At 51.4% G+C, this 67,609-nt stretch overlaps 7 protein-coding genes across 10 annotated transcripts in view; all 7 read right to left on the reverse strand.

Annotated features, from left to right (window-relative positions):
* Positions 1 to 3,025: 3,025 nt before the first annotated feature.
* On the reverse strand, positions 3,026 to 8,214 carry LOC139000110 (leukocyte immunoglobulin-like receptor subfamily A member 6). Its single transcript, XM_070402387.1, has 10 exons — positions 8,181 to 8,214; positions 7,986 to 8,021; positions 7,566 to 7,850; positions 7,119 to 7,421; positions 6,615 to 6,911; positions 6,056 to 6,358; positions 5,728 to 5,778; positions 4,137 to 4,244; positions 3,509 to 3,567; positions 3,026 to 3,431 (listed from the first exon to the last, which is right to left on the reverse strand). Exons 1-10 carry the CDS (start codon positions 8,212 to 8,214, stop codon positions 3,285 to 3,287), a joined length of 1,623 nt encoding a protein of 540 aa, XP_070258488.1. The 3' UTR covers positions 3,026 to 3,284.
* A 5,677-nt stretch (positions 8,215 to 13,891) lies between these two features.
* Positions 13,892 to 18,793, reverse strand: LOC139000261 (leukocyte immunoglobulin-like receptor subfamily A member 6). The gene is made up of 10 exons (XM_070402515.1): positions 18,760 to 18,793; positions 18,565 to 18,600; positions 18,145 to 18,429; positions 17,697 to 17,999; positions 17,188 to 17,484; positions 16,637 to 16,939; positions 16,191 to 16,358; positions 14,742 to 14,849; positions 14,116 to 14,174; positions 13,892 to 14,038 (listed from the first exon to the last, which is right to left on the reverse strand). Exons 1-10 carry the CDS (start codon positions 18,791 to 18,793, stop codon positions 13,892 to 13,894), a joined length of 1,740 nt encoding a protein of 579 aa, XP_070258616.1.
* A 4,790-nt stretch (positions 18,794 to 23,583) lies between these two features.
* Positions 23,584 to 28,925, reverse strand: LOC139000111 (leukocyte immunoglobulin-like receptor subfamily A member 6). The gene is made up of 10 exons (XM_070402388.1): positions 28,892 to 28,925; positions 28,698 to 28,733; positions 28,246 to 28,533; positions 27,802 to 28,104; positions 27,291 to 27,587; positions 26,733 to 27,035; positions 26,165 to 26,215; positions 24,738 to 24,845; positions 24,111 to 24,169; positions 23,584 to 24,032 (listed from the first exon to the last, which is right to left on the reverse strand). Exons 1-10 carry the CDS (start codon positions 28,923 to 28,925, stop codon positions 23,889 to 23,891), a joined length of 1,623 nt encoding a protein of 540 aa, XP_070258489.1. The 3' UTR covers positions 23,584 to 23,888.
* A 2,073-nt stretch (positions 28,926 to 30,998) lies between these two features.
* On the reverse strand, positions 30,999 to 35,866 carry LOC139000117 (leukocyte immunoglobulin-like receptor subfamily A member 6). Of its 4 annotated transcripts, XM_070402396.1 has the most exons (8): positions 35,833 to 35,866; positions 35,638 to 35,673; positions 35,218 to 35,502; positions 34,770 to 35,072; positions 34,258 to 34,554; positions 33,704 to 34,006; positions 33,389 to 33,425; positions 30,999 to 31,882 (listed from the first exon to the last, which is right to left on the reverse strand). In XM_070402396.1, exons 1-8 carry the CDS (start codon positions 35,864 to 35,866, stop codon positions 31,732 to 31,734), a joined length of 1,446 nt encoding a protein of 481 aa, XP_070258497.1. In that variant the 3' UTR covers positions 30,999 to 31,731. The 4 variants fall into 4 exon arrangements, with proteins under 4 accessions (XP_070258497.1, XP_070258499.1, XP_070258498.1 ...); XM_070402398.1 differs by lacking the exon at positions 33,389 to 33,425 and having other exon boundaries at positions 30,999 to 31,868; XM_070402397.1 differs by lacking the exon at positions 33,389 to 33,425 and having other exon boundaries at positions 30,999 to 31,873; positions 33,700 to 34,006.
* Positions 35,867 to 40,455: 4,589 nt separating this feature from the next.
* On the reverse strand, positions 40,456 to 50,231 carry LOC139000262 (leukocyte immunoglobulin-like receptor subfamily B member 3). Its single transcript, XM_070402516.1, is given in 20 exon segments — positions 40,456 to 40,917; positions 40,996 to 41,054; positions 42,074 to 42,181; positions 43,476 to 43,517; positions 43,793 to 44,095; positions 44,356 to 44,652; positions 44,867 to 45,169; positions 45,315 to 45,599; positions 45,699 to 46,064; positions 46,318 to 46,349; positions 46,351 to 46,597; positions 46,816 to 47,118; positions 47,260 to 47,544; positions 47,730 to 47,884; positions 47,886 to 48,005; positions 48,580 to 48,883; positions 49,102 to 49,404; positions 49,550 to 49,837; positions 50,003 to 50,038; positions 50,198 to 50,231. Coding segments are annotated over 20 exon segments (4,014 nt in total). The 3' UTR covers positions 40,456 to 40,773.
* Positions 50,232 to 53,839: 3,608 nt separating this feature from the next.
* Positions 53,840 to 62,091, reverse strand: LOC139000108 (leukocyte immunoglobulin-like receptor subfamily A member 6). Its single transcript, XM_070402385.1, has 9 exons — positions 62,058 to 62,091; positions 61,863 to 61,898; positions 61,410 to 61,697; positions 60,974 to 61,279; positions 59,104 to 59,388; positions 58,656 to 58,958; positions 57,676 to 57,963; positions 56,930 to 57,229; positions 53,840 to 54,720 (listed from the first exon to the last, which is right to left on the reverse strand). The coding sequence occupies exons 1-9, from the start codon at positions 62,089 to 62,091 to the stop codon at positions 54,599 to 54,601; spliced, it is 1,962 nt and encodes a 653-aa protein (XP_070258486.1). The 3' UTR covers positions 53,840 to 54,598.
* Positions 62,092 to 66,418: 4,327 nt separating this feature from the next.
* LOC139000263 (leukocyte immunoglobulin-like receptor subfamily A member 6) overlaps positions 66,419 to 67,609 on the reverse strand; it is a 5,187-nt gene continuing 3,996 nt past the window's right edge. Inside the window, exon 7 of the mRNA XM_070402517.1 lies at positions 66,419 to 66,540. Within this exon, the coding sequence (XP_070258618.1) occupies positions 66,419 to 66,540 (122 nt within the window). The remainder of the gene's footprint in view (positions 66,541 to 67,609) is intronic.

Here is a 67,609-nt window from a genome sequence, read left to right on the forward strand (position 1 = left end):
AATAAGAATGTTAATGGCAACATTATGGGAGACATATCAAGACAGGAAGAGAAACGGATTTACAGAGTGACAGATGTCAGAGGGGAGGTGAGCGGGGGGGGGGGCAGTGACTTGATGAAGAATGTGAACGATTCACTAAAGAACATATATGCACAGCCCATGGACACAGACAACAGTGTGGTGAGGCCAAGGGAGGGGGAAATGGGGTGGGTGGAGGTGGGCAAATGGGAGAAATGGGTGACATCTGTAACAGTGTCAACAATAAAAATTAAAGATATTTAATGATTTTGTTGTTTAAATTCCACATTTAAGTGATTTTATATGGAACCTGTCCTACTTTAACTGCCTTATTTCACTTAGCATACAAACCAGCAGGTCCACCCATGCTGCCGCAGAAGGTAGGACTTCCTTCTTTCTCACAGCCCACTAGTACTCCATCGTGTAAACCTACCACAGCTTTTTAATCCATTCATTTACTGATGGGCACGTGGCTGCTTCCACATCTTGGCTGTTGTAAATAATGCTACAGTGAAAACAGCGGATGTGTATAGTCTTTCGAATGAGCATTTCATGTTTCTTCCATGATATCCCCAGAAGTGGAATCACGGGGTCGAATGACAGTTCCATTTTTTTTTTGAGGGATCTCCATATGGCTTCCCACAGAGGCTGCACCCGGCTGCATCCCCAGCAGCAGTGCACGAGGGCTCCCTCTTCTCCACATCCAGCACTTGCCTTTCCCGGATGATTAGTGACTTTGTGAATTATCAGCGGAGTGAGGGCAGGCTCTGCAATAAATGGTGCTGGGAAAATTGGACAGGTAAATGCAAAACAGAAAGAAAGGAAAGAAGGAAGGAAGGAAGGAAGGAAGGAAGGAAGGAAGGAAGGAAGGAAGGAAGGAAGGAAAGAAAGAAGGAAGGAAGGAAATTTACCACCCACTTACACCATACATAAGAGTAAACTCAAAATGGATAAAAGACTTCAATGTAAGTCACAAAGCCATAAAATTCCCAGGAGAGTTTCCCGTCTTGTGTTGTCACCTTAGAAGCAGGCAAGGAGCAGAAATTCAGAAACACTAAGTCCATATTCAGCTCCTGTCGACCTGCACTTCCGGAGACTGATGACTGGGGACCAGGGTGCTTCTGAGGAAGCGGAGGCAGGTGCTGAGCCAAGCAGAGAAGGACACAGGATGTGGGGGGCAGGGTCCTCACTCGGTGTTTGCCTCACAGGAAGGCGATATCTTCTTCTCACCCTAAAAATAGCAGGTGCTGAGGGTCTGAGTAGAACCACATTTCCGAACAGCCTACATGTATTTGCTTTTTACTGAAATTTTTATTTACTGGGGTGACATTGGTTAATAAAATTATACAGGTTTAAGGTATATGATTCTACACTACATCATCTGTACAAGGTAGTGTGTGCTTATCATTCTAAGTCTAGTCTATTTCCACACAACTTACCCCATCTTTACCTCCGCCCACCGCACCCTTCCCTCTGGCAGTCACCATAGTATTGTCTGAGTCCATGAGTCTTTCTTTTATTTCTTTGCCTAATCCATTCGCCCTTTTCCCTCAACCCACAACCACCTCTCCTCTGAGAGCTGTCAGTCTGTTCTCTGTATATATGAGTCTCTCTTCACTATGTTTTATTTCATTTATTTCATTCCAAAGATGAGTGTAATCATAGGAAACTTGTCTTTCTCTGATTGTCTTATTTCACTTCAGATAATACTCTCCAGATCCATTCATACTGTTGCAAAAAGTAAGAGTTCTTTCTTTATTTTACAGCTGCACAATATTCCATTGTGTAAATATACCATAGCTTTCATCTGCTAATGGACATTTGGCCTGTTTCCAGATCTTGGATTTTGTAAATAAGGCTGCTGTGATCATAGAGGGGGATAGATATTTGTGGATTTATTGATGAGAAGCCATTCTGAAAGGTGTGTGGTTTCAACATGCATCTCTCTGATGATTAGTGATGTTGAGCATCTCTTCATATGTCTACTGGCCGTTGATGTGTCCTCTTTGGAGAAGTGTCTATATAGGTCCTCTGCCCAGTTTTTTTTTATTGAATTGTTTTGGGGGTTTTGGTGTTAAGCTTTATAATTTCCTTATAAATGTTGGACAATAAGCCCTTATAAGATGTATTGGCTAATAGCTCTCCATTCAGTGGGTTGTCTTTTCATTTTGTTGGTGGTTTCCTTTGCAATGCAAAGCCTTATCATTTCATCCTTACATCTTCATTTAGAAAAAAATTCTATTGTTTAACTAATCATTTTTAATTGACGTTTTTTATTAAACCATAGTTGGCATACAGTGTCATATTAGTTTTGGATGTGCAACACAGATATGATATTTATTATTGACTATCTTCCCTTCCCCTTCTCACCTATCCCTTCTTCCCTCCCATCTGGCAATAATCAGTTTGTTACTTATTTCTATGGGTCTGTTTTTGTTTCCTTTGCTTTGAGGATGTGAAAAATCCCAGAGGTAAGTGAAATCTTTCTTTGTCTGAATCATTCCAAGCAGCATAATGCCCTCCAAGTCCATCCATGTTGTCCCAAATGGCAGTATTTCATTCTATTTTTGGTTGGTTTATATTTCAATAGAGGCCCAATGCATGAAATTTGTGCATCGGGGCAGGGGGCAGGGTGTTCCTCAGCATGGCCTGCACCCTCTCACAATCCAGGGCCACTGGCCCCTAACCACTAGCCTGCCTGCCTGTTTGATCACCCGTAACCGCTCTTCCTGCCTGATCACCCCTAACAGCCTCTACCTTGTCCCCTGCCACTGTGGCTTCATCCATATTGATGTTGGGAACGTCGTCTGCTGTCCAGTCTAATTTGCATATTATGCTTTCATTATTATAGATAACGCATACTAGCCACATCTTTATCATCTAGTTGTCTATGGATCTAAAGTATCAACGCAATGTTTTGTTTTTCTAAATCCTTGACAAATAGATTAGGCCATTGATTTTTTTTTAAGTTCTTAATTTTATTATTTCATAGGATTGATGTGTCATATTTACATTACAATTCCAGTTAAAACATTCACATTGTTCACACGTTGATTATTGGGAAGTCTGTTGTTTTGATTTCCAAATGTAGAGACATTGGCTTATCTTTGACTATAGAATGAGGTGACTCCCTGAGAGTCCCAGGGGCACCTCAGGTCTCCACAGTTGGTGGGGCACTGGCCAAGTGTCCAGAGGTGTAGCTTTCCTGCCTTCTGGGGTCCCTGCATACCCCTCCCTGGAGTGTGGTGGTCTGAGTCCATCCTGAGCTAGTGGATGGCTAGAGCAGCGTACACACTGGGCTCTTCTGAGGGCTCCTTTGATGGGGAGAATGGGGGTGCACTTGTCTGTTGTCTATGGGCCAATAGGTTCAGCTGTACGTAGGGCACATCCTGGGGGGCATCAGATGCAGCAGCCTGGAGCAGGGGGAGAGAGAGAGATGAAACATGGTTGGGGTTTGAGAGCCTTGGGGCCTGGGGCGAATGTGACTCACCTGACTGTCCATCTGTCTGTCCTCTTCTGCTTGTCTGTCCTTCATGTCCAAAAGTTCCCCTGATAGGAAAGGAAGAGAGGTGGTCATTCCCTGCCTGAGTCTTGACGGTGAGCAGTTCACCTGGGCATACAGACTCCCTGGGGGCCATCATCCTTCCTGCTCTGCTGGATAGAGACAGTGAGACAGAACAGTGTCTCCTTGATTCCACCGTTGAAATCCTCCTGTCACTTATCCTCATGCTGCCAGACCTAGCAATAAATTAAAAAGATCCCACACCATGACCAAGGAGGACTTTCTCTGGACATGCAAGGATGGTTCAATATTCATGAATCAATAAACGTGATACACCACATAAACAAAATGAAGGATAAAAATCACATGACCTTATCATTGGATTTGGAAAAAGCGCTTGTGAGAATGATTCCTATTCATGAGGTTGAGAAGAATGAAAGATGACCTTACCTCTGTCCATCTGTGCTGACAGTGAGTGTCTTCTTCCTAGGATTTCTGATGTGAGATTCTGGAGAAATCCTTTTCTCAGCTCACCTTCTCCATCTATTTGGTTTTCCTGTAGCAGGTGCTCTGAGCCCCCCATTGTGTGACCCAGGTCACACCCTTCCCTACTCACCTGAGGTCCTGCCTTTGCTCTGACGCCGATGTCGGAGGAGGAGGAAGAGAAGAAGGGAGAGCAGCAGGACCAAAGCCACCAAGACCCCTATCCAGTACCATTTGGGACCTAGGACAATAGTGATATCATGAATGAGCCAATGATGCCATTTAATGAGCCCCCACTGTGTGAGAGGCACATGCTGGGACCTGTCATTTATCTCCTCTCACCTCACAGCAGTCATGCACCAGGCATGGCTGACCCAACCACCCACTTCACTGAGGCTCAGAGGAGTTAACCACATGCCCCTGGTCACCCAGCCTGGATGGGGCAGTGCAGGGACTGGATCCTGGGACTGTGGGTTCCCTGTGCTGGCCTCACACCCCCAACCCTACATCCCAAGTGGACACTGCTTTGTGCTCTGGACTCCTCCTCTGCAGGATCCTGTCCAGGTCTCATTTGGAGCTGAGGGTCCTTCCTCATTACCGCCCCCAGCACAGCAGAACAGGCATGGGCAGGGTGTGGGGTGGACTCTGAGTCTTTCCTGGATCCCTGTCTACCCACAGGTCTCTGACAGCCCCTTAGGAAGGTCAGGCTGGGCTGGGGCTCTGCCTTCCTGAGCTCTGTGAGGCCCTTATGTCACCTCATCTCCCAGCAGCCTGTGAGCAGGATGGGACCAGGGATGAGCAGACAGGAACCCGACACTCAGAGGAGAGAAGGGGCTGCCCAGCCCCACATCAGGAGCAGCAGAGCCAGGAGCTGAAGCAGGGCTGATCCACCCTGTTCCTTCCTCTGAGCTGAAGGGGAGGACTGGGTGCCTAGACCCTTGTCCTGCCTGTCCCTCCCTGTACAGTGTCACTACCACGATGCCAGAGAGCAGGCTGGGGCGGTGAACCTGGTCTCATTTGGGGAGAAGGCAGCCCCCACCCTCCTGCCCCATCCTCATCCACAGGAGGCTCTGGGGATAGGTCTCTCCCACCCACAGGGTCAGGCATACAAACGGGTAAATGAGGGGCTTTGTGGGGAGGTGGTGGATGCCTCCATGGGAGACAGAGGGGACAGGCCCCATACCATGATGTCCTGGGGGCTTCCCTGTGAAGCCCTTCTCCCAGGAGGTCAGAGACAGAACTGACAGGAAATCTAAGCTCTGGACAAGGATTCTCTCCTTTTACACCTGGAGACATTGAGGCCCAGACAGGGGAAGGGTGAGTCCAAGTCAGCAAATCGAGATGGGCCTGGACCCCAGCATGGCTTAGCCCCTCTCTCCCATGGAGGCACCCACCACCTCCCACAGAGCCCCCCATTTACCCATCTGTATGCCTGACCCTGTGGGTGGGACACCGATCCCCAGAGCCTCCTGGGATGAGGATGGGGCAGGAGGGTGGGGGCTGCCTTCTCCCCAAATGAGACCACGTTCACCGCCCCAGCCTGCGCCCCCACATCTCCCTCTGCCATGACCACCCCACCCATCACTACCTCAGACCCTGGGACTCCCAGCCCCCCTGGGACACAAGCCTGTCCTTGAGGATCTGGGTCACTCGATCCCCTGAGAGACTCTCAGGACTTGCTGGGTGGGCTGTGCTCCCTCTGAGCAGAGCTCCCCGGGACTCACCAGCTGTGGAGATGGGCCCTGTGGGTGGGGGGCTGGGACCTCCAGAGGGTCCTGGAAATGAGGACAGGAAGAGGGTGAGAGGCTTGGGCTGATCCTGGAACCCATTTCACACAGACACCCTCTTTCGTCTGTGCTGTGGCCCCTGAGGCCCTCCCACTGCTTCAGTATCCAGGTGAGGGGCAGGGGGTGGACGGGTTGGGAGGCCTCTAAGGAAAAGATCTCCTCGGGATGACCATCATGACAGCCCCAAACTCCCTTACAGCCCATAATACTTCTGGGGACAGGACCCTGGGCTGACAGCTCAGCCGATAGAGTTTGGGCCCCTCACCTGAGACCAGGAGCTCCAGGGGCTCACTGGGGAGTGACAGCAGGAAGGGAGAGATGCTGGATGAACTGTAGCACCTGTAGGTGCCCGCGTGTGCTGAGGTCACAGGACTCATGGAGAACTCCGCCTGGTACTGCAGAGCTCGGTACTTTGATCCCAGACGCAAGGGGGGACCAGCTGCCCCCTCCTTGGACAGAAGAAACGTGTCCCTCCAGCTTTGGGACTGACACCTCAGGGTCACGTTCTCTCCTGAGGCCACCCTGGGGCCTGGCTGCACCAAGAGGGAGGGTGTGTCAGGCAGGTGTCCTAGAGAGAGGGAGGGAGGGTGAGGGCTCCCTGCCCACCTCGTTCTGACCTGAGAGTCACCAGGCCTTTCTCTGAGGACCCTCCTCTCTGTCTGTCTGTTTCTCTGAGTTTACCCCTCTCTCCTCCCATCCCCTGCCTCTCTCTCTATCTCTTTTCCTCCCTGGGCCCCACACCGTCATTCTGGCCTCATCACCTGAGACCCCCAGCAGGGCCTGATAAGAGTCTGGGCCCCAGATTGTACCCACTGGCTTCTCACCTGCCACCAGGATGTCCAAGGGGTCACTGGGGGCCGACCACTCAGAGGAGAGGTTGTATCCACCGTAGCATCTGTACCGGCCCCCGTGGGAGCTGCTCACAGTGTCCAGGGGGAAGTGGGCCTGAGAGAGCCCAGCCTGGGGCAGCAGGACAAGGCTCTGGGGGAGGCCCTGTTTCGTCTCCTTGTGCAGAGCGAATCTGTCATAGCCGCCATCAGAGCGACACTGGAGGGTCAGGCTCTGTCCAGAGGCCACGATGGGGCCCTGCTGGCTCAGGAGGGAGGGCTTCCCAGACTCACCTGGGGAGACCAGATGTGAATAACAGGGGCTGCTCCTCCCATAAGCCTCCTTCTCCTGGCCCCCAGGTCTCACTGTCTCTCTCTCTGGCCCAGGAGCTCCTGTGCTCCCCTCTCCCCACCCCTTCACATGGGGCTCCACTCCCAGTGAAGATGCCAATGTGTCTGGTTCCTCAATCCATGGATGGGAGCAGGATGGGACTTACTCACCTGGGATCAGGAGCTCCAGGGCATCACTTGGGTGTGACCACACCTGGGGCCTGTTCCTGTGATAGCCATAGCATCTGAACGTCCCCCTGTGGCTAGGGGTCACGGGACCCACACGGAACAGGGCTTGAGACCGGCCACTGGGGTGTGGCTCTGAGTCCTGGGTCCAGGAGAGCCTGTCATCTCCTTCCTTAGTCAGAATGAACCTGTCAAATCCCTGCCCTGAGCCACAGTGGAAGGTCACCTTCCTTCCTGAGGGCACAACTGGGCTGGGCAGGGCTGAGAGGCTGGGTTTGCTGTAGGTTCCTAGGAGAGGAGGAGGCAGCCTGTTAAATGGGCTCACTCTTCCCTCATGTCCCCCAGGGCTGGGCTGTGAGAGGGAGACACCCTGAGAGCAAACCCCCTTTCTAGGGCAGATCCCGAGCCTTGAACCCCTGAGGGTCCTCTCACCTGTCACCACCAGCTCCAGGGGGTCACTGGGATCTGACCTGCCAGTGGAGCTGTTATAATAACAGGAGTATCTCCCTGCATCGTGCTCTGTCATGTGTGTGATGGAGAACTTGCCCTTGGTTGTGGACTTCCTTTCAGTCTGTGTGTTCCAAAGCACACGTTTTCTTTCCTTATACAGATCAAACTTCTGGACCTCCAGGTTCCCCTCACACCAGAGGGTCACAGGGCTCCCATAAGGGATCACAGGGCCTGGTTCAGCCCAGAGGGTGGGTTTGGGGAGGGTCCCTGGAAGGAAACGAGAAGCAGGGTTACAAAGCCCTTCCCCACCCTCATCCCCCAGCTCATCCAGGACCTCTGTGCTCCCTCCTGAGCCCCAGGGGTAAAGTAAGTGGAGGGACCTGGAGCCTGGGGAGGACTCACCTGCCTGTACGTGGATCCTCTGGCCCAGACTCAGCCCTGGAAGAGAGTTTCTGTGAGCGATTTGCATCTGGATGTCTGAGCTGATTCTCCTCCCATCGGGGCCCCATCCACTCGAGCTGCCTGAGCCTGAGGTTTCCCATGAACAAGGGGGTGCCGCCACCCCTCCTGCTGCCCCTCCCCATGTCCACAACTGACCGAGGCAGAGAAGAGCAGAGAGGATGGACATCATGGCGTCTGCTCTCAGGGCTCCTGCTGTGCAAATGGAGGAGACTTAGGGTCGGAAAAACAGAGACGCACAGGATGTGGTGGGTCAGAAGCTGTTGCAGCCCTTCCGGGTCCGCAAGCTGTGAACCCATTGCCTGCGGACTGTCCCGCCCTGGGCCTGGCTCTGAGTTTCCCCAAACTGAGGGCTCAGGAGGAGAGAAGGCTCTTGGGGGCCAGGTGCCCGATCCCTCCCGGGCACTGCACCGATCATTTCCTTTGTTGGTCTGGCCTTTGGATTCTGTGACGACAACTTTGAATGGACTTTGCAGTGTCACGTTGGTGCTGTTCATCCATCAGGAAACAGTCTCAACTCACAGTGGACGTTTTTATAGCAGAGGTGTTAGTCATTTATTCTGCAGTCGGTAACATGAAGCTCAAAAATGGAACTGCTGATGGACCCAGCTGATCCCACTTGTGGAAATATATCCTCAGAACCCAAAACATCAATCAGGAAGAAGGTATGCTCCCCTGTGTTCATAGCAGCACAATTTACAGCAGCTGATACCTGGAAACAGCCCAGACGCCCAGCTGTGCATGAGTGGATAAAACAGCTGTGGTACATTTACACTATGGAGTACTATGCAGCTATAAAAAAAGATGGATGTTCTACCTTTTGAGACATCGTGGAGGGACCTGGAGAGTATTATGCTGAGTGAAATAAGCCAGTCAGAGAAAGACAAATATTGCAGGATTTCACTTATATGTGGACTCTATTGAACAACATAACTTGATCAAAAAATAAGTCCATGCCCTAATCAGTTTGGCTCATTAGATAGAGCGTTGGCCTGCGGACTGAAGGGTCCCAGGTTCGATTCCAGTCAAGGGCATGTACCTTGGTTGCAGGCACATCCCCAATGGGGGGTGTGCAGGAGGCAGCTGATCGACGTTTCTCTCATTGACGTTTCTAACTCTCTATCCATCTACCTTCCTCTCTGTAAAAAATCAATAAAAAATATATTTTTATAAATAAGTCCAGCCGCATGCTGCATGGAACAACTGGACAGATCTCAGGGAAGGGCAGGAGGTAGAAAAAGATTAACTAAAGAACTTACCTGCAGCCCTGGCTGGTTTGCCTCAGTGGATAGAGCGTCGGCTTGCGGACTGAGGGGTCCCAGGTTGGATTCCGGTCAAGGGCATGTATCTGGGTTGCGGGCATGTCCCCAGTAGGAGGTGTGCAGGAGGCAGCTGATCGATGTTTCTCTCTCATTGATGTTTCTAATTCTCTACCTCTCTCCCTCTCTGTAAAAAAAAATCAATAAAATATTTTTAAAAAGACCTTATCTGCATATATGCATAGCTCAAAGCCATAGATATTAGTGTGCAGAAGGCCTGCAGTGGGGTGTGTGCTGGGTGGAGGGGGGGATATAGGCACAGATGAAGATCATCTGTAATAATGTCAATAATATTACAAAAGATACAGTATTATCTTGAAGGGGAAGGCTATCTATATATATAAAAGCCTAAAGCGACCAAACAACTGGTTGATCGTTTGCACACAGACCACCAGGGGGCAGACACTAGATGCAGGAGCTGCCCTCTAGTGGTCAGTGTGCTCACACAGCTGGAGCACTGTTCAGCTGACCTATGTGAGCCAGACCCGGGCTCACTGCTGGCGAGCACAGCTGCAGTGCCCCAAGCCTCTCCCACCTCTGCAGCTGCACTACTGAATGGTGGCGGCAGGCGCTGCAGGCTGGTTGGGATGAGCATGAATGTCATGGCACCCAGCCCAGGCTTGGGCTCCTCCTCGCCCACCTGCTGCTTTGTGCACTACTACATCCCTCAGGGGATGTCAGATTGCCGGTTTCGGTCCAATCTCTCAGCCTAGCCTGCAGGGATTGGGCCAAACATGCAGTGTGACATCCCCTGAGGGGTCCTGGGTTGCAAGAGGGTGCAGGCCAGGCTGAGGGATCCTACATGTGCATGAATCCTTGCACCGGGTCTCTAGTATAGAAAGAAAATAAGAATGCTCATGACGGCATTATGGGAGACATACCAAGACAGGAAGAGAAACGGATTGACAGGGTGACAGATGTCAGAGGAGAGGAGATTGGGGGGAGAGGGAGGACTTGATGCAGAATGTGAAGCGATTCACTAAAGAATATATATGCACAGCCTAAGGACACAGATAACAGTGTAATGAGAGCCAAGAGAGGGGGAAATGGGGAGGGTGGCGGTGGGCAAATGGGAGAAATGGGGGACATCTGTAACAGTGTCAACAATAAAAATCCTACATAATAAAGAGCTAATATGCCAATGGTCATCACGCCCTCACACCCTTGTACCCTCATGCCAGGGCCAGGTGACCTGAGGCTGTGGCCCCCTCCTGGCAGGGCTTGATGGGGGACCTGAGGCTGTGCCCCCCTGCCAGGTGGGGCTTGATGGGGGTAGCGCTTGCCAGTTTCGGGTCTCCCACGATTTCAAGGCACCCGTGGGTGGGCAGGGACTTGACTCTGGGTCCTCTAGCACACCCTAGACTCTGACAGGAGGGAGACTTTCATATACATTTTACTAATTCTCTTTCATCTTGGACACTTCTATTATAGAGAATGGGCAAATAGCAATATTAAAAAATTTTCTCTAAATAATTCCTTTTAATATGCATGAATTTCATACACCCGGCCACTAGTTAAATATATTTGATGATTTTGTTGTTTAGATTCCACATTTAAGTGATTTTATATGGAACGTGTCCTACTCTGGCTTATCTCACTTAGCATACAAACCTGCAGGTCCATCCATGCTGTGGCAGAAGGTAGGACTTCCTTCTTTCTCACAGCCCAGTAGTACTCCATCGTGTAAACATACCACAGCTTTTTAACCCACTCATCTACTGATGGGCACGTGGCTGCTTCCACATCTTGGCTGTTGTAAATAATGCTAAAATGAAAATAGTGGATGTGTATAGTCTTTCGAATGAGCATTTCGGGTTTCTTCGATGATATCCCCAGAAGTGGGATCACTGGGTCTAATGGAAGTTTCATTTTTTTTACTTTTTGAGGAACCTCCATACTGCTTTCCACAGAGGTGGCACCGGGCTGCATCCCCAGCAGTGGTGCACGAGGGCTCCCTCTTCTCCACATCCAGCACTTGCATTTCCCTGATGCTAAGTGACTATGTGAATATACAGCAGAGTGAGGGCAGGCTCTGCAATATATGGTGCTGGAAAATTGGACAGGTAAATGCAAAACAGAAAGAAAGAAAGAAAAGGAAGGAAGGAAGGAAGGAAGGAAGGAAGGAAGGAAGGAAGGAAGGAAGGGAGAGAAGAAAATTTACCACCCGCTTACACCATACACAAGAGTACACTCAAAATGGATAAAAGACTTCAATGTAAGTCACAAAGGCATAAAATTCCCAGGAGAGTGACACATCATGTATTGTCACCTCAGAAGCAGGCAAGGAGCAGAAATTCAGAAACACTAAGTCCATATTCAGGTCCTGTCCACCTGCACTTCCGGAGACTGAGGATTGGGGCCCAGGGTGATTCTGAGGAAGAGGAGGCAGGACTGAGCCAAGCGGAGAAGGTCACAGGATGTGGGGGGCAGAGTCCTCACACCACCACCCATGCACTGTCCACAAGGTGCTTGCCTCACAGGAAGGCGACACCTTCTCACTCTAAAAATAGCAGTTGCTGAGGGTCTGACTGGAACCACATATCCGAACAGCCTACATGTTTTTGTTTTTTTATAGAATTTTTTATTTACTGGGGTGAAATTGGTTAATAAAATTATACAGGTTTCACGTATACTATTCTAAACTACGTCATCTGTACATGGTATTGTGTGCTTATCACCCTAAGTCTAGTCTATTTCCAGACCACTTACCCCATTTTTACCCCGAGCACCCTTCCCTCTTGCAGTCACCATAGTATTGTCTGTGTCCATGAGTCTTTCTTTTATTTTTTTGCTTAATCCATTCGCCCTTCCCCTCAGCCCACAACCCCCTCTCCTTTGACAGCTGTCAGTCTGTTCTCTGTATACATGAGTCTCTCTCCACTATGTTTTATTTTGTTTGTTAGATTCCAAATATGAGTGAAATCATAGGGAACTTGTCTTTCTCCAACTGGCTTATTTCACTTGACGTAATGCTCTCCAGGTCCATCCATGTTGTTGCAAAAGGTAAGAGTTCCTTCCTTATTTTACAGCTGCACAATATTCCATTGTGTAAATATACCATAGCTTTCATCTGCTGGTGGGCACTTGGGCTGTTTCCAGATCTTGGCTTTTGTAAATAAGGCTGTTGTGATCATAGAGGGACATAGATATTTGTGGATTTATTGATGATAAGCCATTCCGAAAGGTGTGTGGTTTCAATTTGCATCTCTCAGATGATGAGTGATGTTGAGCATCTGTTCATATGTCTACTGGCCATGGATGTGTCCCCTTTGGAGAAGTGTCTATCTAGGTCCTCTGCCCAATATTTTTTATTGAATTGTTTTGGGGGTTTTGGTGCTGAGCTTTATAAGTTCCTTATAAATGTTGGACAATAAGCCCTTATCAGATGTATTGGCTAATAGTTCTCCATTCGGTGGGTTGTCTTTTCATTTTGTTGATGGTTTCCTTTGCTATGCAAAGCCTTATCATTTCATCTTTACACCTTCATTTAGAAAAAAATTCTATCGTTTAACCAATCATTTTTAATTGACCTTTTTTATTAAACCATAGTTGGCATACAGTGTCATATTAGTTTTAGATGTGCAACACAAATATGATATTTATTATTGACTATCTTCCCTTCCCCTTCTCACCTATCCTTTCTTCCCTCCCATCTGGCAATAATCAGTTTGTTATTTATTTCTATGGATCTGTTTTTGTTTCCTTTGCTTTGAGGATGTGAAAAATCCCAGAGGTAAGTGAGATCTTTCCTTGTCTGAAACATTTCACGGAGCATAATGCCCTCTAAGTCCATCCATGTTGTCCCAAATGGCAGTATTTCATTCTATTTTTGGTTGGTTTATATTTCAATACAGGCCCAGTGCATGAAGTTCGTGCATCAGGGCGGGGGGTGGGGGTGGTTCCTCAGCATGGGCTGCACCCTCTCACAATCCAGGACCACTGGCTCCTAACCACTAACCTGCCTGCCTGTTTGATCACCCCTAACCGCTCTGCCTGCCTGATCACCCCTAACATCCTCTACCTCGGCCCCTGCCACGGCGGCTTCATCCAGAATGATGTTGGGAAGGTCGTTCTGCTGTCCAGTCTAATTTGCATATTATGCTTTTATTATTATAGATAACGCACACTAGCCACATCTTTATCATCTAGTTGTCTATGGATCTAAAGTATCAACGCAATGTTTTGTTTTTCTAAATCCTTGACATAATAGATTAGGCCATTGATTTTTGAAGGTTCTTCATTTTATTATTTCATAGGTTTGATGTGTCATATTTACATTACAATTCCAGTTAAAACATTCACCTTGTTCACACATTGATTATTGGGAAGTCTGTTGCTTTGATTTCCAAATGTAGAGATATTGGCTTATCTTTGACTATAGAATGAGGTGACTCCCTGAGAGTCCCAGGGGCAAATCAGGTCTCCACGGTTGGTGAGGCACTAGCCAAGTGTCCATAGGAGTAGCTTTCCTGCCTTCTAGGGTCCCTGCATACCCCTACCAGGAGTGCGGTGGTCTGAGTTCATCCTGAGCTAGTGGATGGCTAGTGCAGCATACACACTGGGCTCTTCTGAGGGATCCTTTGATGGGGAGAACGGGGGTGCACCTGTCTGTTGTCTATGGGCCAATAGGTTCAGCTGTGCGTAGGGCACATCCTGGGTGGCATCAGATGCAGCAGCCTGGAGCAGGGGGAGAGAGAGGGATGAAACATGGTTGGGGTTTGAGAGCCTTAGGGCCTGGGGAGGATGGGACTCACCTGACTGTCCATCTGTCTGTCCTCTTCTGCTTGTCTGTCCTTCATATCCAAAAATTCCCCTGATAGGAAAGGAAGAGAGGTGGTCATTCCCTGCCTAAGTCTTTATGGTGAGCAGTTCCCCTGGCCGTACAGACTCCCTTGGGGCCTTCATCCTGCCTGATCTGCTGGAGAGAGACAGTGAGACAGAACAGCATCTCCTTGATTTCACTGCTGAAATCTTCCTGTGACTTATCTTCATGTTGCCATATCCAGCAACAAATTAAAAAGATCACACACCATGACCAAGGAGGACTTTCCCGGAGATGCAAGGATGGTTCAATATACTCGAATCAATAAACGTGATACACCACATAAACAAAATGAAGGATAAAAATCACATGATCTTATCAATAGATTCTGAAAAAGCGCTTGTGAGAATGTTTCATATTTGTGAGGTTGAAAAGGATGAAAGATGACCTCACCTCTGTCCATCTGTGCTGACAGTGAGTGTCTTCTTCCTACGATTTCTGATTTGAGATTCTGGGGAAATCTTTTTCTCAGCTCAACTTCTCCTTCTCTTTGGTTTCCAGTAGCAGGTGCTCTGAGCCCCCCTCCTGTGACCCAGAATCACCCTGTTCCCTACTCACCTGAGGTCCTGCCTTTGCTCTGATGCCAATGTCGGAGGAGGAGGAAGAGAAGTAGGGAGAGCAGCAGGACCAAAGCCACCAAGACCCCTATCCAGTACCATTTGGGACCTAGGAAAATAGTGACTTCATGAATGATCCAATGATGCCATTTAATGAGCACCTACTGTGTGAGAGGCACATGCTGGGACCTGTCATTTATCTCCTATAACCTCACAGCAGTCATGCACCAGGCATGGCTGACCCAACCACCCACTTCACTGAGGCTCAGAGGAGTTAACCACATGCCCCAGGTCACCCAGCCTGGATGGGGCATTGCAGGGACTGGATCCTGGGACTGTGGGTTCCCTGTGCTGGCCTCACACCCCCAACCCCACATCCCAAGTGGACACTGCTTTGTGCTCTGGACTCCTCCTCTGCAGGATCCTGTCTAGGTCTCATTTGGAGCTGAGGGTCCTTCCTCATTACCCGCCCCCAGAACAGCAGGGACAGGGATGGGCAGGTTGTGGGGTGGACTCTGAGTCGATCTTGGATCCCTCTCTACCCACAGGTCTCTGACAGCCCCTTAGGAAGGTCAGGCTGGGCTGGGGCTCTGCCCTACTGAGCTCTGTGAGGCCCTTATGTCACCTCATCTCCCAGCAGCCTGTGAGCAGGATGGGACCAGGGATGAGCAGACAGGAACCCGACACTCAGAGGAGAGAAGGGGCTGCCCAGCCCCACATCAGGAGCAGCAGAGCCAGGAGCTGAAGCAGGGCTGATCCACCCTGTTCCTTCCTCTGAGCTGATGGGGAGGACTGGGTGGCCAGACCCTTGTCCTGCCTGTCCCTCCCTGTACAGTGTCACCACCACGATGTCAGAGTGCAGGCTGGGGCGGTGAACCTGGTCTCATCTGGGGAGAAGGCAGCCCCCACCCTCCTGCCCCATCCTCATCCACAGGAGGCTCTGGGGATCGGTGTCTCCCACCCACAGGGTCAGGCATACAGACAAGTAAATGAGGGGCTTTGTGGGGAGGTGATGGATGCCTCCATGGGAGACAGAGGGGACAGGTCCCATAACATCACGTCCTGGGGGCTTCCCTGTGAAGGCCCCTCTCCCAGGAGGTCAGGGCCAGAACTGACAGGAAATCTAAGCTCTGGACAAGGATTCTCTCCTTTTACACCTGGGGACATTGAGGTCCAGGATGGTGAAGGGTGAGTCCCAGTCAGCAAATCCAGAGAGGCCTGGACCCCCGCATGGCTCAGCCCCTGTCTCCCATGGAGACATCCACCGCCTCCCACAGAGCCCCCCATTTATCCCTCTGTATGCCTGACCCTGTCGGTGGGAGAGACCTATCCCCAGAGCCTCCTGTGGATGAGGATGGGGCAGGAGGGTGGGCTGCCTTCTCCCCAAATAAGACCACGTTCACTTCCCCAGGCAGCGCCCTGACATTCCCCTCTGCCATGACCACCCCACCCATCACCTGCCTCAGACCCTGGGACTCCCAGCCCCCCTGGGACACAAGCCTGTCCTTGAGGATCTGGGTCACTCGATCCCCTGACAGACTCTCAGGACTTGTGGGGTCGGCTGTGCTCCCTCTGAGGGTGGGCCCTGTGGGTGGGGGGCTGGGGCCTCCAGAAGGTTCTGGAAATGAGGACAGGAAGAGGGTGAGAGGCTTGTGCTGACCCTGGACCCCATTTCACACAGACACCCTCTTACATCCGTGCTGTGGCCCCTGAAACCCTCCCACTGCTTCAGTATCCAGGTGAGGGGAAGCGGGTGGATGGCGTGGGAGGGCCTCTAAGGAAAAGATCTCCTTGGGGTGATCATCCTGAGAGCCCCAAACTCCCTTACAGCCCAAAATACTACTGGGGACAGGACCCGGAGTTGACAGCTCAGCCGATAGGGTTTGGGCCCCTCACCTGAGACCAGGAGCTCCAGGGGCTCACTGGGGAGTGACAGCAGGAAGGGGGAGGTGCTGAGTGAGCTGTAGCACCTGTAGGTGCCCCTGTGGGCTGAGGTCACAGGGCTCATGGAGAACTCTGCCTGGAACTGCTGAGCTTGGTACTTTGATCCCAGACGCAGGGGGGGATCGGCTGCCCCCTCCTTGGAGAGAAGGAAAGTGTCCCTCCAGCTCTGTGACTGACACAGCAGGGTCACGTTCTCTCCCGAGGCCACCCTGAGGCCTGGCTGCACCGAGAGGGAAGGTCTGTCAGGCAGGTGTCCTAGAGAGAGGGAGGGAGGGTGAGGGCTGCCTGCCCACCTTGTTCTGACCTGAGAGTCACCAGGCCTCTCTGAGGACCCGCCTCTCTGTCTGTCTCTGTTTCTCTGAGTCTCCCCCTCACCCCTCCTACTCCTGCATTTCTCTGTCTCCCTCCCTCCCTGGAGCCTGCACCTTCGGATCTCACCACCTGAGACCCCCAGCAGGCCTGTTCAGAGTCAGGGTCCCTGACTGAACCCACTGGCTCCTCACCTGCCACCAGGATGTCCAGGGGGTCACTGGGGGCCGACCACTCAGAGGAGAGGTTGTACCCACCATAGCATCTGTACCGGCCCCCATGGGAGCTGCTCACAGTGTCCAAGGGGAAGTAGGCCTGAGAGAGCCCAGCCTGGGGCTGCAGGACAAGGCTCTGGGGGAGGTCCTGTCCCCCCTCCTTGTGGAGAGCGAATCTGTCATAGCCGACATCAGAGCGACACTGGAGGGTCAGGCTCTGTCCAGAGGCCACGATGAGGCCCTGCTGGCTCAGGAGGGAGGGCTTCCCAGACTCACCTGGGGAGACCAGACAAGAGTTACAGGGTCTGCTCCTCCCATAACTCCTCCTGTCCTGCCCCCCAGGTCTCACTGTCTCTTCCTGTGTCTCTGGCCCGGGAGCTCCTTTTCTCCCTCTCCCCACCCCTTCACAAGGGGCTCCCCTCTCAGTGAAGATGCCAAAGTGTCTGGTGCCTGGATCCATGGAGGGGACCAGGATGGGACTTACTCACCTAAGACCAGGAGCTCCAGGACATCACTGGGGTGTGACCACAACTGGGGGCTGTTCCTGTAACATCCATAGCATCTGAACCTCCACCTGTGGCTGGGGGTCACGGGGCCCACAGAGAACAGGGCCTGGGACCACCCACTGGGGTGTGGTTCTGAGTCCTGGGTCCAGGAGAGCCTGTGATCTCCTTTCCTAGTCAGAATGAACCTATCAAATCCCTGCACTGAGCCACAGTGGAAGGTTATGTTCCCTCCTGATTGCACGACAGGGCTGGGCAGGGCTGAGAGGCTGGGTTTGCTGTAGAATCCTAGGAGAGGATGAGGCAACTTGTTAAATAGGTTCACTCTTCCCTCATGTCCCTCAGGGCTGGGTTCTGAGAAGGAGACACCCTGAGAGCAGATCCCCTTCCTGAGGGCAGAGCCAGATGCTGGGACCCCTGAGAGTCCTCTCACCTGTTGCCACCAGATACAGGGGGTCACTGGGTTCTGACCAGCCAGTGAGGCTGTTAGAAGAACAGGAATATCTCCCTGCATCGTGCTCTGTCATGTGTGTGATGGAGAACTTGCCCTTGGCTGTGGACTTCCTTTCAGTCTGTGTGTTCCAAAGTACCCATTCTCCTTCCTTATACAGATCAAACTTCTGGGCCTCCAGGTTCCCCTCACACCAGAGGGTCACAGGGCTCCCATAAGGGATCACAGAGCCTGGTTCAGCCGAGAGGGTGGGTTTGGGGAGGGTCCCTGGAAGGAAACCAGAAGCTGCGTTACAAAGCCCTTCCCCACCCTCATCCCCCAGCTCATCCAGGACCTCTGTGCTCCCTCCTGAGCCCCAGGGGTGAAGTAACAGGTGGGACCTGGAGCCTGGGGAGGACTCACCTGCCTGCACGTGGATCCTCTGGCCCAGACTCAGCCCTGGAAGAGAGTTTCTCTGAGCGATTTGCATCCGGACATCTGAGCTGATTCTCCTCCCATCGGGGCCCCATCCACTCGTGCTGCCTGATCCTGAGGTGCCCCATGAACAAGGGGGTGCCCCCACCCCTCCTGCTGCCCCTCCCCATGTCCACAACTGACCGAGGCAGAGAAGAGCAGAGAGGATGGACATCATGGCGTCTGCTCTCAGGGCTCCTGCTGTGCAAATGGAGGAGACTTAGGGTCGGAAAAACAGAGACGCACAGGATGTGGTGGGTCAGAAGCTGTTGCAGCCCTTCCGGGTCCGCAAGCTGTGCACCCACTGCATGCGGACTCTCCCGCCCTGGGCCTGGCTCTGAGTTTCCCCAAACTGAGGGCTCAGGAGGAGAGAAGGCTCTTGGGGGCCAGGTGCCCGATCCCTCCCGGGCACTGCGGGGATCATTTCCTTTGTTGGTCTGGCCTTTGGATTCTGTGACGACAACTTTGAATGGACTTTGCAGTGTCAGGTTGGTGCTGTTCATCCATCAGGAAACAGTCTCAACTCACAGTGGACGTTTTTAGAGCAGAGGTGTTAGTCATTTATTCTGCAGTTGGTAATAGGGAGCTCAAAAATGGAACTGCCGATGGACCCAGCTGATCCCACTTGTGGAAATATATCCTCAGAATCCGTCACATCAATCAGAAAAAAGGTATGCTCCGCTGTGTTCATAGCAGCACAATTTACAATAGCTAAGACCTGGAAAATGCCCAGATGCCCAGCTGTGAGTGAGTGGATAAAACAGCTGTGGTACATTTACACTATGGAGTACTATGCAGCTATAAAAAAAAGATGGATGTCCTACCTTTTTGAGACATCGTGGAGGGACCTGGAGAGTATTATGCCGAGTGAAATAAGCCAGTCAGAGAAAGACAAATATTGCAGGATTTCACTTATATGTGGACTCTAATGAACAATATAACTTGATCAAAAAAATAAGTCCAGAGGCATGCTGCATGGAACAAATGGACAGATCTCAGGGAAGGGAGGGGGGCAGAAAAAGATTAACTCAAGAACTTACCTGCATATATGCATAGCTCAAAGCCATAGATATTAGTGTGCAGAAGGCCTGCAGTGGGATGTGTGCTGGGTGGAGGGGGGTATATAGGCAGAGATGAAGGTCATCTGTAATAATGTCAATAATATTACAACAGATAGAGTATTATCTTGAAGGGGAAGGCTATCTATATATATAAAAGCCTAAGCGACCAAAAGACTGGTCGATCACTTGCACACAGACCACCAGGGGGCAGAGACTAGATGCAGGAGCTGCCCTCTAGTGGTCAGTGTGCTCACACAGCTGGAGCACCGTTCAGCTGACCTAGTGAGCCAGACCCAGGCTCACTGCTGGCGACCACAGCTGCAGTGCTGCAAGCCTCTCCCACCTCCGCGGCTGCACTACTGAATGGTGGCGGCAGGTGCTGCAGGGTTGGTCAGGATGAGCCCGAGTGGCATGGCACCCGGCCCAGGCTTGGGCTCCTCCTCGCCCACCTGCTGCTTTGCGCACTACTACATCCCTCGGGAGGTGTCAGACTACCAGTTTTGGTCCAATCCCTCAGCCTGGCCTGCAGGGATTGGGCCAAACTGGCAGTCTGACATCCCCTGAGGGGTCCTGGATTGCGAGAGGGTGCAGGCCAGGCTGAGGGACCCCACATGTGCATGAATCCGTGCACCAGGCCTCTAGTATAGAAAGAAAATAAGAATGCTCATGACGGCATTATGGGAGACATATCAAGACAGGAAGAGAAACGGATTGACAGAGTAACAGATGTCAGAGGAGAGGAGATTGGGGGAAGTGGGGGGACTTGATGCAGAATGTGAAGCGATTCACTAAAGAATATATATGCACAGCCTAAGGACACAGATAACAGTGTAATGAGAGCCAAGAGAGGGGGAATGGGGAGGGTGGCGGTGGGCAAAGGGGAGAAATGGGGACATCTGTAACAGTGTCAACAATAAAAATCCTATATAATAAAGAGCTAATATGCAAATGGTCATCACACCCTCACATCCTTGCGCCCTCACGCCAAGGCCAGGTGACCTGAGGCTCTGCCGGGGGACCTGAGGCTGTGGCCCCCTCCTGGCAGGGCTTGATGGGGGACCTGAGGCTGTGCCCCCCTGCCAGGCAAGGCTTGATCGGGGTAGCGCTGGCCAGGTCCGGGTCTCACACGATTTTGAGGCACCCATGGGTGGGCGGGGACTTGACTCTGGGTCCTGTAGCACACCCCAGACTCTGATAGGAGGGATACTTTCATATACATTTTACTAATTTTCTTTTCTCTCTGACACTTCTATTATAGAGAATGGGCAAATAGCAATATTAAAATATTTCCTCTAATTAATTCCCTTTAATATGCATGACTTTCATACCCCCGGCCACTAGTTAAATATATTTGATGATTTTGTTGTTTAGATTCCACATTTAAGTGATTTTATATGGAACGTGTCCTACTCTGGCTTATCTCACTTAGCATACAAACCTGCAGGTCCATCCATGCTGCCGCAGAAGGTAGGACTTCCTTCTTTCTCACAGCCCAGTAGTACTCCATCTTGTAAACGTACCACAGCTACTTAATCACTCATCTACTGATGCTCATGTGGCTACTTCCACATCTTGGCTATTGTAAATAATGCAACAATGAACATAGGGGATGCATATAATCTTTTGAATGAGCTTTTCAGGTTTCTTCGATGATATCCCCAGAAGTGGGATCACTGGGTTGAATGGCAGTTCCATTTTTTTACTTTTTGAGGAACCTCCATGCTGCTTTCCACAGTGGTGGCACCTGGCTGCATTCCCAGCAGCGGTGCACGAGGGCTCCCTCTTCTCCACATCCAGCACTTGCCTTTCCCAGATAATTAGTGACTTTGTGAATATATAGCAGAGTGAGGGCAGGCTCTGCAATAAATGATTCTGGGAAATTGGACAGGTAAATGCAAAACAGAAAGAAAGAAAGAAAAGGAAGGAAGGAAGGAAGGAAGGAAGGAAGGAAGGAAGGAAGGAAAGAAGGAAAAAAGGAAGGAAGGAAGGAAGGAAGGAAGGAAGGAAGGAAGGAAGGAAGGAAGGAAGGAAAGAAGGAAGGAAGGAGGGAAGGAAGGAAAGAAGGAAGGAAGGAGGGAAGGAAGGAAAGAAGGAAGGAAGGAAAGAAGGAAGGAAGGGAACTTATCACCCGCTTACACCATATACCAGAGTACACTCAAAATGGATAAAAGACTTCAATGTAAGTCACAAAGCCATAAAATTCCCAGGAGAGTGACACGTCTTGTGTTGTCACCTTAGAAGCAGGCAAGGAGCAGAAATTCAGAAAAACTAAGTCCATATTCAGCTCCTGTCGACCTGCACATCTGGAGACTGAGGACTTGGGGACCAGGGTGCTTCTGAGGAAGTGGAGGCAGGGGCTGAGCCAAGCAGAGAAGGACACAGGATGTGGGGGGCAGAGTCCTCACACCACCACCCACGCACTGTCCACAAGGTGCTTGCCTCACAGGAAGGTGACACCTTCTCACTCTAAAAATAGCAGGTGCTGAGGGTCTGACTGGAACCACATTTACGAACAGCCTACATGTATTTGTTTTTTTATAGAATTTTTTATTTACTGGGGTGACATTGGTCAATAAAATTATACAGGTTTCAGGTATACGATTCTACACTACATCATCTGTACATGGTATTGTGTACTTATCACCCTAAGTCTAGTCTATTTCCATACCACTTACCCCATTTTTACCCCCAGCACCCTTCCCTCTGGCAGTCACCATAGTATTGTCTGTGCCCATGAGTCTTTCTTTTATTTTTTTGCTTAATCCATTTGCCCTTCTCCCTCAACCCACAACCCCCTCTCCTCTGACAGCTGTCAGTCTCTTCTCTGTATACACAAGTCTCTCTCCACTATGTTTTATTTTGTTTAGTAGATTCCAAATATGAGTGAAATCATAGGGAACTTGTCTTTCTCTGATTGGCTTATTTCACTTCAGATCATGCTCTCCAGATCCATTCATGCTGTTGCCAAAGGTAAGAGTTCCTTCTTTATTTTACAGCTGCACAATATTCCATTGTGTAAATATACCATAGCTTTCATCTGCTGATGGGCACTTGGGCTGTTTTCAGATCTTGGCTTTTGTAAATAAGGCTGCTGTGATCATAGAGGGGCATAGATATTTGTGGATTTATTGATGATAAGCCATTCTGAACGGTGTGTGGTTTCAATTTGCATCTCTCTGATGATTAGTGATGTTGAGCATCTGTTCATATGTCTACTGGCCGTCGATGTGTCCTCTTTGGAGAAGTTTCTATCTATGTCCTCTGCCCAATATTTTTTATTGAATTGTTTGGGGGTTTTGGTGTTGAGCTTTATACGTTCCTTATACATGTTGGACAAATAAGCCCTTATCCGATGTATTGGCAAATAGCTCTCCATTTGGTGGGTTGTCTTTTCATTTTATTGATGGTTTCCTTTGCTGTGTAAAAACGTATCATTTCTTCCTTATGCCTTCCTTTAGAAAAAAATTCATATTGTTTAACTAATCATTTTTTAATTGACCATTTTTTATTAAACCATAGTTGTCATACAATATCATATGCGTTTCAGGTGTACAACACGAATATGATATTAATTATTGACTATCTTCTCTTCCCCTTCTTACCCATCCTTCCTTCCCTCCGATCTGGAAACCATCAGTTTGTTATTTATTTCTATGGATCTGCTTTTGTTTCAGTTCCTTTGAGGATGCGAACAATCCCAGAGGTAAGTGACTTCTTTCCTTGTCTGAATTATTTCACTCAGGTCCAAAATGGCAGGATTTCATTCTGTTTATGGCTGGTTTATATTCCAGTGTGCATACACGCCACATCTTTATCATCTAGTTGTCTATGGATCTAAAGATTCAATGCAATGTTTTCTTTTGTTTTTCTAAATCCTTGACATGATAGATTAGGCCATAGATTTTTAAGGTTCTTAATTTTATTATTTCATAGGTTTGATGTGTCATATTTACATTACAATTCCAGTTAAAACATTCACTTGTTTTTGTTCACACATTGATTCTTGAGAAGTCTTTTGCCTTGATTTCCAAATGTAGAGACATCGGCTTATCTTTGACTATAGAATAAGGTGAATCCTCAAGAGTCCCAGGGGCACCTCAGGTCTCCACAGTGGGTGAGGCCCTAGCCAAGTGTCACTGGGGGCAGCCTTCCTGCCTCCTGGGGTCCCTGCAGGCCCCCTCCCTGGAGTGTGGGGTCTGGGACCCTCCTGAGCTAGTGGATGGCTAGAGCAGCATACACACTTGGCTCTTCTGAGGGCTCCTGTGATGGGGAGGATGGGGGTGCACTCATCTGTTGTCTAAGGGCCAAGAGATTCAGCTGCTCATAGGTAACATCCTGGGGGGCATCAGATGCAGCCTGGAGCAGGGGGAGAGAGATGGATGAAACATGGTTGGGGTTTGAGAAGCCTCAGGGCCTGGGGAGGATGGGACCCACCTGACTGTCCATCTGTCTGTTTTCTTCTGCTTGTCTGTCCTTCATGTCCAAAAATTCCCCTGATAGGAAAGAAGGAGAGGTGGTCATTCCCTGCCTGAGTCTTGATGTTGAGCAGTTCACCTGCGTGTACAGACACCCTGGGGGCCTTCATCCTGCCTGCTCTGCTGGAGAGAGACAGTGAGACAGAACAGCGTCTCCTTGATTTCACTGCTGAAATCTTCCTGTCACTTATCTTCATGTTGCCAGAACCAGCAATAAATTAAAATGATCACACACCATGACCAAGGAGGACTTTCTCCGGAGATGCAAGGATGGTTCAATATTCATGAATCAATAAACGTGATACACCGCATAAACAAAATGAAGGATAAAAAACCACATGATCTTATCAAAAATTCTGAAAAAGCGCTTGTGAGAATGATTCCTATTCACGAGGTTGAAAAGGATGAAAGATGACCTTACCTCTGTCCATCTGTGCTGACAGTGAGTGTCTTCTTCCTAGGTTTTCTGATTTGAGATTCTGGGGAAATCCTTTTCTCAGCTCAACTTCTCCATCTATTTGGTTTCCTGTACCAGGTGCTCTGAGCCCCCCATTGTGTGACCCAGGTCACCCCCTTCCCTACTCACCTGAGGTCCTGCCTTTGCTCTGACGCCGATGTCGGAGGAGGACAAAGAGAAGAAGGGAGAACAGCAGGACCAAGGCCACCAAGACCCCTATCCAGTACCATTTGGGACCTAGGACATCAGTGACATCATGAATGAGCCAATGATGCCATTTAATGAGCCCCCACTGTGTGAGAGGCACATGCTGGGGTCTGTCACTCATCTCCTCTCACCTCACAGCAGTCATGCACCAGGCATGACTGACGCCACAACCCACTTCACTGAGGCTCAGAGAGGTTAATCATGTGCCTCAGGTCACCCAGCTTGGACGGGGCAGAGCTAGGACTGGAACCCAAAACTGTGGGTTCCCTGTGCTGTCCTCATGCTGCCCCCCAGGGGGACACCAGCTTTGTGCTCAAGACTATTCCTCTGCAGGAGCCTGTCCATGTCTCATCTGGAGCTGAGGGTCCTTCCTCATTAACCGCCCCCAGCACAGCAGGGACATGAGGGGCAGGGTGAGGGGTGGACTCTAGTCTCTCCTGGATCCATCTCCACCCTGGAGGCCCTGATCTCTCCTTGGGAAGGTCCGGCTGGGCTGGAGGCTCTGCCTTCCTAAGCTCTGTGAGGCCCTTATGTCACCTCATCTCCCAGCAGCCTGTGAGCAGGATGGGACCAGGGATGAGCAGACAGGAACCCAACACTCAGAGGAGAGAAGGGACCGCCCAGCCCCACAGCAGGAGCAGCAGAGCCAGGAGCTGAACCAGGGCTGATCCACCCTGTTCGCTCCTCTGATCTGAGCCTGAGCTGAGGGGTAGGACTGGGTGCCCAGACCCTTGTCCTGCCTGTCCCTCCCTGTACAGTGTCACCGTCACTGAGACAGAGAGGACATGCCCCATAACATCATATCCTGGGGGCTTCCCTGTGAGGCCCCTCTCCCAGGAGGTCAGGGCCAGAACATAAGGAAATGTATGATCTGGTCTAGGATTCTTTCCTTTTATAGTTGGAGAAACTGAGGCCCAGACAAGGGATGGGTAGGTCCAAATGAGTGACCTCAGAGGGGAGTGAACCCCTTATAGCTCAGCCCCTGTCTCCATATGGAAGCACCCACCACCTCCGCACAAAGCCCTTCAATTACCTATCTGTGTGCCTGACCCCGTGGGTGGGAGAGACTATCCTCAGAGCCTCTTAGGTTCAGGATGGGGCAGGAGGGCTGGGGGTTGCCATCTCCCTACATAGGACCAGCTCCTCCTCTCCAGCCTGCACCCCACATCTCCCTCTGCCATGACCACCCCACCCATCACCTGCCTCAGACCCTGAGACTCCCAGACCCCCTGGGACACAAGCCCATCCTTGAGGATCTGGGCCACTCGATCCCCTGACAGACTCTCAGGACTTGCTCGGGAGGGGGGGGGGGGCTGTGCTCCCTCTGAGCAGAGCTTCCTGGGACTCACCAGCGGTGGAGGTGGGCCCTGTAGATGGGGGACTGGGGCCTCCAGAGGGTCCTGGAAATGAGGACAGGAAGAGGGTGAGAGGTTTGGGCTGATCCTGGATCCCATTTCACACAGACACCCTCTTACATCTGTACTGTGGCCCCTGAGGCCCTCCCACTGCTTCAGTATCCAGGTGAGGGGGAGGGGGTGGACAGGGTGAGACGCCACTAAGGAAAAGATCTCCTAGGGGTGCCATAACCGGTTTGGCTCAGTGGATAGATCGTCGGCCTGTGGACTCAAGGGTCCCGGGTTCCATTCCGGTCAAGGGCATGTACATTGGTTGTGGGCACATTCTCAGTGGGGAGTGTGGATGAGGCAGCTGATCGATGTTTCTCTCTCATCCATGTTTCTAACTCCCTATCTCTCTCCCTTCCTCTCCTTTCTGTAAAAAATCAATAAAATATATATTTTTTAAAAGATCTCCTAGGTGTGACCATCCCGAGAGCCCCTCACCCCAGTTTCTGCCCATAGTTCTTCTCGGGACAAGACCCTGAGCTGACAGCTCAGAAGACCAGTCAGGGGCCCTCACCTGAGACCAGGAGGTCCAAGGACTCACTGGGGAGTGACAGCAGGAAGGGGGAGGTGCTGTGTGAACTGTAGCACCTGTAGGTGCCCCCATGGGCTGAGGTCACAGGACTCATGGAGAACTCTGCCTGGAACTGCTGAGCTCGGTGCTTTGATCTCTGACGCAGGGGAGGATCAGCTGCCCCCTCCTTGGACAGAAGGAACGTGTTCCTGGGGCTCTGTGACTGACACCTCAGGGTCACGTTCTCTCCTGAGGCCACCCTGGGGCCTGGCTGCACCAAGAGGGAGGGTCTGTCAGGCAGGTGTCCTAGAGAGAGGGAGGGAGGGTGAGGGCTGCCCGCCCACCTTGTTTTGCCCTGAGAGTCACCAGGCCTCTCTCTGAGGACCCTCCTCTCTGTCTGTCTCTTTTTCTGAATCTCCCCCTCTCCCCTGCCACACCCCTGTCTCACTCTGTCTCTCTCCCTCCATGGGACCCTGCACTTTCATTCTGGCCTCACCACCTGAGACCCCAGCAGGGCCAGTGCAGAGTCTGGGCCCCTGATTAAACCCACTGGCTCCTCACCTGCCACCAGGATGTCCAGGGGGTCACTGGGTGCCGACCACTCTGAAGAGAGGTTGTATCCACCGTAGCATCTGTACCGGCCCCGGTGGGAGCTGCTCACAGTGTCCAGGAGGAAGTGGGCCTGAGAGAGCCCAGCCTGGGGCTGCAGGACAAGGCTCTGGGGGAAGTCCCATCCCCCCTTCTTGTGCAGAGCGAATCTGTCATAGCTGACATCAGAGCGACACTGGAGGGTCAGGCTCTGTCCAGAGGCCACAATGGGGCCCTGCTGGCTCAGGAGGGCGGGCTTCCCAGACTCACCTGGGGAGACCAAAAGTGAATTCCAGGGGCTGATCCTCTCATAAACCCCTTTTCCTGGCCTGGCCCCAGGTCTCACTGTCTCTGTGTCTCTGGCCAGGAGCCTTTGTTCTGCCCTCCTGCCATCCACTCACATGGGGCTCCCCTCAAAGAACTGACCCTAATAACATCCCAGTTTCATGCCCAAATCAATGGATGGGACAATAATGTGACTCACCTGAGACCAGGAGCTCCAGGGCATCACTGGGGTGTGAGCACACATGGGGGCTGTCCCTGTAGCAGCCATGGCATCTGAACGTCCACCTGTGACTGGGGGTCACGTTGCCCACAGCGAACAGGGCCTGGGACTGCCTTTTGGGTTCTGTCTGTGAGCCCAGGGCCCAGGAGAACCTGTGATCTCCCTCCTTAGTCAGAATGAACCTGTCAAATCTCTGCCCTGAGCCACACTGGAGGATCACGTTCCCTCCTGAGGTCACGACAGGGCTGGGCAGGGCTGAGAGGCTGGGTTTGCTGTAGGATCCTAGGAGAGGAGGAGGCAGCCTGTTGAAGGGCTCAGACCTCCCTCATGTCCCCCAGGGCTGGGCTGTGAGAGGGAGACCTGAGAGCAGACCCCCTTCCTGAGGGCAGAGCTTGAGGCTGGGACCCCTGAGTGTCCTCTCACCTGTCATCACCACCAGCTCCAGGGGGTCACTGCGCTCTGACCAACCATCAGGGCTGAGATAGTAACAGTCATATATCCCAGCACCATGCTCTGTCATTCTTGTGATCCTGAACATGCCCTTGTCCATCGGATCTACTGGTTTCACTCTGCCCCACAGCAATAGGTTTCCCTCTTTTTCAAAACAGAACTCCTTGGCCTCCCCGGTCCACTGGCACCAGATGGTCACGGGTCTCCCCCAGGGCATCACAGAGGCTGGCTTAGCCCAGATGGTGGGTTTGAAGAGGGGCCCTGGAAGGAAACCAGAGGCTGTATGACCAAGACCTTCCCCACCTTCATTTCCTAGCTTAGTGCTAGAACCTCCTCTTTTATCACCTCAACCAGCACCTCTGTGCTCCCTCCTGAGCCCCAGGGGTGAAGTAAGAGGAGGGACATGGAGCCTGGGGAGGACTCACCTGCCTGCACACGGGTCCTCTGGTCTAGACTCAGTCCTGAAAGAGAGTCCCTGTGAGAGGTTTGCACCTAGACATCTGAGCTGATTCCCTTCCTATCAGGCCCCGGGTACTAGAGCTGCCTGGGCCTGAGGTTTCCAATGAACAAGAGGATGCAGCTGCCCTTCCTGCTCCCGCTCCCTGTGTCCACAACTGACCGAGGCAGAGAAGAACAGAGAGGATGGACGTCATGGCGTCTGCTCTGAGGGCTCCTGCTCTGCAGATGGAGGAAGCCTGAACCTGCAGAACAGAGTCTCACAGGATGTGACGTGTTAAAGGCTGTTGAAAACCTTTAGGGTTAGCACACCCCACAGCAAGGAGACAGCCCCGCCCTGGGCCTGGCTCCTCATCTCCCCAGAATGAGGGTTCACGGGGCGTCCTGGTTTCAGGAGGCTGGTCAGCAGTGTCTGCGGTCTCACCTGATCCTCAGGGTCTCATGTGTCTGGGGTTTGACTCCTGCTCAGGGAGGGTGGGACCCAGGTTCTGGTCCTGAATCAGCCTCTGAGAGTCTGGCTCTGAACAGCCCAATGGGACACCCGACCAAGGCTCTTGAAGAAGCTCATTTATAAAAGATTCTGCTGCACAGTTTCCCTGTGGCCTCAGCATTTCCTCAACTTTCCCTGGTTTGGGGTCCTGATAGGTTCCCATCCCCTACTGACCCTTTGTGTTTCCTGCCTTTTTAATGTTCATTATTCAGTGTAAGTGTTGGTACCACCCTGTGGTTTCATGCACATTTATTTCTTCTATGATTTATAAAGCTCAACACCTTTTATTTAAACATTTTTTGTTACTCCTCACCTGAGGATATTATTTCCCATGATTTTTAGAGAGGATGGAAGGGAGAGAGACAGAGAAACATCAATATGAGAGAGATGCATCAATTCCTTGCATCCTAATGAGGGTTGAGGAGCAAACCTGCAACCAAGGCACATGCCTTTGACCTGGAAGCAAACCTGTGACTCTTCGGTGGTCAGGCTGATGCTCTAACCACTGAGAAACACCACCCAAGGCCAGCTCATCACCTTTACGTACTGTCACTGCAAATTTGCATGTCAACATCAGTTTCTTGATAAAGGCGTTTGCTTGCTTTTCTATTGCTCTCTGCTGCCACATTACGGATCTGTAATATTTCTTAGGTGATCTGAGTGCCAGTCCGTGGACTCATTTTGGCATCGCAAATATTGTCTCCATTATCTCCCTCGTGTCTACAAGGAACAGAAGTTCTTCATCTTAGTGGATTCCACTGTATCCATGTCCTCCCTAAGTTTGTGTTCTTGTGTCCACATCGAGGAAAAATGTGTCTCCCACAAACTAGTAAGATAGTTTCCCCCTTTTCTTTTTGCAAAAGAAAAAGTACTTGGTTTATTTTTCACATTTTGATCTGTTGCCCATCTGTCATTGATTATTGTAAATGGTGGAGGCAGGTAAGACGTTCACTGTGTCCCACAGACTCACCTACAGGCCCAGCACCATGTGATGGAAAAGCCATGACCACCCCCAGCCCGGCAAGGGTCTGTCACGATCCAAGTGACTCCATACGAGGGGTCTGATCTGGAGTCTTTCTTCTGCTCCTCTGGACAAGGCATCTCTGCTTTTCAATTTCTCAAAATACCACCGTCTCCATTTACATTGAATGGCTGGTTTCATTTCCTCCATATCTCAGTCTAGAACAGTGTTGGCAAACCATTTGAGCTCAGCATGTCAGCATTTTGAAAAACCCTAACTTAAATCTGGTTCTGTGTCACACATATAGAAATTTTTTGATATTTGCAACCATAGTAAAACAAAGAATTATATTTTTGATATTTATTTTATATATTTAAATGCCATTTAACAAAGAAAAATCAACCAAAAAAATTAGTTTGTGTGTCATAGGTTCGCCATCACTGGCCTAGAAGATTTCTCACCATCTTTGTGGGGAAGGCATTGGTATTGCTAAGAAGTCAAGGGAGGAAGTAGCCTGCTCAAGTGTCCTCCAACCATTCAGGATGTGGTAGTGCCACATTGATATTTAATGTGTGTCTGTGTGTGCTGCTGCCTTAGAACAGGAGTCCCATGAATGTTGTTCTTGTGTGAGTCCTGATGAGTCTCCACAGTTTGGTTGCTCCCTAAGCACTAAGGCACTTAGGGCACCTCTGACCTGGTGGGAGTCCTGCTTCCATAAAACTCCATGGACACAAGTGAGGCAACCTCCAAGGTATAAGGCAGCTGAAGGGAACCACGCCTGTTTCACTTGCATTTCTTTTTATTGAAGCAACAGTCACATAACATACAATTGGGCCTTTTGAAATATGAATTTCACTAGAATGCAGTAAATACACAATGTTTCAATGACAATCTCTATCTTGTTTCAAGAAAGTTTTTAACTCCCCCCCAAAAACAAACAAACAAACAAAAACAACAACAAACAGTCCATCTCCCATCTGTCCTCCTGGTCAACCCCAGAAAAACCAATCTGATTTCTGTTTCTATGGGTTTCCCTCTCCTGGACATTTCGCATAAAGGGAATCACACAAAACCTGATTCCCTTTTGTGTCCCGATTCTGTCCCTGAGCTGCATTATTATGATGTTTTCCCACTATGGACCAGGTGCCTGTCCTTTGTTCTTTATGGTTTAAAAAAAAAAACCAGGGCTGTGAAGATACCTCATTTTGTTGGGATAGATGTGACCCAGCATGAAGGTGTATAGGTGTGAATCCGAACAAGTCATGTGGCACCGACCCTCACTTCACAGGGTGAGAACAGAAGAGCAGTGAAGGAGAGTCAGCAAGGACAGGGAGGGAGGGAGAGCACCCAGGTGGATGGAGGAGGCGTCCTCTACGGGGACATGGCGCACATACCCCTGCACCCAAACGTCACCTTCCACCTCAACTTCCCTGGACATTCTCAATAGACAGATTCCCCAACTATGGTCCCCACTTTCCTTCAGCACCTCCTGGGATCCTCAGATGGGCTCCAAGGCTCCCCCTCTCTGAACGGTGCGTTGTTCCCTCTGTGTTCACATGCTGGCTGCATCAAGGGTCCTTATGGGGTCGTTTGGAGCCTCAAATAGCAGCACCCCCAGGACCACCAGGATCAAGCCAGCCACGCCCATCCGGATGAGATTCTCCACTGTGTAGTCTTGGGGATGGGAAAATAAGAATTGTGGGTACAGAAATCTCAGAGGTCAGGGCAGACACAAATCTCTAGGATATTGATGTTCAACCTGGGCTCCCACCTCCCCTTGACATCAGTGACCCTGTGATGTCTGAACTTGAGGTCCTGCCTCTGCTCTGATGCCAATGTCAGAGGAGGAAGAAGAGGAGGGAGAGCAGCAGGACTAAGGCCACCAAGACTCTTATCCAGTACCATTTGGGAACTAGGCCATTAGTGACGCCATGAATGAACCAGTGATGCTAGTTAATGAGCACCTACTGTGTGGGAGGCACATGCTGGGGTCTTCAACTCATTTCTTCTCACCTCTCAGCAGTCATGCACCAAGCATGGCTGACCCCACCAACCACTTCACTGAGGTTCCATGGGATTAATCACATGCCCCAGGCAGGATAGTGGGATAGAAACCCACGACTGTGAGTTCCCTGTGCTGTCGTCATGCTTCCCCCCCGCCCCCCGCCATCTCTCAGATGGACAACAGCTTTGTGCTCTGGGCTCCTCCTGTGCAGGAGCCTGTCAAGGTCTCATATGGAGCTGAGGGTCCTTCCCCATTACCCACTCTCAGTACAGCAGGGACAGGGATGGGCAGGGTGTGGGATGGACTCTGAGTCTCTCCTGGATCCCTCTCAACACACAGGTCTCTGACAGCCCCTAGGAAGATTGGGCTGGGCTGGGGGCCCTGCCTTCCTGAGCTCTGTGAGGCCCTTATGTCACCTCGTCTCCCAGCAGCCTGTGAGCAGGATGGGACCAGGGATGAGAAGACAGGAACCAGACACTCAGAGGAGAGAAGGGACCACCCAGCCCCACAGCAGGAGCAGCAGAGCCAGGAGCTGAACCAGGGCTGATGGACCCTGTTCCCTCCTCTGAGCTCAGCCTGAGCTGAGGGGTAGGACTGGGTGCCCGGACCCTTGTCTTGCCTGTCTCTCTCTGTACAGTGTCACCGTCACTGAGAGAGAGGGGACAGGCCCCATAACATCACGTCCTGGGAGCTTCCCTGTGAGGCCCCTCTCCCAGGAGGCCAGGGCCAGAACTAACAGGAAATCTAAGCTCTGGACAAGGATTCTCTCCTTTTACACCTGAGGACACCGAGGCCCAGACAGGGAAAGGGTGATTCCACGTCAGCAAATCCAGAAGGGCCTGGACCCCCGCATAGCTCAGCCGCTTTCCCCCATGGAGGCAACCACCACCTCCCCACAGAGCCCCTCATTTACCCGTCTGTATGCCTGACACTGTGGGTGGCAGAGATCCATCCCCAGAGCCTCCTGTGGATGAGGATGGTTCAGGAGGGTGGGGGCTTCCTTCTCCCCAAATAAGATCAGGTTCACTTCCCCAGCCTGCGCCCAGACATCCACTCCTGCCATGACCACCCCACCAATCACCTGCCTCAGACCCTGGGACTCCAGCCCCCCTGTGACACAGGCCCGTCCTTGAGGATCTGGGTCACTCGATTCCCTGACAGACTCTCAGGACTTGTGGGGTGGGCTGTGCTCCCTCTGAGGGTGGGCCCTGTGGGTGGGGGGCTGGGGCCTCCAGAGGGTCCTGGAAATGAGGACAGGAAGAGGGTGAGAGGCTTGGGCTGACCCTGGACCCCATTTCACACAGACACCCTCTTCCATCTGTGCTGTGGCCCCTGAAACCCTCCCACTGCTTCAGTATCCAGGTGAAGGGAAGGGGGTGGATGGCGTGGGAGGGCCTCTAAGGAAAAGATCTCCTTGGGGTGACCATCCTGAGAGCCCCAAACTCCCTTACAGCCCAAAATACTACTGGGGACAGGACCCGGAGTTGACAGCTCAGCCGATAGGGTTTGGGCCCCTCACCTGAGACCAGGAGCTCCAGGGGCTCACTGGGGAGTGACAGCAGGAAGGGGGAGGTGCTGAGTGAGCTGTAGCACCTGTAGGTGCCCCTGTGGGCTGAGGTCACAGGGCTCATGGAGAACTCTGCCTGGGACTGCTGAGCTTGGTACTTTGATCCCAGACGCAGGGGGGGATCGGCTGCCCCCTCCTTGGACAGAAGGAAAGTGTCCCTCCAGCTCTGTGACTGACACAGCAGGGTCACGTTCTCTCCTGAGGCCACCCTGGGGCCTGGCTGCACCGAGAGGGAAGGTCTGTCAGGCAGGTGTCCTAGAGAGAGGGAGGGAAGGTGAGGGCTGCCTGCCCACCTTGTTCTGACCTGAGAGTCACCAGGCCTCTCTCTGAGGACCCGCCTCTCTGTCTGTCTCTGTTTCTCTGAGTCTCCCCCTCACCCCTCCTACCTCCTGCATTTCTCTGTCTCCCTCCCTCCCTGGAGCCTGCACTTTCTGATCTCACCACCTGAGACCCCCAGCAGGCCTGTTCAGAGTCAGGGTCCCTGACTGAACCCACTGGCTCCTCACCTGCCACCAGGATGTCCAGGGGGTCACTGGGGGCCGACCACTCAGAGGAGAGGTTGTACCCACCATAGCATCTGTACCGGCCCCCGTGGGAGCTGCTCACAGTGTCCAAGGGGAAGTAGGCCTGAGAGAGCCCAGCCTGGGGCTGCAGGACAAGGCTCTGGGGGAGGTCCCGTTCCCCCTCCTTGTGCAGAGCGAATCTGTCATAGCCGACATCAGAGCGACACTGGAGGGTCAGGCTCTGTCCAGAGGCCACGATGGGGCCCTGCTGGCTCAGGAGGGAGGGCTTCCCAGACTCACCTGGGGAGACCAGACAAGAGTTACAGGGTCTGCTCCTCCCATAACTCCTTCTCCTGTCCTGCCCCCCAGGTCTCACTGTCTCTTCCTGTGTCTCTGGCCCGGGAGCTCCTTTTCTCCCTCTCCCCACCCCTTCACAAGGGGCTCCCCTCTCAGTGAAGATGCCAAAGTGTCTGGTGCCTGGATCCATGGAGGGGACCAGGATGGGACTTACTCACCTAAGACCAGGAGCTCCAGGACATCACTGGGGTGTGACCACAACTGGGGGCTGTTCCTGTAACATCCATAGCATCTGAACCTCCACCTGTGGCTGGGGGTCACGGGGCCCACAGAAAACAGGGCCTGGGACCACCCACTGGGGTGTGGTTCTGAGTCCTGGGTCCAGGAGAGCCTGTGATCTCCTTCCTTAGTCAGAATGAACCTATCAAATCCCTGCACTGAGCCACAGTGGAAGGTTATGTTCCCTCCTGATTGCACAACAGGGCTGGGCAGGGCTGAGAGGCTGGGTTTGCTGTAGATTCCTAGGAGAGGAGGAGACAACTTGTTAAATAGGTTCACTCTTCCCTCATGTCCCTCAGGGCTGGGTTCTGAGAAGGAGACACCCTGAGAGCAGATCCCCTTCCTGAGGGCAGAGCCAGATGCTGGGACCCCTGAGAGTCCTCTCACCTGTTGCCACCAGATACAGGGGGTCACTGGGTTCTGACCAGCCAGTGAGGCTGTTAGAAGAACAGGAATATTTCCCTGCATCATGCTCTGTCATGTTTGTGATGGAGAACTTGCCCTTGGCTGTGGACTTCCTTTCAGTCTGTGTGTTCCAAAGTACCCATTCTCCTTCCTTATACAGATCAAACTTCTGGGCCTCCAGGTTCCCCTCACACCAGAGGGTCACAGGGCTCCCATAAGGGATCACAGGGCCTGGTTCAGCCCAGAGGGTGGGTTTGGGGAGGGTCCCTGGAAGGAAGCCAGAAGCTGCATTACAAAGCCCTTCCCCACCCTCATCCCCCAGCTCATCCAGGACCTCTGTGCTCCCTCCTGAGCCCCAGGGGTGAAGTAACAGGTGGGACCTGGAGCCTGGGGAGGACTCACCTGCCTGCACGTGGGTCCTCTGGCCCAGACTCAGCCCTGGAAGAGAGTCCCTGTGAGAGATTTTCATGTGGACGTCTGAGCTGATTCCCCTCCCATCAGGGCCCCATCCACTTGACCTTCCAAAGCCTGAGGTTCCCCATGAACAAGGGGGTGCCGCCACCCCTCCTGCTGCCCCTCCCCATGTCCACAACTGACCGAGGCAGAGAAGAGCAGAGAGGATGGACGCCATGGCGTCTGCTCTCAGGGCTCCTGCTGTGCAAATGGAGGAGACTTAGGGTCGGAAAAACAGAGACGCACAGGATGTGGTGGGTCAGAAGCTGTTGCAGCCCTTCCGGGTCCGCAAGCTGTGCACCCACTGCCTGCGGACTCTCCCGCCCTGGGCCTGGCTCTGAGTTTCCCCAAACTGAGGGCTCAGGAAGAGAGAAGGCTCTTGGGGGGCAGGTTCCCGATCCCTCCCGGGCACTGCAGGGATCATTTCCTTTGTTGGTCTGGCCTTTGGATTCTGTGACGACAACTTTGAATGGACTTTGCAGTGTCACGTTGGTGCTGTTCATCCATCAGGAAACAGTCTCAACTCACACTGGACGTTTTTAGACCAGAGGTGTTAGTCATTTATTCCGCAGTTGGTAATAGGGAGCTCAAAAATGGAACTGCCGATGGATCCAGCTGATCCCACTTGTGGAAATATATCCTCAGAACCCAAAACTTTAATCAGAAAGAAGGTATGCTCCCCTGTGTTCATAGCAGCACAATTTACAGCTGTGCGTAAGTGGATAAAACAGCTGTGGTACATTTACACTATTGACTACTATGCAGTTTTGAAAAAGAAGGATCTCTTACCTTTTGAGACATCGTGGAGGGACCTGGAGAGTATTATGCTGAGTGAAGTAACCCTGTCAGAGAAAGACAAATATTGCAAGATTTCACTTATATGTGGACTCTAATGAACAATATAACTTGATCAAAAAAATAAGTCCAGAGGCATGCTGCATGGAACAACTGGACAGATCTCAGGGAAGGGAGGTGGGGGCAGAAAAAGATTAACTAAAGAACTTACCTGCATATATGCATAGCTCAAAGCCATAGATATTAGTGTGCAGAAGGCCTGCAGTGGGGTGTGTGCTGGGGGGAAGGGAGCATATAGGCAGAGATGAAGGTCATCTGTAATAACGTCAATAATATTACAAAAGATACAGTATTGTCTTGAAGGGGAAGGCTATCTATATATATAAAAGCCTAAGCGACCAAATGACTGGTTGATCGTTTGCACACAGACCACCAGGGGGCAGACACTAAATGCAGGAGCTGCCCTCTAGTGGTCAGTGTGCTCACACGGCTGGAGCACTGTTCAGCTGACCTATGTGAGCCAGACCCGGGCTCACTGCTGGCGAGCACAGCTGCAGTGCCCCAAGCCTCTCCCACCTCTGCGGCTGCACTACTGAATGGTGGTGGCAGGCACTGCAGGGTTGGTCAGGATGAGCCTGAGTGGCATGGCACCCGGCCCAGGCTTGGGCTCCTCCTCGCCCACCTGCTGCTTTGCGCACTACTACATCCCTCGGGGGGTGTCAGACTGCTAGTTTCGGTCTAATCCCTCAGCCTGGCCTGCAGGGATTGGGCCGAACCGGCAGTCTGACATCCCCTGAGGGGTCCTGGATTGCGAGAGGGTTCAGGCCAGGCTGAGGGACCCCGCATGTGCATTAATCCGTGCACCGGGCCTTTAGTATAGAAAGAAAATAAGAATGCTCATGACGGCATTATGGGAGACATACCAAGACAGGAAGAGAAACGGATTGACAGAGTAACAGATGTCAGAGGAGAGGAGATTGGAAAAAGAGGGGGGACTTGATGCAGAATGTGAAGCGATTCACTAAAGAATATGTATGCATAGCCTAAGGACACAGATAACAGTGTAATGAGAGCCAAGAGAGGAGGAAATGGGGTGGGTGGCGGTGGGCAAACGGGAGAAATGGCGACATCTGTAACAGTGTCAACAATAAAAATCCTATATAAAAAAGAGCTAATATGCAAATAGTCATCACGCCCTCACACCTTTGCGCCCTCATGCCAGGGCCAGGTGACCTGAGGCTCTGCCGGGGGACCTGAAGCTGTGGGCCCCACCCGGCAGGGCTTGATGGGGGGACCTGAGGCTGTGCCCCCCTGCCAGGCGGGGCTTGATGGGGGTAGCACTGGCCAAGTCCGGGTCTCCCACGATTTCGAGGCACCCGTGGGTGGGCAGGGACTTGACTCTGGGTCCTGTAGCACACCCTAGACTCTTACAGGAGGGAGACTTTCATATACATTTTACTAATTTTCTTTCATCTTGGACACTTCTATTATAGAGAATGGGCAAATAGCAATATTAAAATATTTCCTCTAATTAATTCCCTTTAATGTGCATGATTTTCATGCACTGGGCCACTAGTTAAATATATTTAACGATTTTGTTGTTTAGATTAGACATTTAAGTGATTTTATGTGCAACCTGTCCTACTCTGGCTTATCTCATTTAGCATACAAACCGGCAGGTCCATCCATGCTGTGGCAGATGCTAGGACTTCCTTCTTTCTCACAGCCCAGTAGTACTCCATCGTGTAAACGTACCACAGCCTTTTAATTCACTCATCTACTGATGGGCACGTGGCTGCTTCCACATCTTGGCTGTAGTAAATGATGCTACAGTGAACATAGGGGATGTGTACAGTCTTTCCAATGAGCGTTTCAGGTTTATTCGATGATATCCCCAGAAGTGGAATCACTGGGTCAAATGGCAGTTCCATTTTTTTACTTTTTGAGGAACCTCCATACTGCTTTCCACAGTGGCTGCATTCCCAGTAGCTTTGCACGAGGGCTCCCTCTTCTCCACATCCAGCACTTGCATTTCCCTGATGATTAGTGACTTTGTGAACATACAGCGGAGTGAGGGCAGGCTCTGCAATAAATGGTGCTGGGAAAATTTGACAGGTAAATGCAAAACAGAAAGAAAGGAAGGAAGGAAGGAAGGAAGGAAGGAAGGAAGGAAGGAAGGAAGGAAAGAAGGAAGGAAGGAAACTTACCACCCACTTACACCATACACAAGAGTACACTCAAAATGGATAAAAGACTTCAATGTAAGTCACAAAGCCATACAATTCCTAGGAGAGTGACACGTCTTGTGTTGTCACCTTAGAAGCAGTCGAGGAGCAGAAATTCAGAAAAACTAAGTCCATATTCAGCTCCTGTCGACCTGCACTTCCGGAGACTGAGGACTTGGGGACCAGGGTGCTTCTGAGGAAGCGGAGGCAGGGGCTGAGCCAAGCAGAGAAGGACACAGGATGTGGGGGGCAGAGTCCTCACACCACCACCCACGCACTGTCCACAAGGTGCTTGCCTCACAGGAAGGTGACACCTTCTCACTCTAAAAATAGCAGGTGCTGAGGGTCTGACTGGAACCACATTTCCGAACAGCCTACATGTTTTTGTTTTTTTATAGAATTTTTTATTTACTGGGGTGACATTGGTTAATAAAATTATACAGTTTTCACATATACGATTCTACACTACATCATCTGTACATGGTATTGTGTACTTATCACCCTAAGTCTAGTCTATTTCCATACCACTTACCCCATTTTTACCCACCCCCCACCCTTCCCTCTGTCAGTCACCATAGTATTGTTTGTATCCATGAGTCTTTCTTTTATTTCTTTGCTTAATCCATTCGCCCTTCCCCCCAGTCCACAACCCCCTCTCCTTTGACAGCTGTCAGTCTGTTCTCTGTATACACGAGTCTCTCTCCACTATTTTATTTTGTTTGTTAGATTCCAAATATGAGTGAAATCATAGGGAACTTGTCTTTCTCCAACTGGCTTATTTCACTTGACAATGCTCTCTAGGTCCATCCATGTTGTTGCAAAAGGTAAGAGTTCCTTCTTTATTTTACAGCTGCACAATATTCCATTGTGTAAATATACCATAGCTTTCATCTGCTGGTGGGCACTTGGGCTGTTTCCAGATCTTGGCTTTTGTAAATAAGGCTGCTGTGATCATAGAGGGGCATAGATATTTGTGGATTTATTGATGATAGCCATTCTGAAAGGTGTGTGGTTTGGATTTGTGTCTCTCTCTGATGATTAGTGATGTTGAGCATCTGTTCATATATCTACTGGCCGTTGGTGTGCCCTCTTTGGAGAAGTGTCTATCTAGGTCCTCTGCCCATTTTTTAAATTGAATTATTTGGGGGTTTTGATGTTGAGCTTTATAAGTTCCTTATAAATGTTGGACAATAAGCCCTTATCAGGTGTATTGGCAAATAGTTCTCCTTTCGGTGGGTTGTCTTTTCATTTTATTGATGGTTTTCTTTGCTATGCAAAGCTGTATAATTTTCTCTGTACGACTTCATTTAGAAAAATATTTCTATTGTTTAAATAATCAATTTTTAATTGACCATGTTTATTAAAGCATAGTTGGCATACAATGTCATATTAGTTTCAGCAGTACAACATGGATATGATATTTATTATTAACTATCTTCCCTTCCCCTTCCCACCCATCCTTCTTTCCCTCCCATCTGGCAACCATCAGTTTGTTATTTATTTCTATGGATCTGCTTTTGTTTCCTTTGCTTTGAGGATGCGAAAAATCCCAGAGGTAAGTGACTTCCTTCCTTGTCTGAATTATTTCTCTCAGGTCCAAAATGGCAGGATTTCATTCTGTTTATGGCTGGTTTATATTCCAGTGTGCATACACGCCACATCTTTATCATCTAGTTGTCTATGGATCTAAAGATTCAATGCAATGTTTTGTTTTGTTTTTCTAAATTCTTGACATGATAGATTAGGCCATTGATTTTTTAAGGTTCTTAATTGTATTATTTCATAGTTTTGATGTGTCGTATTTACATTACAATTCCAGTTAAAACATTCACTTGTTTTTGTTCACACATTGATTCTTGGGAAGTCTGTTGCCTTGATTTCCAAATGTAGAGACATTGGCTTATCTTTGACTATAGAATAAGGTGAATCCTCAAGAGTCCCAGGGGCACCTCAGGTCTCCACAGTGGGTGAGGCACTAGCCAAGTGTGACTGTTGGCAACCTTCCTGCCTACTGGGGTCCCTGCAGGCCCCCTCCCTGGAGTGTGGGGTCTGGATCCCTCCTGAGCTACTGGATGGCTAGAGCAGCATACACACTTGGCTCTTCTGAGGGCTCCTGTGATGGGGAGGATGAGGGTGCACTTGTCTGTTGTCTAAGGGCCAAGAGGTTCAACTGCGCGTAGGTCACATCCTGGGGGGCATTGGATGCAGCCTGGAGCAGGGGGAGAGAGATGGATGAAACATGGTTGGGGTTTGAGAAGCCTCGGTGCCTGGGGAGGATGGGACCCACCTGACTGTCCATCTGTCTGTTCTCTTCTGCTTGTCTGTCCTTCATGTCCAAACATTCCCCTGATAGGAAAGAAAGAGAGGTGGTCATTCCCTGTCTGAGTCTTGACGTTGAGCAGTTCTCCTGGGCATACAGACTCCCTTGGGGTCCTTATCCTGCCTGATCTGCTGGAGAGAGACAGTGAGACAGAACAAGGACTCCTTGATTCCACCGTTGAAATTCTCCTGTCAATTATCTTCATGTTGCCAGATCCAGCAATAAATTAAAAAGATCACACACCATGACTGTTGATGTTGTTTGCGAACGGAGACACTGAGGCAAGCTTGGCGCGTAGGATGAAGTAGAGCAGAGGGCTACCGCTCGCTCAGGCGTGTAGCAAAAACCCTCTGATCCCTTCTGGCTTTTATTGGGGGTGAGCACAACAAACAACAATGGAGTACAGTAAGTGACAATGATTAACAGGCATGCTTATGAAATCATCAAAGTTTAGTTATACATTACACTATTAATTTCCTATGTTATACAAAGACTCTTTCCACCTGCAGCAGTGCACCCTCCCTGGCTTTCCATGCCCTCATGGACTATTTATCACGTCAAGGAAAGTTCTGCCTCTGAACAATAAGTCTTGCTTGCAAGACTTTGTTCTGAAGCGGCCTGCTTGCAGGCTCCCCGCCTTTTCCTGGCAGAGCGTCTTCTTCTAAGTTAACTTCATTCCACTTGTTCATCTACACATGACCAAGGAGGACTTTCTCTGGAGATGCAAGGATGGTTCAATATTCACAAATCAATAAACGTGACATACCACATAAACAAAATGAAGGATAAGAATCACATGACCTTAACAATGGATTCGGAAAAAGCGCTTGTGAGAATGATTCCTATTCACGAGGTTGAGAAGGATGAAAGATGACCTCACCTCTGTCCATCTGTCCTGACAGTGAGTGTCTTCTTTCTAGGTTTTCTGATTTGAGATTCTGGGGAAATCCTTTTCTCAGCTCACCTTCTCCATCTATTTGGTTTCCTGTACCAGGTGCTCTGAGCCCCCCATTGTGTGACCCAGGTCACCCCCTTCCCTACTCACCTGAGGTCCTGCCTTTGCTCTGACGCCGATGTCGGAGGAGGAGGAAGAGAAGAAGGGAGAGCAGGAGGACCAAGGCCACTAAGACAGCTATCCAGTACCATTCGAGACCTAGGACATTAGTGATATCATGAATGAGCCAATGATGCTGTTTAATGATCACCTACTGTGTGCGAGGCACAGGCTTGGGTCTGTCATTTATCTCCTCTCACGTCACAGCAGACAGGCACCAGACATTGCTGACCCCACCACCCATTACACTGAGGCTCAGTCATGCCCCAGGTCATCCAGCCTGGAGGGGGCGGGACTGGGGCTGGAACCCGGGACTGTGGGTTCCTTGTGCTCTCCTCATGAAAACCCCTCCCCACCTCCCAGGTGGACAGCAGATTTGTGCTCTGGGATCCTCCTCTGCAGGGGCCTGTCCCCATCTCATCTGGAGCTGAGGGTCCTTCCTCATTACCCGCCCCTAGCACAGCAGGGACAGGAGGGGCAAGATGAGGGGTGGACTCTGAGTCTCTCGTGGATCCCTCTCCACACACGTGTCTCTGACAGCCTCCTAGGAAAGTCAGGCTGGGCTGGGGGCTCTGCCTTCCTGAGCTCTGTGAGGCCCTTATGTCACCTCATCTCCCAGCAGCCTGTGAGCAGGATGGGACCAGGGATGAGCAGACAGGAACCCAACACTCAGAGGAGAGAAGGGACCGCCCAGCCCCACAGCAGGAGCAGCAGAGCCAGGAGCTGAGCCAGGGCTGATCCACCCTGTTTCCCTCCTTTGAGCTGAGCCTGAGCTGAGGCGTAGGACTGGGTGCCCGGACCCTTATCCTGCCCATCCATCCCTGTACAGTGTCACCGTCACTGAGAAGAGGGGACAGGCCCCAATACATCACGTCCTGGGGGCTTCCCTGTGAGGCCCCTCTCCCAGGAGGTCAGGGCCAGAACCGACAGGAAATCTAAGCTCTGGACAAGGATTCTCTCCTTTTACACGTGGAGACACTGAGGCCCACAAAAGGGTAGGGCGTGTCCAGGTGAGAGACTTTAGAGGCACCAAAACCCCTTATAGCTCCCCGTCCCCCGTCCCCACATGTAGGCACCTAACACCTCTCCACAGAGACCCTCACACACCGTGGGTGGGAGAGACCTATCCTCAGAGCCTCCTGGGTTCAGGATGGGGCAGGAAGGGTGGGGGCTGCCTTCTCCCCACATGAGCTCAGCTTCCCCTCCCCAGCCTGTGCCCCACATACCCCTCTGCCATGACCACCCCACCCATCACCTGCCTCAGACCCTGGGACTCCCAGCCCCCCTGGGACACAAGCCCGTCCTTGAGGATCTGGGTCACTCGATCCCCTGACAGACTCTCAGGACTTCTGGGGGGCTGTGCTCCCTCTGAGCAGAGCTCCCCGGGACTCACCAGCTGTGGAGGTGGGTGAGGGTCTGGGGCCTCCAGAGGGTCCTGGAAATGAGGACAGGAAGAGGGTTAGAGACTTGGGCTGAGCTGGACCAATTTCACACAGACATCCTCTTTCATCTGTGCTGTGGCCCCTGAGTCCCTCCCACTGCTTCAGTATCCAGGTGAGGGGAAGGGAGTGGACAGGGTAGGATGCCTCTAAGGAAAAGACCTCCTTGGGGTGACCATCCCAAGAGTCCCTCACTCCCTTTCAGCTCATAATCCTTATGGGGAGAGTTCCCTGAGCTGACAGCTCAGCAGACAGGGTGAGGGGCCCTCACCTGAGACCAGGAGCTCCAGGGGCTCACTGGGGGGTGAAAGCAGGAATGGGGAGGTGCTGTGTGAGCTGTAGCACCTGTAGGTGCCCCCGTGGGCTGAGGTCACAGGACTCATGGAGAACTCTGCCTGGTACTGCTGAGCTCCGGGCTTTGATCTCTGACGCAGGGGAGGATCAGCTGCCCCCTCCTTGGACAGAAGGAATGTGTCCCTCGGGCTCTGTGACTGACACAGCAGGGTCACATTATCTCCTGAGGCCACCCTGGGGCCTGGCTGCACCGAGAGGGAGGGTCTGTGAAGCAGGTGTCCTAGAGAGAGGGAGGGAGGGAGGGTGAGGGCTGACAGCCCAGCTTGTTCTGCCCTGAGAGTAACCAGGCCTCTCTCTGAGGACCGCCTCTGTCTGTCTCTGTGTCTCTGAGTCTCCCCCTCTCCCCTCCCACCCACCTGACTCTCTCTGTCCCTCCCTCTCCCTGGGGGCCCTGTACTTTCCTTCTGGCCTCACCACCTGAGAACCCCAACAGGGCCTGTGGAGAGTCTGGGTCCCTGACTGAACCCACTGGCTCCTCACCTGCCACCAGGATGTCTAGGGGGTCACTGGGGGCCGACCACTCAGAGGAGAGGTTGTATCCACCGTAGCATCTGTACTGGCCCCCGTCGGAGCTGCTCACAGTGTCCAGGGAGAAGTTGGCCTGAGCAAGGCCAGTCTGGGGCTGCAGGACAAGGCTCTGGGGGAGGATCCGTCCCCGCTCCTTGTGCAGCACGAATCTGTCATAGCCGACATCAGAGCGACACTGGAGGGTCAGGCTCTCTCCAGATGCCACGATGGGGCCCTGCTGGCTCAGGAGGGAGGGCTTCCCAGACGCACCTGCGGAGACCAGACATGAGTTACAGGGGCTGCTCCTCCCATAAACCCTTCTCCTGGCCTGGCACCCATATCTCATTGTCTCTTTGTGTGTCTCTGGCCCAGGAGCCTCTGTGCTCCCCTCACCCCACTTTTTCACATGGGGCTCCCCTTACAGCAAAGATGCCAAAACCTGGCTGGTAGCTCAGTCCATGGATAGAGCAATAATGGGACTCACCTGAGACCAGGAGCTCCAGGGGGTCACTGGCTGCTGACCACACCTGTGGGCTGTACCTGTAACAGCCATAACATCTGAATGACCCCCTGTTGCTGGGGGTAATGGGACCTACAGGGAACAGGGCCTGGAACTGCCCCCTGGGCTTTGTCTGTGACTCCAGGGTCCAGGAGAGGCTGTGATCTCCTTCCTTAGTCAGAATGTACCTGCCAAATCCCTGCCCTGAGCCACACTGGAGGGTCACGTTCCCTCCTGAGGTCACGACAGGGCTGGGCAGGGCTGAGAGGCTGGGTTTGCTGTAGGATCCTAGGAGAGGAGGAGGCAGCATGTTAAATGGGCTCACACCTCCCTCATGTCCACCAGGGCTGGGGTGTGAGAGGGAGACACCCTGAGAGCAGACCCCCTTCCTACGGGCAGAGCCTGAGGCTGGGACCCCTGAGTGTCCTCTCACCTGTCACCACCAGCTCCAGGGGGTCACTGGGCTCTGACCAGACATCAGGGCCGAGAGAGTAACAGCGATATATCCCAGCATCACGCTCTGTCATGTGTGGGATGGAGAACATCACCTTGTCCCCAGGCTTCAGTGGCTTCTCTCTTTTCCACGGTGCTGGGCGTCCTTCTTTATCCAGACGGTACTCCAAGGCCCCTGAAGTCCCCTGACAGGAGATAGTCAGGGGGCTCCCCCGGGGTATCACAGGGTCTGGCTCAGCCCAGAGGGTGGGTTTGGGGAAGGTCCCTGGAGAAAACAAGATGCTGCATTACAAAGGCCTTCCCCACCTCAGCCCACAGCTCAGCCCAAGACACTCTTATTGTATTTCTTCCATCCTAGCCTCACCTCTCCTGGGGACAGGGCCCTCAATGACTGAGCTCAGAAAGGACAGGGTCAGGGGCCCCTCATCTGAGACCAGGAGAGACAGGGGCTCACTGGGGAGTGACAGCAGGTAGAGGGAGGAGCTGTGTGAGCTATAGCACCTGTAGGTGCCCCCATGGGCTGAGGTCACAGGGCTCATGGAGAACTCGACCTAGAACTGCTGAGCTTGGTGCTTTGATCTCAGAAGCAGGAGGGGATCAGCTGCCCCCTCCTTGGACAGAAGGAACGTGTCCCTCTGGCTCTGGGACTGACACAGCAGGGTCACGTTCTCTCCTGAGGCCACCCTGGGGCCTGGCTGCACCAAGAGGGAGGGTCTGTCACACAGCTGTCCTTGAGAGAGGAGGGAGGGTGAGGGATGCCTGCACACCTTGTTCTGACGTGAGAGTCACCAGGCCTCTCTCTGAGGACCCTTCTCTCTGTCTGTCTCTGTTTCTCTGAGTCTCCCCCTCTGCCCTCCCACCCCTGCCTCTCTCTGTCTCTCTCCATCCCTGGAGCCTTAAATGCTATTCTGGCCTCACCCCCTGAGACCCCCAGCAGGGCCTGTGCAGATCTACGTGCCTGGCTGAATCCACTGGATCCAAACCTGCCACCAGGATGTCAAGGGCGTCACTGGGCCAACCACTCAAAGAAAAGGTTCTTCCTACTCTAGCATATATACCTCCACCCCGGTCAGCCTCTCTGAGTGTCCAGGGGGAAGTGGGCCTGGGGCTGCAGGACAAGGCTCTGAGGGAGGTCCCGTTCTCCCTCCTTGTGCAGAGCGAATCTGTCATAGCCGACATCAGAGCGACACTGGAGGGTCAGGCTCTGTCCAGAGGCCACGATGGGGCCCTGCTGGGTCAGGAGGGAGGGCTTCCCAGACTCACCTGGGGAGACCAGATGTGAATTACAGGGGCTGCTCCTCCCATAAGCCTCCTTCTCCTGTCCTGGCCTCCAGGTCTCACTGTCTTTCTCTGTGACTCTGGCTCCAGAGCTCCTGTGCTCCCCTCACCCTCTCATATGGGGCTGCACTCAAATTAATGACCCTAATAACACCCCAGTATTTGTTGCCTGAATCAATGGAAGGGACAATAATGGGACTCACCTGAGACCAGGAGCTCCAGGGGGTCACTCGGGTGTGACCACACCTGGGGCCTGTACTTGTGATAACCATGGCATCTGAATGGCCCTTTATCGCTGGGGGTCACAGGGCCCACAGGGAACAGAGCCTGGAACTGCCCCCTGGGCTGTCTCCATGAGTCCAGGGTCCAGGAGAGCCTGTGGTCTCCTTCCTTAATCAGAATGAACTTGTCAAATGCCTCCCCTGAGCCACACTGAAGGGTCACGTTCCCTCCTGAGGTCACCACAGGGCTGGGCTCGGCTGAGAGGCTGGGTTTTCTGTAGGCTCCTAGGAGAGGAGGAGGCAGCATGTTAAATGGACTCACTCCTCCCTCATGTCCCCCAGGGCTGGGATCTAAGGAGACACCCTGTGAGCAGACCCCCTTACTTAGGGCAGAGCCTGAGGCTGGACCCCTGAGTGTCCTCTCACCTGTCACCACCAGCTCCAGGGGGTCACTGGGCTCTGACCAGCCATCAGAGCTGAGATAGTAACAGCGATATCTCCCAGCATCACCCTCTGCCATGTGTGGGATGGAGAACATCACCTTGTCCCCAGGCTTCAGTGGCTTCTCTCTTTTCCATGGTTCTGGGCTTCCCTCTTTATCCAGACGGTACTCCTCAGCCTCTGGGGTCCCCTGGCAGGTGATAGTCAGGGGCTTCCCCAGGGGGATTACAGGGCCTGGATCAGCCCAGACGGTGGGTTTGCGGAGGGGCCCTGGAGAAAACAAGATGCTGCATTACAAAGGCCTTCCCCACCTCATCCCAGAGCTCAGCCCAAGACACTCTTATTGTATTTCTTCCATCCTAGCCTCACCTCTCCTGGGGACAGGGCCCTCAATGACTGAGCTTAGAAAGGACAGGGTCAGGTGCCCCTCATCTGAGACCAGGAGCGCCAGGGGCTCCTGGAGAGTGACAGCAGGAAGGGGGAGGGGCTGAGTGAACTGTAGCACCTGTAGGTGCCCCCATGGACTGAGGTCACAGGACTCATGGAGAACTCTGCCTGGAACTGCCCAGCTCCCTGCATTGATCTATGACACAGAGGATATCAGCTGCTCCTCCTTGGACAGAAGGAAAGTGTCCCTTGGGCTCCGTGACTGACACAGCAGGGTCACATTCTCTAGTGAGGCCATCCTGGGGCCTGGCTGCACCGAGAGGGAGGGTCTGTCAGGCAGGTGTCTTAGAGAGAGGGAGGGAGGGTGAGGGCTGCCTGCCCACCTTGTATGTTAAATATATATATACTAGAGGCCCAGCGTGTGAAATCACACAAGACCCCGAACCCGCCAGAGGAACCCCAGACCCGCCACACCGCAAGACCCATCAATGCAACTCCTGTGCATTTCAGCCACTGGCCTTTTATAATACAGATCGGGTTCCGAGAGGAAAGGAGAGGGACAGAGTGATAGAGACATCAATGATGAGAAAGAAGATATGACCAGCTGCCTCATGCATGCCTCTACCTGGGGATTGAGCCGGCAACCTGGGCATGCAACTCACCTGGAATTGAACTGCGACCTCCTGGTTCATAGGTTCAGCTGGGTGGGCTGCCTACCTTGTTCTGACCTGAGAGTCACCAGGCCTCCTTCTGAGGACCCTCCTCTCTGTCTGTCTCTGTTTCTCTGAGTCTCCCAACTCCCCTCCCACCCCCTGTCTCTCTCCCTCCCTGGGGCTCTGCACTTTCTTTCTGGCCTCACCCCCTGAGACCTCCAGTAGGGCCTGTGCAGAGTCTGGGTCCCTGAGTGAACCCACTGGCTCCTCACCTGCCACCAGGATGTCCAGGGAGGAGTTACTGGGCCAAACACTCAAAGAAAAATTTGTTCCTTCTCTAGCATATGTACCCGCCCCCCCGTCAGCCTCTCTGAGTGTCAAGAGGAAGTGGGCCTGAGAGAACTCAGCCTGGGGCTGCAGTAAAAAGCTCTGGTGGACGTTGCATTCCCACTCTTTGGACAGAGCGAATCTGTCATAGCCGACATCAGAGCGACGCTGGAGGGTCAGGCTCTGTCCAGAGGCCATGATGGGGCCCTGCTGGCTCAGGAGGGAGGGCTTCCCAGACTCACCTGGGGAGATCAGATGAGAATTACTGGGGCTGCTCCTCCCACAAAACCCTGCTCCTGGCCTACCCTCCTGGTCTCACTGTCTCTCTGTGTCTCTGGCCCAAGAGCCCTTGTGATGCCCTGACCTCACCCTCTCACATGGGGCTCCACTCAAAGTAATGCCCCTAATAACACCCCAGTTTGGTGCCAGAAACAATGGAAGGGATCATAATGTGACTTACCTGAGACCAGGAGCTCCAGGGGGTCACTAGGTTGTGAGCACACGTGGGGCTTGTCCCTGTAACAGCCATAGCATCTGAACGTCCACCTGTGGCTGGAGTTCACTGGGCCCACAGGGAACAGGGCCTGGAACTTCCCACTGAGGTGTGTCTGTGAGTCCAGGATCCAGGAGAGCCTGTGATCTCCTTCCTTAGTCAGAATGAACCTGTCAAATCCCTCCCATGAGCCACACTGGAGGGTAACGTTCCCTCCTGAGGTCACCACAGGGCTGGGCAGGGCTGAGAGCCTGGGTTTGCTGTAGGATCCTAGGAGAGGAGGGGGCAGCATGTTACATGAGCTCACACCTCCCTAATTTCCCCCAGGGCTGGGCTGTGAGAGGGAGACACCCTGAGAGCAGACCCCCTTCCTGAAGGCAGAGCCTGAGGCTGGGACCCTTGAGTGTCCTCTCACCTATCGTCACCACCAGCTCCAGGGGGTCACTGCGCTCTGACCAGCCAGTGGGGCTGCGATAGTAACAACGATATATCCCAACACCACTCTCTGTCAGGCTTGGGATGCTGAACATGCCTTTGTCCAATGGATGCAGTGAATTCGCTCCGCACCAATGAAATGTGTTTCCCTCTTTGTGAAAACAGAACTCCTTGGCCTCCAGGGTCCCCTGACACCAAATGGTCACCAGGCTTTCCCAGGGCACCACAGAGGCTGGCTCAGCCCAGATGATGGGTTTGAGGAGGGTCCCTGGAAAGAAACCAGAGGCTGCATTACCAACACGTTCCCCACCGTCATTTCCTAGCTTAGTGCTAGAACCTCCTCTTTTATCACCTCAACCCAGCATCTCTGTGCTCCCTCCTGAGCCCCAGCGGTGAAGGAAGAGGAGGGACATGGAGCCTGGGGAGGACTCACCTGCCGGCATATGGATCCTCTGGCCCAGACTCAGCCCTGGAAGAGAGTGTCAGTGAGAGATTTGCACCCGGATGTCTGACCTGATTTCCTTCCCATCAGGGCCCTGTCCACTCTAGCTGCCTAAGCCTGAGGTTCCCCACGAACAAGAGGATGAAGCTGCCCCTCCTGCTCCCCCTCCCCGTGTCCACAACTGACCGAGGCAGAGAAGAGTAGAGAAGATGGACGTCATGGTGTCTGCTCTGAGGGCTCCTGCTCTGCAGATGGAGGAAGCCTGAGCCTGCAGAACAGAGTCTCACAGGATGTGTCGAGTTAAAGGCTGTTGCAACCCTTCGGGATTACCACAGGCCACAGCACGGAAACAGCCCCGCCCTGGGCCTGGCTCTTCATTTCCCCAGAATGAGGGCTCACGGGGAGTCCAGGTTTCAGGAGACTGGTCAGCAGTGTCTGAGGTCTCACCTGATCCTCAGGGTCTCATGTGTCTGATGGTCTGACTCCTGCTCAGTGAGGGCGGGACCCAGGGTCTGTCCCTGGGAGTCTGTCTCTTAACAGCCCAATGGGACACACAACCACAGCTCTTGAGGAAGCTCATTTATCAAAGACTCTGCTGAGCAGGTTCCCAGTGGCCTCAGCATTTCCTCGACTCTCCCTGGTTCAAGGGTCCTGGTAGGTCACATCCCTGCCCACCTTTTGCGTTTCCTGCCTTTTTCATGTTCATTATTCAGTGTAAGTGTTGGTACCAACCCTGTGGTTTGATGCATATTTATTTCTTCAATGACTTATAAAGCTCAGCACCTTTTATTTAAAATTTGTTTTGTTACTCCTCACCTGAGGATATTATTTCCAATGATTTTTAGAGAGGGTGGAAGGGAGAGAGGGAAGGAGAGAGCGAGAGAGAAACATCGATGTGAGAGACATGTCAATAGGTTGCATCCCACGTGAGGGCCACGGTCAAACCTGCAACCAAGGCACATGCCCTTGACCTGGAAGCAAACCTGTGACCCTTCGGTGGTCAGGCTGTTGCTCTAACCACTGAGAAACATCAGCCTAGGCCAGCTAATCACCGTAAATAATGTCAACGCACATTTGCATGTCAATATCAGTTGCTTGTTAAATGTTTGCTTGCTTCTCTATTCCTCTCTGCTGCCACATAATAAATTGTACATGTTTCCTAATGATCTGAATGCTAGTCCGTGGTCTCATTTTGACATCGCAAATATCTATCGTCTTCACTCTCTCACTGGTGTCTATAAGGAGCAGAATTTCTTCATCTTAGTGGATTCCACTGTGTCCATGTCCCCGCTAAGTTCATGTTCTTGTGTCCACATCGCAGGAAAATGAGTCTCCCACAAACTAGTAAGATAGTTCCCCACTTTTCACAAAAGAAAAAGTAATTGGTTTATTTTTCATGTTTTGATCCGTCGCCCATCTGACATTGATTATTGTAAATGGTGTAAGGCAGGTAAGACATTCACTGTGTCCCGCGGACTCACCCACTGGCCCAGCACCACCTGATGGAAAGGCCATGACCTCCCCGCAGCCCAGCAAAGGTCTGCCATGATCCAGGTGACTCCACGCGAGGGGTCTGACCTGGAGTCTTCCTTCTGCTTTTTTGGACAAGGCATGTCTGCTTTTCAATTTCTCAAAACACCAACATCTCCATCTGCATTGAATGGCTGGTTTCATTTCCTCCATATGTCAGGCCAGAAAAATTCTCATCATCTTTGTGGGGGAGGTTTTTGTTTTGCTGAGAAGTCAAGGGAGGAAGTAGCCTGCTCAAACACTACACACTCACACGTACACACCTACTGACACATATATAGGCCCATTCAAACACACACAATACATACACTCACACCCAAAACACACAAATACACCTTCACACACACACACACACACACACACACACACACACAACTCTCAAACATTCACATATATATTCATACAGCCCACACATATATAGACTCACCCACACTCACACACACATACACATTTATGCAAACATTATACTCTCACACATATGCTTACACACATAAACACACACAAACAGACATGGTTTTTCATTTTTTCATTTCATAGGTTTGATGTGTAGTATTTACATTATCATTTAATCTAAAAAATTCACTTCTGTTTTGGTTCGCACATTGATTATTGCCAAGTCTGTTGATTTATTTCCAAAATGTAAGGAATATATTTTGGAAATAAATGTATGTTTTTTCGGTCTAGGAGGTTAGGAGAGGAGGGAGCTCTGTTCAGATGGGCTCAGGGGGCCCCGTGAGGGGCCACGATGTGGTCCTAACCCTGGATGTGTGGGGGGAGGGGAGGCGGTTCACGGGATGAGTTAAGTTGGAGGAGGCCTTGGCCTCACTCGGGCTAGAGAGTGTAGCTCAGCCTGATCAGCAGCACGGACTGCCGGGTGGAGATCCTGGATGTGGCTGGAGTCAGGGAGGACCTGTGGACAGGCTTTGTGCAGGGGATGGTTGGTGACAGGTATGTTTGGGACCATGAGAATGAAACACCTGAGCCAAGACTGAGGGTCTGGAGGAGGCCAGAAGGAGGCTGATGGGGTCACACCAACAAGCTGTCCTGGGTCTTCACCTGAGCTTGTCTGTGGGGAAAACTGGGTCACAGGAAGGAGAACCGAGAGCCAGAACTCTGGGATTGGATCAGTGTGTGAGAGAGAAAGGGGAGAATGGAGGGCTCGTCCTCTTTCCACCTTGGCTGCCTGCAGGAGCCAATGGGGCTGTATCCAGTTTGCTGACCCCAAGAGGAACAGGAGGCCTGGGGGATGTTACAAAACTGTCAACTCACCCACAGAGGCAACCAGCACTGCTCTCCAGGCCTGGGTGTGTGCTGCTGCTTCTCCCTATCACTTCCTCTCTCTGACTTCCTTTTCTCTGTGAGCAGAGCACCTGCTCTCCATCCCTCTCCATCAAACCTTCAGAGTCCTTTCTGCCTCCTCACCGCCTCTTGTCCCCCGGACTGTACCTCTTTGTCTAATTCTGTTTATTCCATCTCCATGTTTTGGGTAGAAGAGCGTGTTGGAGACAATTCCCAGGTTGTACTCTAAGAACTGGAAATACTTTTATTGACCCTCTCTTTTGAGCCAGTCTCTTGTCCTCTTCCTCTTTGCCTGTTGGGCAAAATTGTGAAACCTCTATTCTGAGGGTTGTTATGAGGTCAGCAGTGCCTGAGACATGAAGAGCACCAATCGGTTGTAATTTCTTTCTTTTTTTAAAAAGTATATTTTTATTGATTTCAGAAAGGAAGGGAGCGGGAGAGAGAGATAGAAACACCAATGATAAGAGAGAATCATTGATCGGGCGCCTCCTGCAAGCCCCACACTGAGGATGGAATCCACAACCCAGGCATGTGCTCTGCCCAGGAATAGAACCATGACTTCCTGTTTAGAGGTCCACACTCAACCACTGAGCCACAACTGCCAGAAATCTGCTGTCATTTTCAGACCTGATGAAGGCGTGTGTATGGGAGGCATGTGGTGGGAAGGGCTATTTGGAAGCCACATGTGTGTCCCCCAAGCCTACAAGGTGAATCAGAAGCTGTAGTGCATCCTTGGTTGAATGGCACATGAGCGCAGACAAAAGTATTCGGGGATGGTGGGTCTCATTTTGGAACCGAGACTCAGCCCAATCAGGAGTGAAGGTGGAAATTTAATGAGAGGGTTGGTCACTAAGCACTAAGGCACTTAGGGCACCTCTGACCTGGTGGGAGTCCGGCTTCCATAAAACTCCACGAACACCAGTGGGGCAACCTCCAAAGTATAAGGGAGCTGAAGGGAACCACGCGTGTTTCACTTGCATTTCTTTTTATTGAAACAACAGTCACATAACATACAATTGGGCCTTTTGAATTATGAATTTCACTAGAATGCAGTAAATACACAATGTCTCAATGACAATGTCTATCTTGTTTCAAGAAAGTTTAAAACTCCCCTGCACCAAAAAACAAACAAATAAACAAACAAACAAACAAAAAAATAACAACAACAAACAGTCCATCTTCCATCTGTCCTCCTGGTCAACCCCAGACAAACCAATCTGATTTCTGTTTCTATGGGTTTCCTTCTCCTGGACATTTCACATAAAGGGAATCACACAAAACCTGATTCCCTTTTGTGCCCGGTTTCTGTCCCTGAGCTGCATTATTATGAGGTTTTCCCACTATGGACCAGGTGCCTGTCCTTTGTTTTTTATGATTTAAACTAATCCCAGGGTTGTGAAGATACCTCATTTTGTTGGGATGGATGTGACCCAGCATGAAGGTGTATAGATGTGAATCCGAACCAGCCATGTGGGACCGACCCTCACTTCACAGGGTGAGAACAGAAGAGCAGTGAAGGAGAGTCAGCAAGGAGAGGGAGAGAGAGAGAGCACCCAGGTGGATGGAGGAGGCGTCTTCTAAAGGGACATGGCCCACGTTCTCCTACGTCTAAACCTCACCTCCCACCGCTACTTCCCTGGACATTCTCAACAGACAGATTCCACAACTATGGCCCCCACTTTCCTTCAGCACCTCCTGGGATCTTCAGATGGGCTCCAAGGCTCCCCCACTCTGAACGGTGCATTGTTCCCTCTGTGTTCACATGTTGGCTGCATCGAGGGTCCTTATGGGGTTGTTTCGAGCCTCAAATAGCAGCACCCCGAGCACCACCAGGATCAAGCCAGCCACAACAATCCGGATGAGATTCTCCACTGTGTAGTCTTGGGGATGGAAAAATAAGAATTGTGGGCAAAGAAGTCTCAGAGGTCAGGATAGACTCAAATCTCCAGGATTTTGATGTTCAACCTGGGCTCCCATCTCCCTTTGACATCAGTGTCCCTCTGATGTCTGAACTCAGCACCTGCTCTGACTCACCGTGATAAGCGTTAGCTGTGCCCAAGAACTGAGGATGAGTAAGAAATGGTCTCAATTCAGAAATAACAATGAGCTGTGTGTTCTGTGTTCAGTCTGTGGATCAAGACCCCATGAGCTTATTCCCCTACAGCTGAGAGATCCCACCTTCTCAACAGCTGGGGACCCAGGGTCCATGGAGGAGGGGTTGGTGTCAGGGGCTCCTGAATCTCAGGAGCATGAAGGGGTGAAAGTCTGGGCTGGGTTTCCTTCACCCCACCCCGCCCAGGCCCCTCTTCTCATGGGTTTGCTATGTTCATCTTCACCAGAAGTTGTTCGTCTATTGATTATTTTATTATCTCACTTTATTTACAATAACAAATACCTACAGTGTTAGATATATTTTGCAAATGAAAAATATGGGTATGTAAATGCTAATCATGTAATTTTGTTTTTTAACTCAAAAGACAACTAAGTTCAAAACTAAGGAAGTCCACAGTTCTGGTTCAAATTTAAGTCACAGAGAAAATCCACCTAATTTCAATATTTAGTGGGCACCAAATGTAGGAAATTAGGTCAATCTCTTACCCCATTTTTGTATAAATCCCATGATTTAAACGGAAGTTATGGATTGTTCCTCATTACAGTGATCCATGCAACAATTCTAAATGTCAGCTCCACAATTCAGAAATGCACATGGATGATCAGCTTACTTGGTTGGGTTAATATCCAAGTGGGTGACACCAAGAAGTCTTTGTAATGTGTGTCATGTGGTTAAAAGTCAGAGAAAGGATAATTGTGAGGAGATGTGTGTCTGTCAGGAAAAGAGAACATTCCCTAGCAAACCCTAATGAAACAGAAGAAGGGATTAGAACAAAACGGCCAATTGGGCTTTCAATCTGTAGAATTCTACGTTTCAAAATGTAGAATTCTTAATGGATTTGCCTTGAAATAAGGTTGGGTGTGAAGTAAGCTGTTTTCCAGAGGGAAAACTCTGGAACATTTTAATCCCTCATTTCATTGTATTAGGTGTGGAGTGAGAAAAATAGCTATGCAAATGAAAATAAAGAAGTGAAATTTTCCTGGCCTGGTGGGGATTATAATTCTATCAGCATGTTGGAGGGATCAACTGAAAAACAGTCCACAGGGAGAGAGTCTGTGGGAAGCTAACAGGTCATGAAATAAATATGCCCAAGCCAAGAGCTTTCCTATGTGCACTTACTACCATTTAGAAAATGTACAGGAATCAAACAGCTTTCTCACAAATTACAACGTTAGAGGTGCAATTCTCTGGGTGGGCTGGGCATTTACGCAGTTTTACAAATAGCTGTCACATGCTTCTAAGGTTCATGCATAAACCTCATTTGAAAATGTGTGAAAGAAGACTTTATATAAACAAAAGGTTATTCTTCATTAAAAAATGTCTGAATTAAATCTGCTCTCAATGAAAAGAGGAATAGAATGCTTATATTTCTATCTGGACTCCATATAATGTCAGTTAAATTGTGAGCTTATGGACTGAAGTATTGCCTGAAGTTTCTCTAAAAAGAGCCATAATAGACCCGTGTGCACAGAGACACTGAACAGAGGTGAATGCACAGAATCTGGGCAGTAGGCCCCAGGTCCGCTTGCGCCCTACATGGACCCTCCTTATTTTCAGGGGGGCACTGAGGGCCTGGAGACCTCCAGGTGAGCACAGAGGGCTATGCATGGTGTTGCCCAAGGCAGGATGCTTCTCTCTATAGGGGAGTGTCCAGTGGGGGCTGGAACTGCAGGGACCCAGATTCTGAGATGAAGATGTCAGGAGGTGAGTGGTGGGGGTCTGTGTTCTCTGCTAAGTCTAATCACATTCCTGCTCATTTCACTCACATCTCACTCGCCCTCCCTACCCTCCATCTCTGCTGAGGTTCAGAAGTGGGGTTCAGGAGTGGGAGGTCCTGTCTGTCTCTGCTCTCTCATGGGCTGGACTCTGCTCTGTGGAACCTGCTCCACCTCCTTGTTTATTACTCTCACCAACACTCTTAGGAACAGGACCGTGAGCTGACTGAGCACAGAAAGGACGGGGTCAGGGCTCCTCACCTGAGACCACCAGCTCCAGGGGGTCACTGGGCTGTGAGAGCAGGTAGGGGGAGGTGCTGTTTGAGCCAAAGCACCTGTAGGTCCCCTGGTGGCCTGAGGTCGCAGGACTGAGGGTGAAGGTGGCCTGAGAGGGTGCAGACGTGTTCTGTAGAAGAAGGTACTGGGGAGGGTCCAGTGACCCCTCCCTGTGCAGGTGGAAGGTGTCCAACCAGATCTCAGACCCACACTGCAGGGTCACGTTCACTCCCCTGGGCACTGAGGGTCCCGGCTGGGCTGAGAGGGAGGGTTTCCTGTACATTCCTGCGGAGAGGAAGGTGGTGATGTGTGGGGAGCCACCTTTTCTCTCACGTCCGTGACCCTGACCTGAGGGACCTTGTCCTTCTCCAGAGACTCTGTCTGTGACCCCTCCCAGCTCCTCTGTCCCCCTGAGGGGGTGGGGTGTCTTTTATCTCCTTTTAACACCTTTCTCACTCTCTCCCTCCAGCAGATGGAAAGGGCCCCATGAGAACCATGAGCTACAGGAGAGGGACACGTTCTCTCCTGAGTCCACTACAGGGCTTGGCTGGGCTGAGAGGGAGGGTGCACTGTCCACTCCTGAGGGAGGAGAAAGGGTCTGTGTTAAAGGGACTGTCACCCTCATGCCCCAGGTGTGTTCTGTGAGGGGTGAGGCCCCTGAGGCCACACTTTGTTCCCTCTGCCTGTGACCTGGAGCCCACACTGGGGAGGGGACCCGGTGTCTCCCTTACCTGTCACCACCAGGAGCAGGGGGTCACTCCGCTCTGAGAGTATGTCCCCAGTGCTGTAATATGCACACTGGTACAGCCCTGCATTGTGTGAAGTCGTGGCTCCAATGAGGAAACTGGCCTTGTTGCTGGAGTCCTGTGGGATCCTCGTATCCAAGGGCTCAGAGTCCCTGTCTTTATACAGAGCATAGGCACTCGCCTGCAGAGACCCCTGACACCAGATGGTCACAGGGCTCCCCTTGCTGATGACGGGGCCTGGGTGAGCCAAGATGGAGGGTTTGGGGATGTCTCCTGGAAAGGAATCAGACAGGAAAGGTCCTGGGGAGACCTCCTCCCCTCATGATGTCATGAATGAGGAAAGGATACCTTTTAATGAGCACCTACTGTGTGTGAGGCACATGCAGGGGTCTGGCACTCATCTCCTCTCACCTCACAGCAGTCATGCACCAGAGATTGTTGACCCCTCCACCCACTTCTGAGGCCCAGAGAGGTTAATTATGTGCCCCAGGTCACCCACCCAGGACAGGCTGGGGCTGGGACTGGATCCCAGGACTGTGGATTTCCTGTGCTGTTCTCAGGTTGCAGCGCCCCCACCCCCCACCCCAGGGGGATACCAGCTTCTTGCCATGGGCTCCTCATCTGCAGGGTCCTGTCTCATCTGGAGCTGAGGGTTCTTCCTCATTATCCACCCCCAACACAGCAGGGATAGGGAGGGGCAGGGTGAGGGGTGGACTCTGAGTCTCTTCTGGATCCATCCCCACCCACAGGGCCCTGATGCCCCCTTGGGAAGGAGCTTGGGCTGCTCCTCCCATAAACCCCCTTCTCCTGTCCTGGCACGCAGGACTCACTGTCTCTCTCTGTGTCTTTGGCCCAGCGGCCCCTGTACCCCTCCTAACTCTCTCATATGGGGCTCCCCTCCCAGCAAAGATGCCAATAATGCATATGGTGCCTAAATCCACGAATGGGGCAATAATGGGACTCACCTGAGACCAGGAGCTCCAGGGGGTCACTGGGGTGTGACCACACCTGTGGTCTGTTCTTGTAAAAACCATAGCATCTGAACCTCCACCTGTGGCTGGGAGTCGCAGGGCCCAAAAGGAACAGGGCCTGGGACCGGCCACTGGGGTGTGGTTGTGAGTCCAGTGACCAGGAAAGCCTGTGATCTCCTTCCTTAGACAGAATGAACCTGTCAAATCCCTCCCCTGAGCCACACTGGAGGGTCACATTCCCTCCTGAGGTCACGACAGGGCTGGGCAGGGCTGAGAGGCTGGGTTTGCTGTAGGCTCCTAGAAGAGGAGGAGGCAGCATGGTAAATGGGGCTTACACCTCCCTCATGTCCCCCAGGCAGGGCTGTGAGAGGAAGACACCCTGAGAGCAGACTCCTGTCCTGAGGGCAGAGCCTGAGGCTGGGACCCCTGAGTGTCCTCTCACCTGTCACCACCAGCTCCAGGGGGTCACTGGGCTCTGACCAGCCATCAGGGCTGTAATAGTAACAGCGATATATCCCAGCATCACCCTCTGTCAGGAGTGGGATGGAGAACATCACCTTGTCCCCGGGCTTCAGTGGCTTCTTTCTTCTCCATGGTTCTGGGCATCCCTCTTTATCCAGACGGTACTCCTCAGCCTCCTGGGTCCCCTGACACCAGATGGTCACAGAGCTCCCCCGGGAGATCACAGGGCCTGGCTCAGCCCAGAGGGTGGGTTTGGGGAAGGTCCCTGGAGAAAACAAGAGGCTGCATTTCAAAGGCCTTCCTCACCTCATCCCATAGCTCAGCCCAAGACACTCTTATTGTATTTCTTCCATCCTATCCTCACCTCTTCTGGGGACAGGGCCCTCAATGACTGAGCTCAGAAAGGACAGGGTCAGGGGATATTCATCTGAGACCAGGAACATCAGGGACTCACTGGGGAGTGACAGCAGCTAAGGGGAGGGGCTGAGTGAACTGTAGCACCTGTAGGTGCCCCCGTGGACTGAGGTCACTGGACTCATGGAGAACTCCTCCTGGAACTGCCCAGCTCCGTGCATTGATCTATGACACAGGGGATATCGGCTTCCTCCTCCTTGGACAGAAGGAAAGTGTCCCTTGGGCTCTGTGACTGACACAGCAGGGTCACGTTCTCTCCTGAGGCCACCCTGGGGCCTGGCTGCACCAAGAGGGAGGGTCTGTCAGGCAGCTGTCCTAGAGAGAGGGAGGGAGGGTGAGGGCTGCCTGCCCACCTTGTATGTTAAATATATATATACTAGAGGCCCAGCGTATGAAATCACATGAGACCCCGACCCCGCCAGTGGAACCCCCGACCCGCCGCACCTCAAGACCCATCAATGCACCTCCTGTGCATTACAGCCACTGGCCTTTTATAATACAGATCGGTTTCAGAGAGGAAAGGAGAGGGATAGAGTGATAGAAACATCAATGATGAGAAGGAAGATATGATCAGCTTCCTCATGCATGTCCCCTACCTGGGGATTGAGCCGGCAACCTGGGCATGCAACCTCACCTGGAATTGAACTGCAACCTTCTGGTTTATAGATTGAAGTTCAACCTCTGAGCCATAAGGGTGGGTTGCCTACCTTGTTCTGACCTGAGAGTCACCAGGCCTCTCTCTGAGGACCCTCCTCTCTGTCTGTCTCTGTTTCTCTGAGTCTCCCAACTCCCCTCCCACCCCCTGTCTCTCTTTGTCTCTCTCCCTCCCTGGGGCCTGCACTGTCATTCTGGCCTCACCACCCAAGACCCCCAGCAGGTGCTGTGCAAAGTCTGGGTCCCTGAGTGAACCCACAGGCTCCTCACCTGCCACCAGGATGTCTAGAGGGGTAACTGGGCCAAACACTCAAAGAAAAGGTTGTTCCTACTCTAGCATATGTACCCGCACCCCTGTCAGCCTCTCTGAGTGTTAAGAGGAAGTAGGCCTGAGAGAGCCCAGCCTGGAGCTGCAGGACAAGGCTCTGGGGGACATTCCATCCTCACTCTTTGGACAGAGCAAATCTTTCATAGCAGACATCAGAGCAACACTGTAGGGTCAGGATCTGTCCAGAGGCCATGATGGGGTCCTGCTGGCTCAGAGGGAGGGCTTCCCAGACTCACCTGGGGAGACCAGATGAGAATTACTGGGGCAACTCCTCCCACAAAACCCTGCTCCGGGCCTAGCCTCCCGGTCTCACTGTCTCTCTGTGTCTCTGGCCCAGGAGCCCTTGTGATGCCCTGACCTCACCCTCTCACATGGGGCTCCACTCAAAGTAATGCCCCTAATAACACCCCAGTTTGGTGCCTGAATCAAGGGAAGGGATAATAATGTGACTTACCTGAGACCAGGAGCTCCAGGGGGTCACTGGGTAGTGAGCACACGTGGGGCTTGTTCCGGTAACAGCCATAGCATCTGAACGTCCACCTGTGGCTGGAGTTCACTGGGCCCAAAGGGAACAGGGCCTGGAACTGCCCACTGAGGTGTGTCTGTGAGACCAGGGTCCAGGAGAGCCTGTGATCTCCTTGCTTAGTCAGAATAAACCTGTCAAAAAATCCCTGCCCTGAGCCACACTGGAGGGTCACGTTCCCTCCTGAGGTCACCACAGGGCTGGGCAGGGCTGAGAGGCTGGGTTTGCTGTAGGATCCTAGGAGAGGAGGAGGCAGAGTGTTACATGGGCTCACACCTCCCTAATGTCCCCCAGGGCTGGGCTGTGAGAGGGGGACCCCCTTCCTGAGGGCAGAGCCTGAGGCTGGGACCGCTGAGTATCTTCTCACCTGTCACCATCACCAGCTCCAGTGGGTCACTGCGCTCTGACCAGCCAGTGGGGCTGTGATAGTAACAGCGATATATCCCAGCACCACCCTCTGTCAGGTCTGTGATGCTCAACGTGCCCTTGTCCATCAGATATAGTTGTTTCCCTCTGCACCAGGGTGATGTTCTTCCCTCTTTCTCAAAACAGAACTGCTGGGCCTCCAAAGTCCCCTGACACCAGATGGTCACGGGGCTCCCCCAGGACATCACAGAGGCTGGCTCAGCCCAGAGGGTGGGTTTGAGGAGAGTCCCTGGAAGGAAACCAGAGGCTGCATTACCAAGACCTTCCCCACCTTCATTTCCTAGCTTAGTGCTAGAAGCTCCTCTTTTATTACCTCAACCCAGCACCTCTGTGCTCCCTCCTGAGCCCCAGGAGTGAAGTAAGAGGAGGGACATGGAGCCTGGGGAGGACTCACCTGCCTGCACGTGGATCCTCTGGTCCAGACTCAGCCCTGGAAGAGAGTCGCTGTGAGAGATTTGCACCCGGATGTCTGAGCTGATTCCCTTCCCATCAGGGCCCCGTCCACTCGAGCTGCCTGACCCTGAGGTTCCCCATGAACAAGAGGATGCAGCTGCCCCTCCTTCTCCCCCTCCCCATGTCCACAACTAACCGAGGCAGAGAAGAGCAGAGAGGATGGACGCCATGGCGTCTGCTCTGAGGCTCCTGCTCTGCAGATGGAGGAAGCCTGAGCCTGCAGAACAGAGTCTCACAGGATGTGACTTGTTAAAGGCTGTTGCAACCCTTCGGGATTACCACAGGCCACAGCAAGGAAACTGCCCCGCCCTGAGCCTGGCTCTGCATTTCCCCAGAATGAGGGCTCACGGGGCGTCCAGGTTTCAGGAGACTGGTCAGCAGTGTCTCAGGTCTCACCTGAGCCTCAGGGTCTCCTGTGTCTGATGGTCTGACTCCTGCTCAGAGAGGGCGGGACCCAGGTTCTGGTCCTGACTCAGCCCCTGAAAGTCTGGCCCTGAACAGCCTAGTGGGACACCCGACCACGGCTCTTGAGGGACCTCATTTATCAAAGACTCTGCTGAGCAGATTCCCAGGGGCCTCAGCATTTCCTTGACTCTCCCTGGTTCAAGGGTCCTGGTAGGTTCCCATCCCTGCCCATCCTTCGTGTTTCCTGCCTTTTTCAGGTTCATTATTCAGTGTAAGTATTGGTACCACCCTGTGGTTTGATGCATATTTATTTCTCCAATGACTTATAAAGCTCAGCACCTTTTATTTAAAAATTTGTTTTGTTACTCCTCACCTGAGGATATTATTTCCAATGATTTTTAGAGAGGATGGAAGGGAGAGAGGGAAGGAGAGAGAGAGAGAGAAACATCGATGTGAGAGACATGTCAATAGGTTGCATCCCACATGAGGGCCATGGTCAAACCTGCAACCAAGGCACATGCCCTTGACCTGGAAGCAAACCTGTGACTCTTCGGTGGTCAGGCTGTTGCTCTAACCACTGAGAAACACCAGCCAAGGCCAGCTAATCACCTTAAGTAATGTCAATGCACATTTGCATGTCAATATCAGTTGCTTGTTAAGTGTTTGCTTGCTTCTCTATTGCTCTCTGCTGCCACATAATAAATTGTACATGTTTCCTAATGATCTGAATGTCAGTCCGTGATCTCATTTTCCCATTTCAAATATCTATCGTCTTCACTCTCTCACTGGTGTCTATAAGGAGCAGAATTTCTTCATCTTAGTAGATTCCACTGTGTACATGTCCCCCCTACGTTCATGTTCTTGTGTCCACATCGCAGGAAAATGAGTCTCCCACAAACTAGTAAGATAGTTCCCCACTTTTCACAAAAGAAAAAGTAATTGGTTTATTTTTCATGTTTTGATCCGTCGCCCATCTGACATTGATTATTGTAAATGGTGTAAGGCAGGTAAGACGTTCACTGTGTCCCGCGGACTCACCCACTGGCCCAGCACCAGCTGATGGAAAGGCCATGACCTCCCCACAGCCCAGCAAAGGTCTGTCATGATCGAGGTGACTCCACGCGAGGGGTCTGACCTGGAGTCTTCCTTCTGCTTTTTTGGACAAGGCATGTCTGCTTTTCAATTTCTCAAAACACCAACATCTCCCCCTGCATTGAATGGCTGGTTTCATTTCCTCCATATCTCAGGCCAGAAAAATTCTCATCATCTTTGTGGGGGAGGCTTTTGTTTTGCTGAGAAGTCAAGGGAGGAAGTAGCCTGCTCAAACACTACACACTCACACGTACACACCTACTGACACATATATAGGCCCATTCAAACACACACAATACATACACCCAAAACACACAAATACACCTTCACACACACACACACACACACACACACACACACACAACTCTCAAACATGCACATATATATTCATACAGCCCACACATATATAGACTCACCCACACTCACCCACACATACACATTTATGCAAACACTTATACTCTCACACACATAAACACACACAAACACACATGGTTTTTCATTTTTTCATTTCATAGGTTTGATGTGTAGTATTGACATTATCATTTAAGCTAAAAAACTTCTTTCTGTTTTGGTTCACACATTGATTATTGTAAAGTCTGTTGATTTATTTCCAAAATATAAGGAATACACTTTGGAAATAAATGTATTCTTTTTCGGTCTACGAGGTTAGGAGAGAAGGGAGCTCTGTTCAGATGGGCTCAAGGGGCCCCCTGAGGGGCCACGATGTGGTCCTAACCAGGGTTGTGTGTTGGGGGAGGGGAGGCGGTTCACGGGATGAGTTAGGTTGGAGGAGGCCTTGGCCTCACTCAGGCTGGAGAGTGTAGCTCAGCCTGATTGTCAGCAGCACGGACTGCCGGGTGGAGATCCCTGGATGTGGCTGGAGTCAAGGGGGACCTGTGGGCAGGCTTTGTGCAGGGGATGGTCGGTGACAGGGACGTTTGTGAGAACGAAACATCTGAGCTGAGAGTGAGGGTCTGGAGGAGGCCAGAGGAGGCTGATGCGGTCACACCAACGAGCTGTCCTGGGTCTTCACCTGAGCTTGGCTGTGGGGAGAACTGGGTCACAAGAAGAAGAAACGGGAGCCAGAACGCTGGGATTGGTTCAGTGTGTGAGAGAGAAAGGGGAGAATGGAGGGCTCCTCCTCTCTCCTCCTTGGCTGCCTTCAGGAGCCAATGGGGCTGTATCCAGTTTGCTGACCCCAAGAGGAGCAGGAGGCCTGGGGGATGTTACAAAACTGTCAGCTCACCCACAGAGGCAACCAGCACTGCTCTCCAGTCCTGGGTGTGTGCTGCTGCTTCTCCCTATCACTTCCTCTCTCTGATTCCTAATCTCTGTGAGCAGAGCCCCTGCTCTCCATCCCTCTCCATCAAACCTTCAGAGTCCTTTCTGCCTCCTCACCGACTGTTGTCCCCCAGATTGTACCTCTTTGTCTAATGCTGTTTATTCCATCTCCATGGTTTGGGTAGAAGAGCGTGTTGGAGACAATTCCCAGGTTGTACTCTAAGACCTGGAAACACGTTTATTGACCCTCTATTTTGAGCCAGTCTCTTGTCCTCTTCCTCTTTGCCTGTTGGGCAAAATTGTAAAACCTCTATTCTGAGGGTTGTTATGAGGTTCAGCAGTGCCTGAGACATGAACAGCACCAATCGTTTGTTAATTTCTTTCTTTTTTAAAAAAGTATATTTTTATTGATTTCAGAAAGGAAGGGAGCGGGAGAGAGAGGTAGGAACATCAATGATGAGAGAGAATCATTGATTGGGCGCCTCCTGCTTTCCCCACACTGAGGATGGAATCCACAACCCAGGCATGTACTCTGACCAGGAATAGAACCATGAGTTCCTGGTTTAGAGGTCCACACTCAACCACTGAGCAACACCGGCCAGAAATCTGCTGTCATTTTCAGACCTGATGAAGGCATGTGTATAGGAGGCGTGTGGTGGGAAGGGATATTTGGATGCCACAAGTGTGTCGCCCAAGCCTACATGGTGAATCAGAAGCTGTAGTGCATCCTTGGTTGAATGGCAAATGAGCGTAGACAAAAGGATGCAGGGATGGTGGGTCTCATTTTGGATCCTAGACTCAGCCCCAGGCAGGAGTGAAGGTGCACGAAAGCACTTAGGCCACCTCTGACCTGGTGGGAGTCCTGCTCCCATAAAACTCCACGGACACCAGAGGGGCAACCTCCAAGGTATAAGGGAGCTGAAGGGAACCACGCGTGTTTCACCTGCATTTATTTTTATTGAAACAACAGTCACATAACATACATTTGGGCCTTTTGAAATATGAAATTCACTAGAATGCAGTAAATACACAATGTCTCAATGACAATGTCTATCTTGTTTCAAGAAAGTTTTAAACTCCCCCCCACCAAAAAACAAACAAACAAACAAACAAAAAAATAACAACAACAAACAGTCCATCTTCCATCTGTCCTCCTGGTCAACCCCAGAAAAACCAATCTGATTTCTGTTTCTATGGGTTTCCCTCTCCTGGACATTTCACATAAAGGGAATCACACAAAACCTGATTCCCTTTTGTGTCCCGATTCTGTCCCTGAGCTGCATTATTATGATGTTTTTCCACTATGGACCAGGTGCCTGTCCTTTGTTCTTTGTGATTTAAACTAATCCCAGGGCTGTGAAGACACCTCATTTTGTTGGGATGGATGTGACCCAGCATGAAGGTGTATAGATGTGAATCCGAACAAGTCATGTGGGACCGACCCTCACTTCACAGGGTGAGAACAGAAGAGCAGTGAAGGAGAGTCAGCAAGGACAGTGAGGGAGGGAGAGCACCCAGGTGGATGGAGGAGGCGTCTTCTAAAGGGACATGGCCCACGTTCTCCTACATCTAAACCTCACCTACCACTGCTACTTCCCTGGACATTCTCAACAGACAGATTCCCCAACTATGGCCCCCACTTTCATTCAGCACCTCCTGGGATCTTCAGATGGGCTCCAAGGCTCCCCCACTCTGAACGGTGCCTTGTTCCCTCTGTTTTCACATGCTGGCTGCATCGAGGGTCCTTATGGGGTTGTATCGAGCCTCAAATAGCAGCACCCCGATGACCACCAGGATTAAGCCAGCCACAACGATCCGGATGAGATTCTCCACTGTGTAGTCTTGGGGATGGAGAAATAAGAATTGTGGGCAAAGAAGTCTCAGAGGTCAGGGTAGACTCAAATCTCTAGGATTTTGATGTTCAACCTGGGCTCCCACTTCCCCTTGACATCAGTGTCCCTCTGATGTCTGAACTCAGCACATGCTCTGACTCACCGTGATAAGCGTTAGCTGTGCCCAAGAACTGAGGATGAGTAAGAAATGGTCTCAATTCAGAAATAACAATGAGCTGTGTGTTCTGTGTTCAGTCTGTGGATCAAGACCCCATGAGCTTATTCCTCTACCGCTGAGAGATCCCACCTTCTCAACAGCTGGGGACCCAGGTTCCATGGATGAGGAGTTGGTGTCAGGGGCTCTTGAATCTCAGGAGCATGAAGGGGTGAAAGTCTGGGCTGGGTCTCCTTCACCCCACCCTGCCCAGTCCCCTGCTCTCATGGGTCTGCTATGTTCATCTTCACCGAAGTTGTTTGTCAATTGATTATTTTATTAACTCACTTTATTTACAATAACAAATACCTAGAGTGGTAGATATATTTTGCAAATGAAAAATATGGGTATGTAAATGTTAATCATGTAATTTTGTTTTTTAACTCAAAAGACAACTAAGGTCAAAACCAAGGAAGTCCACAGTTCTGGTTCAAATTTAAGTCACAGAGAAAATCCACCTAATTTCAATATTTAGTGGGCACCAAAAGTAGGAAATTAGGTCAATCTCTTACCCCATTTTTATATAAATCCCATGATGTAAACAGAAATTATGGATTGTTCCTCATTACAGTGACCCATGCAATAACTCAAAATATCAGCTCCACAATTCAGAAATGCACATGGATGATCAGCTTACTCGGTTGGGTTAATATCCAAGTGGGTGACACCAAGAAGCCTTTGTAATATGTGTCATGTGGTTAAAAGTCAGAGAAAGGATAATTAGGAGGAGATGTGTGTCTGTCAGGAAAAGAGAACATTCCCTAGCAAACCCTAATGAAACAGAAGAAGGGATTAGAACAAAACGGCCAATTGGGCTTTCAATCTGTAGAATTCTACGTTTCAAAATGTAGAATTCTTAATGGA

Source organism: Myotis yumanensis, unplaced genomic scaffold (assembly GCF_028538775.1).
Source record: "Myotis yumanensis isolate MYYU_CA2020_CCGP unplaced genomic scaffold, mMyoYum1.0.hap1 SCAF_23, whole genome shotgun sequence".
Taxonomy (NCBI): domain Eukaryota; kingdom Metazoa; phylum Chordata; class Mammalia; order Chiroptera; family Vespertilionidae; genus Myotis; species Myotis yumanensis.

Coding starts and splice junctions, on each gene's coding strand:
- LOC139000110 (XM_070402387.1), bottom strand. CDS start 8,214: ATGATGTCCATCCTCTCTGCTCTTCTCTGCCTCG. Junction 6,912..7,118: donor CCTGGAGCTCCTGATCCCAG/GTGAGTAAGTCC, acceptor TGGTCTCCCCAG/GTGAGTCTGGGAAGCCCTCC. Junction 4,245..5,727: donor AGGGCCCATCTCCACAGCTG/GTGAGTCCCGGG, acceptor CTATTGTCCTAG/GTCCCAAATGGTACTGGATA.
- LOC139000261 (XM_070402515.1), bottom strand. CDS start 18,793: ATGATGTCCATCCTCTCTGCTCTTCTCTGCCTCG. Junction 18,000..18,144: donor CCTGTATCTGGTGGCAACAG/GTGAGAGGACTC, acceptor ATCCTCTCCTAG/GATTCTACAGCAAACCCAGC. Junction 16,940..17,187: donor CCTGGACATCCTGGTGGCAG/GTGAGGAGCCAG, acceptor CCCTCTCTCTAG/GACACCTGCCTGACAGACCT.
- LOC139000111 (XM_070402388.1), bottom strand. CDS start 28,925: ATGACGTCCATCCTCTCTGTTCTTCTCTGCCTCG. Junction 26,216..26,732: donor CTTGGACCTCCTGGTCTCAG/GTGAGGGCCCCT, acceptor CCTCATTTCCAG/GACCCTCTGGAGGCCCCAGT. Junction 24,033..24,110: donor ACAGACAGATGGACAGTCAG/GTGGGTCCCATC, acceptor CCCCTGCTCCAG/GCTGCATCTGATGCCCCCCA.
- LOC139000117 (XM_070402396.1), bottom strand. CDS start 35,866: ATGGCGTCCATCCTCTCTGCTCTTCTCTGCCTCG. Junction 35,674..35,832: donor CTCTGCTCTTCTCTGCCTCG/GTCAGTTGTGGA, acceptor ACTCTCTTCCAG/GGCTGAGTCTGGGCCAGAGG. Junction 35,503..35,637: donor GAGGACCCACGTGCAGGCAG/GTGAGTCCTCCC, acceptor GCTTCCTTCCAG/GGACCCTCCCCAAACCCACC.
- LOC139000108 (XM_070402385.1), bottom strand. CDS start 62,091: ATGGCGTCCATCCTCTCTGCTCTTCTCTGCCTCG. Junction 61,280..61,409: donor GGAGCTGGTGATGGTGACAG/GTGAGAAGATAC, acceptor CTCCTCTCCTAG/GATCCTACAGCAAACCCAGC. Junction 59,389..60,973: donor CCTGGAGCTCCTGGTCTCAG/GTAAGTCACATT, acceptor TGTTTTCTCCAG/GGACCTTCCCCAAACCCACC.